The sequence below is a fragment of the Diadema antillarum genome, unplaced genomic scaffold (assembly GCF_040938485.1).
Source record: "Diadema antillarum isolate AM-2024a unplaced genomic scaffold, OU_Dant_1.0 scf00000162, whole genome shotgun sequence".
NCBI classification, from domain to species: domain Eukaryota; kingdom Metazoa; phylum Echinodermata; class Echinoidea; order Diadematoida; family Diadematidae; genus Diadema; species Diadema antillarum.
Window position 1 is genome coordinate 2201890 of NW_027271051.1, and position 72089 is coordinate 2273978.

The window sequence follows — 72089 nt, forward strand, 5'->3', positions numbered from 1 at the left end:
ATTGGAGTCAAGGTCAAGAAATCATATTCACAGCTTGTCATCACCAAGAGTGGAAGACATTTCATTAAATAAAGAAAACAACAAAGAAGAAAAAGAAAAAGAAGCATAATTAGAATTACTTACAAAGAAGAATCACTTATCAACCAACAAACTAAACATCAAACCTAAGAAGTCATACCTGACTTTAAAACTGAGAGCCTGGGTGATTTCACATTTTACCAGCAACTTGATATCTGAATGGAATCTCAAGAATGCTGGGGTGTTTTCACATAATGGACTGCTTCCTACAATGCATGATAACTGAAGGACATGTTTTGTAATTCTGAGTATTTTGATTAGTGGCTTTTATTCAGAGACTAGTAATACCATACTCCAAGTTATTCAGAAAACCTGATATTCATACAAAACTCATGCTACGCCTTGAATTATTTCTCTATGTACCACATTTTGAACATGATTCCTGTGGTTAAATTCATCAGATCAAACAGATCACATCTGTTTTCTGTCTGTGATAATTCACTATCACATGTATGTTCACATTACACTCAGCTGTGATCAAAACTTTAGCATTTATGAGATGGATCAAGGGGATCTAACACTTGTTTATGCAGCAAACTTAAAATTCCAAGGTACCTCAGATGTTATGATATTTCATCGTTAAGGGATCACAACATAGTGTCATAGTGGCATTACTACTGTATTTTTCGTCAACTTGTTAAGAATTACTCCACAAACCAAATCACGAGTTACCACATGGTTTCTTCTAACTACAAAACATGGGGCAAGAATCTTATCTTGACATGTGACCTCAAAACTTTACACTGAGTTATCTCATTCAATACTGTCAGACCTAGCTACACTTTATTTCTTACTTCTACTACAGACCTGTCATCAATTCTCATTACTTTCATCTGATGTGACATTACCATGGTAACAAAAAGACACTCTATACATACATAACATTCCATATAATGATCATAATGAAGAACTCTATCAATTTTTTTTTTTTGCAGATAACAGAATTACAACCTTTCTTTTTTCAAATATCTGAAATATATGCTCTTTTTCTTCTCTTTTAAATCCTATTTCATTCTCACAATAACATGATACTAACTGTCCTTTCTGATGTAACTGAAAAAAAAAAATGATTTCTTCAAAAACTAGCTTATTACTTGTGAGTTGATCTCCTATTCTGCCTTCAGTTTGGGGTCAATTTTCCAAAATCTGAAGAGGTATCGCAGTCGTATAAGAATGAGATCCCGACCCATCTGTGCCCAGCTGAAAAATGGAATCATCTTGGTACCTACAAGATAGAAATTGAAACAGGGGGTGGGGGGGGGGGGGGGCAAGCAGAGAGAAAGAGAGAGAAAATTTTCATTACATAAAGGAAATGAAAAAGAAGCATAACTAAAATAAATAAAAAGAATTACTTTATTCATCATTGAATTTAGTAATTCAATAATTAAGAATTATCTAATTCATCATTGATGAGAGAGAGAGAAGGGCGGTGAGTTGGCTCAGTCGGTAGTGCGTCTGCCTTCAACCCATGCGACCTGGGTTTGATACCCGAGTCTCACTGAGCAATGTTGTGTGTAATCATTCCGTCCCCTCTAGCAAGAGGCAAAACACTCTGTCCCTTGGATAGGACATAAAATGGAGGTCCCATGTGTGAGAGAGTCACAACTCATGCACGTAAAAGATCCTGCTTCATTCATTCATCGCAAAGAGCAGGGTGTTTAACCCGGTGAAGTGGTCCCGCCTCACATCCAACTGGATGCCGTGGAAGACCAGCCTAGTGTAGCTGAATATGGGATATCCAGCCAATCTTCTCAGATGGAAAATGAACAAACAAACAAACAAAAGTTTGGTGCGCGTGAGTGAGGGTGGGGATGAAGAAGTACATTTCTGATCGGTCATCCTTTGTTATTGTATTCATTTGTATGTAGAAGGTAAAATAAGAGCATGGCATGAATCGTACAAAATACTGTAAAACAAGAAACATATCGCAGTGTGAAACTTTCACGAATTGCAGACCATGATGGTGTCGACAGCATTATAGTGCCATTCATTGCATCGTATAGACAAAAACTTTCACATGCACTTTATTTTCATGAATCTTGGCTCCTCACAAAATTCGCAAAAATCTAATGTGCATGAAAATTTCTGGCTTTCAGGGTGAAGAAATAAGAAGCAAGTTCACATACATTCTTATATTTTTTTCAACATAAAAGAACAGATGAAATTGCTTTATCTCTGGCATAACAGCCCTCTTCAATAGTCAAGATAAAAGATGATGAATAATCTTTAAAAGAAAAAACAAGCATTTCTGTTGTTTTGTTTTTGTTCCTTTAAAGAAAAGGAAACCTGCTAAATATGGTACAGGGCTGGCTGTTGCCATTAATCATGTTATGGCAAATTCAAGTGACACTCCACGAAGTGACTCCACGTGTTGCTTCCGGTGTGTCTGTGGTAGCTTGACCTACTTTGCCAGTCATGATACCTGCCTCCTGACTCCAAATTATAATCACCTGTCTATCTGTGAGTGTAGATTATATCTAACAGCTCAAGGACAAAAAAAAAATATATATAAATATATATGGTCCCAATGCTACCCATCCCCCCCCACATCAAAAGATAATAAAAACAACACCAAAACCATCCATGCCATATTTGTGAAAAGTCCAGGTGAGGGGTGCTACATTAAGTGCAGGATGGGTTGATCGTAATTTAACAGCTCCATACACCATGATAAAAGTACAATGACATATTTCATATACTGTACACATCACATATTTCGTGAGGTTTGTCCTATTCACAAATTTAACGTGTAAATTTTTTACTCTGATCTCAACATGAATGTGAAGTGCACACACACATTTCCCTATTCATTACTGTACTCCACGATCGCCAATTCAATCACTAACAAAATTGTTGTGAAGTCCCAATTCTTGAAAAATTAGACTCACTACTCGGCATATACAGTCCAAACTCAGTTCTCTTTGGTCATGTCATGTCAGGGACCAGCAACCATATTGACACTGTAAACGGCAAACATTTTGCGAGGTTTTCATTTTTTTTCTTCAGGATTTTGTGAGTCTGGTGCTATTTATAATTAAAAACGCAAAAGAAAAAAATCAAGACATGAATTTGATGTGCATGCATACATTTCTCCATTCATTACTGTACTCTACAATCGCCAATTCAATCACTCATGAAACTGTCAGGAAGTCTTGATTCGTGAAAAATTACGACTCGCTATGAAAATTTATAAAATGGGTTCAAGAATGTAGCCAATTGGAAGCGCTGAAATGAGTCACGTGTGCGTGCATTAATTTCTCACTAACATGCACGGCCTGACGTCACAATGTTTACACTAGCAGTGCGCACTCAATCAGTTGTTACAAGTGCATCGCGCGCTACTATACGCGCTGTCAATCCTGTAAACAACTTCTAGTTCGGGCTGCCGGCCGGCCTTTCTTGTGCATAACATGTGGCGTACATACACTCTTTTATAAAATGGGTTCAAGAATGTAGCCAATTGGAAGCGCTGAAATGAGTCACGCGTGCGTGCATTAATTTTTACTATCATGCACGGCCTTGCAAAAAAGCGTAAAGTCACTGACGTCACAAAGTTTACACTAGCAGTGCGCACTTAGGCTGCGTTCATGCGAAACTAGAATTGCGTTTCTAAACACGTTTAGTCGCTAAACGTGTTTAGTTGCGTTGCGTTCATGCGATTTTTCCATTTAAACGCGTTTCAAAACGCCGATCTGAAACGCGGAAAATAGGGCGTTTTGAATCATGATTCTGCCAGAATCACGATCGCAGAAACCGCATGAACGCAACCGTGATTTCAATCATGATTCTATGACGTCATTGTGCATTGTGCGCATGCGTGTCTCGAGGGGTACTCGAGTATCCCACAGCTTCTTGCTCTGTTCGCGCGCTTGTGTACGTCTTATGAATCATGTGTTTCGGTACCATACTTGCACTTATTTGTTTACATCAACGCCATACACCGATTCTATGCTAGTATCTAACGTTAGCTGTTTAATATAATAATACATGTAATTACTCTCCGATTGAGTTGATAAAAGTAATGACTGCAGCGCTGTGTCTACCTAGGGAAACTATTGGAGAGACGAAGAATTAGGATTATTCCCTTCTGTGGGCAGAGCCTGAATGCCACACCTTAGTATTGGAAAGTATTCACTGAAATTAAAACGTAAAGGCCTATGATAACTGACTGATCAGTTGGCATAAGGAGGTCTGGCTCGAGTTGCAGAAACTGCGCAGTGCGCTGCGCAATGGCAAAGGATGAGGAGAGCCAGAATCAGCATTGCGAAAGCCCGCATGAACGCTCTTCCGCTGAGACCGTGATTTGAAACGCCGTTTTGAATCATGATTCATGTTTGTGATTCTGGCTACGAAATTCGCATGAACGTGGCCATAATCAGTTGTTACAAGTGCGTCGCGCGCTACCATACGCACTGTCAATCCTGTAAACAACTTCTCGTTCGGGCTGCCAGCCGGCCTTTCTTGTGCACAACAATCATGTGGCGTACGTATACGCTTATACGTACAGTACTTACATGTGCGGGATTTCCGAGTGCGACGTGCGTAAATGTTTGGGACGAACATCCTCGGACTTCTTGACCCACAAAGGTACGTGAAAAACGCTGACAAATGCTGTTAGTTTTCGAATTTTCGACCCATTTTATAAAACAAATGATGCACAGGATTATTTCGTGGCGTTAGTGGAGGCGTAGCTCACTCTCGGGTATTTACAATGTAGTGCAACATGCACTCGGCTTACTACACTAACGCACTCTATCCTGTGCATCATTTGTATAATATGGTGTATACAGTATACAGTTCAACCTCAGTTCTCTCTGGTGATGTCACAGACTAGCAACCATCTTGATATAAAATGAAATGGCTAGAGAACAAGTTGTGTAAAGGGCATACACAAGGCATTGTCAATCTAACTATTACCAGGATAACTTACATGCATATTTGCATGTTTCATGATTCAAACAATATGGACATAAATTGAACTATGATTAATAAATACTCCTTTTTGTGTGTCTATGCTGGTGCAGTATTTGGAAAGTTAATTGAATATGGGCTCTGTCTCTGTTTCTCCCATATCCCTGACAAGACTTCTTTTATACTGCCGGGAACATGTGTGGTAAATGCCATACCTTCAATTTCTTCCCAGTTGACAGCTACTTCTGATATGGCAATGCCAAGGGACTGGGCAATGTAAAGCATCTCCACATCAAAGGCCCTGTAATGAGACGAAACAGGAATCACAAAACATAAAACAGAATGAAGTGGAAGTCGCAAGTCTCTAAATTTCAAGATGATGTGCAAATAGACTCATTTCCTGAAATATACATCAACAACTACTCAGTAGACATAAAGTGCATTACTTCTTTTGAAATGCATGGAGTATGTATACATGGATGGACATGCTTTTCACTACAATTGTAGGTCCTCATGGGAAAATATCCATAAACTTGAATTCACTAGCAAACTAGCCATCACGTCATCTCGGAATTTTGCTGCAGAATTGTAGTCATAATCAAAATTGGCACCTCTGATTTCTACTGCAAATCTCATACTTGAGAAAGATGGATGGAACTGAATAGATTGATTGACGCTCCACAAAGATTAAAAGAAATTTAGAGGAAAGAATGCAAAGTTGAGAAACAAACAGGAATTTACATCTTATTACATGTGTTGCTAATTTAACAAGGAAAAGTAGAAATTACGCGGTGCGTAACATATGTCCCCGCCGGAAGTAGCATTTTGTAACAAAATGTGCAATATAGGTAAAAAATCAAGGTCAAAGGTCAAAGAAGTCAAAGGTCAAAATTCTGTGTAGAAGTTTTGAAGCCCTCACCTAGTGCCATCACATAAAGCAAATGGAATCGAAATTGGGTTAGAAATGGCGAAGGAGTAGCATTTTGTAGCCAATGTACAATATAGGTCAAAAATCAAGGTCAAAGGTCAAAGAAGACAAAGGTCAAAATTCTGTGTTGAAGTTTTGAAGCCCTCACCTAGTGCTACCACATAAAGCAAACGGAATCGAAATCAGGTTAGAAATGGCGAAGGAGTAGCATTCTGTAGCAAAATGCACAATATAGGTCAAAAATCAAGGTCAAAGGTCAAAGAAGTCAAAGGTCAAAATTCTGTGTAGAAGTTTTGAAGCCCTCAACTAGTGCCATCATATAAAGCAAACGGAATCGAAATCGGGTTAAAAATGGCGAAGGAGTAGCATTTCGTAGCAAAATGTACAATATAGGTCAAAAATCAAGGTCAAAGGTCAAAGAAGTCAAAGGTCAAAATTCTGTGTAGAAGTTTTGAAGCCCTCACCTAGTGCCATCACATAAAGCAAACGGAATCGAAATCGGGTTAGAAATGGCGAAGGAGTAGCATTTTGTAGCAAAATGTACAATATAGGTCAAAAAATCAAGGTCAAAGGTCAAAGAAGTCAAAGGTCAAAATTCTGTGTAGAAGTTTTGAAGCCCTCACCTAGTGCCATCACATAAAGCAAACGGAATCGAAATCGGGTTAGAAATGGCGAAGGAGTAGCATTTTGTAGCAAAATGTACAATACAGGTCAAAAATCAAGGTCAAAGGTCAAAGAAGTCAAAGGTCAAAATTCTGTGTAGAAGTTTTGAAGCCCTCACCTAGTGCCATCACATAAAGCAAACGGAATCGAAATCGGGTTAGAAATGGCGAAGGAGTAGCATTTTGTAGCAAAATGTACAATATAGGTCAAAGGTCAAGGTCAAAGGTCACGACTGAAATTCTGTGTAGAAGTTTCAAAGCTCCCATGTAGTGCTATCATATAAAGCAAACAGAATCAAAATTGGCTCATAAATGACAGAGAAGTAGCAAATTGAAGATTTTGATCACACACGGACGCACACACGGACACACGGACGGACGGACGGACGGACGGACGGACGGACACACGGACGGACACACGGACACACACACGTACGGAGCCCGTTTCATAGTCCCCTGCTCGAACTCGTTCGGCGGGGACAAAAATACATTGTAAATTACAAAGCTAGCAATGAGAAAGTTTTTGAAAAGTTTGTGTAACAATTACATATATTGCCAACACAGGGCTCAACTGAGAGAAATTATGTTACTGTAAAAGTGGAAATTTTCGCGCATTGCACAAAATGAAATTAGTGTGAAAAGAAAAGCACACAAATTATTTTTCTTATTCCGTATAAATACTATTTCTATTTTGATTCTGCAGAACTATTAAAGAACATGCAACATTCATCCTCACCAACCAAGCGTGAAATATCACTCACACAAAAATATCCACTTTTACAGTAATCTTCATCATGGAACACTAGCAATAATATAACTAGTAAAATTGAATAATGGACATGGGGTCAAACCACAGATACAGGGATTCTAAGATTTGATGGGTTAAAGGATTATTGAGATCATAGAGAAGGTTAGGAAGCATGCTGGGCCACAGTGGCTGATGGGAAATCTATGTAGAAGGAAGGACCAATTAACATGGGGAAGAGACTGCGAGAAAAAGAAAACAGCAAAACCAAAAACCTGCGAATGGTGTCATGGTCGCTTTTGCAAAAGTACGACCACGAATGCAAAATGTGTGATTGAGCCAGTGTTAAACACACACACACACACACACACACACACACACATGATGACGTATAAATTAAGTTAAAGTGACAATCATGGTATGGCACAGAATTAGAAATATTGAATAAAACTGGATAGGAGCAAAGTGACAAGAATCTTGAGCTATTTTGAAAACAATAGGAACCTATCCCATTATCACAGATAAATAAACACAATTAGACATAACATACAAATGGTTAAGAAAGTTAAAGTCATAATAAAAGTTATGATTTTTAAGGGCCTGAAAGACATCCACAACCCCTAAAGCTTTGAGCAGGAAACTTTTCATCCTTGCTCTTGTTCACTTACCACCTCTCCACGTGCATGTTGGGAAATACGACACGGGCTGCCTCCCTGGACAGCAGCTTGAATCCACACTGCGTATCTCGGATGCCTCTCACACAGAGAAACCAGACCAAGAAATGGAAGCCGTACATTAGCAGGGTCCTAAAGAAAGAACGCTGCACACATACAAAAAGATAGAAAAGAAATATGAAATAAGGGGATAAAGAATCATTTAAAGGGACTGTACAGTTCTGGTTGAGGCGAGAATTTAGCTTTTAAAGTTTTGCGAGATATTCAGAAACTACTCCATGAGATGTCAAAGAGCATGCAATTCTAAGGGGTATCAAAAGTTTATTTGATGAAAATCGGTTTTGAAATGGCCGAGATATCCAAAAACAAGGTGAAACAAAGAGATCCTTATAAAAGGCGTGGCCCTTTTATTATTATCACTTTTTTGGATATCTCAGCCATTTGAAAACCAATTTTCATCAAATAAACATCGAATCCTACTTAAAAATGACATGCTCTTTCATATTTCATAAGAGGTTTCTCATTATCTCACTTGGGAATGTTATAAACCTGAATCCCCACCCCAACCAGTACTGTACAGTCCCTTTAATGAGACAAAGATAAATATCTGACAATGGTAAACATAACGCCCAATCATATCAAACCAAAAATGCAATTCTTCATACTGCCATCACTACACAGAAATGATTATGAACATGATGGTAGTACAAAGTCTTTTAAGGTGTCCTTTCTGAAAAGACAATGCAGTGATTAATCTAAATACATATAGTGTACAGACATATGTACATGTATAATATAATATGTACATGAAATATATACAAACACACACATACACATACATATATGTATATATGTATTTTGGTGTTTTTGTTTTTTGTTTTCATGTGAGTGTTTTGGAGGTGTGTGTTCACATCTGGATTTTTTTTTTCTGTCTATTATCTTTGTAACGGTGGAAGCATTTGATTTTGAAATCCACTACAGATCGATGACTATGGACATGAAATGAAAGGAATAACAAATGTGAAACACTTCTACTATCCCCTAGAAGAAGCAAGCAAAGATCTTTATCAGGATTTGGAAAATGAATTCCAGCTGGCATTAATAGACAGCCTGAGCCATGGATTGCTTGTTCATTTCTCACTGCAGATGAAGGAAAAGGAAAAGAGAAGAGGAGGAAGAAGAAAAACAAAAACAATGGAGGCCTAAATTGACATTGAGCGCTAAGTCATATAGGAAATTTGGTCATTCAAACACAAACACATCTGTGCTGACCAAATTAACCAAAGCTACTATGCTCTGAAATAAATTTGTATTTTTTTTTAAATGCTCTGTCATAAAAAGATGAGGATGTCCATGGCTTGATTGTATACTTCCTGCCACAGTCAGTGCCCTGGATGATTTTGTTGTGCAGTTTCTGTTCAGAGTCTCATAATTTGTATTCTTTTCTTCTTGATTTGTTTGTCTTGTTGGTATAACTTGAACTACTGTAAAAGTGGTTTCTTTCGCGTACAGAAACTTTCACGGTTTCCATCGGTGCCGACTTTTTCGCGTGTGTTTAAATTCGCGGTCGGTAATGACAGCATTGTAACAACCGACGAGTTCAAAACATTTTCGCGTGATGTTAAATTCGCGGTTCAACCTCAAAGCGCGAAAGAAACCACTTCTACAGTAACTGGCTTGAGAAATGTATAATTCTGCCCCTTCCAAGGCAAAATGATATGTTAAATATTAAGTTATAAATCCATATTGTATGCACAAAACACACACACATATACACAGAATAGACCTCAGGTGTGTATCACATTATTGGTCATGCACAACTATTTGTAGTTATACAAGTTTCTTGATCAAAAAAAAAAAAAAAAAATATATATATATATATATATATATATATATTACAATACACAATGTCTAAAGGTTATATGCAATAAACCTCAACAAAATGGATGCTTGTATACAAGTCAATTCCTTAATGAACAGGTACATGTACATATATGTGAGAGGATTGTTAAAATGTTGAATTACAGACCAAGAGTCCATGAAGAACAAATTTAGAAATTACTATCTTGCCACAATCATAAAAAGATATTATACCACGAAACATTAATGCAAGGAAACATATAGTTCTGATGTTACACCATAATTTTTAATAGGTCTTGCGAGAGAAGTCTAACATTTGATTGCACAAACTACAACCTGAATAAATGATTCACGATGAAATAGAATAGGCTATGAAAAGTTACATTTCTCTGATGACAGATTGAACAAAACAGGAGAAAAGAATATGACACAAAACCAATGTAAAGTACCTGCATGAACTCTCTCTCAAAAAAAAAAAAGTCCAGAAAACAGAAAAGATCTAGGTGAGGTAGGATTTCAGCAAGATTCAAATATCATTATAGATCAACCATCCTTATGAGCTCGTTTTGCAATTCAAATATCATTGTTTCACTCAGTATAATGAGTGTGTTTTTTAAGGGTCAATTAAAAGAAAGACAATTGCTATGAATGGAACTTGATCCAGGAACCCTGAAAAAATACACATCTGCATCTTTCCGGTTGAGAACTTGATTAAAGATATTTAATTCTACCATTCCCTGTGGTTCTGCTCATACAGTACATCATCGATAAAATATGGTTGTACATCGATACATGTCCACGAAAAACCAGTTTATATGAATCGGGTCGAAAGAGATTGAACGGCTGTTTATCAATTTTTGGATAACCTATTTTCAATTCTCAGTGACCCTGCACTCCTATGTCAATATTTGGCCCCACAAAAGAAACAGAAAGAGAGAGAGTTAGAAAAACGAGGGGGAGAAGAAACAAAAAATGAATGCCCCTCTCTCTCTAGCTGGGTCAAGCAGATTTGAAATGCATCTGAAGTGGAAGGAAGACTGTGGTTGACAAGGGGATCATGGTATTGCCACTTTTTTTTTATCCCAATAAATCACTTTTGACTGGTTACTACGCATCCGAGAATGCAGAAAGATACCCCTAGTCAGTCCATAGAGACAGTCAGATAGAGTTTAGAAAGTCTGCGATTGATGCTGTAGAATCAATAAATCATTCCTGAGACAAATATCGTAGCAAATTGAGCATCAGATTGGGCAAGACAATTTAACTCGGCCTTGGCCGGTTCGTCACGTTAATTTGTTCAAAATGGGGGGAAATATATATTATATATTTCATTTGCTACCAATGAAGACATTAGCTCGGGAGACGTAATTAGTACAATTTGTAGGAATCATGCTTGTTATGACAGGACAGGAGCAACTGAGGAAATTTCAGGTAATTGAATTTACGGCAGAGTGGCTAGTCCCCACAGCAACAATTGTTGGTGAAGAGCAGAGCAATGACTGAATACTTTAATACAGTAAATTACAATTTTTGCCTATTTTTTGATACATCAGGTCTTGATTTCCCTCTTTTTTTTTCTAGGTCAAGCAGATTTTTTTTTTTTTTTTTCAACCTCAGCAGAGGGATTTCAAATTAGCATGAAACTTGGATAAGACAACAGAATGTCCTCTAAAGATTGGTTAAACCCGTGTAATCAGTTGCACTCGAAACAGTTTTCCTGCACACTGGACGACGAAGATTGGTTCCATGAGATGCATAGGGCATCACTCCAAGGCAGCACATGTAGATGTTTAAGAATGCAGGAATGACTAATAAAAAAAGGAATACCTCACTGAAAAATGAACATGCACGAGCACAAAAACAAACACGCCCACATACACAAGAAGATATCTTTAGAAAAGAATGGTAGGGAGATGAAAGAGCCACGATGATAATTGGAATGAACAATCAAAATATGCATATTTTATCTTTGTTTTACCTTTTCTTGATATCTACCTTTTCAAAGCACCGGTATGGCACACATGAACAAGAGTGATAGATTTCTTGTATATCACTGATTGTGTGATAACTGAAAAGCTAATAACCAGGGCTGCACATGGTCCAACCTGTCCATGTCTGACCAGTAGGTAGCCAGTTTTTCCATTTTTTAACTGGTCCATTCCTCCTAAGTTACTGGCCTGACAGTGATTTTTAGTGGTCTGGACTGTCAGAACAGTGCCCATGTGCAGCATTGTCTTACCCCAAACAAGGATTCTTCATGTAAAATGTAAAATTTGTTTACACCATGTTGAGGACCAAATATGTCTGCAGCTAAACTTTGGGATAAGCCATTCTACCAAAGTCCATGCAATGTGACAGTTTCTAAATTTCTCCTATAATTTGACCAAAATCACAAATCATAAGGGTTACCCTCTAATTCCTTCCATATATTTCTGCTGCTTTGAGGTTATGCAATGCGTTCATTACAATATGAATTTAACCAAATTTGAGAACTGACATATAGGTTCTCATCTGAGTGTATATCCTCTATAAAATCTACTTGCAATCCCTAAGGAACACCTCCATCTTTCTGCTTGAATAACCATGTATTGAATCATCTTTGACGAACGCACCCTGTGCATGATACTTTCACTGGAGGGGCAGATGACACCGCTTACATCACATCCTTGCGAGATGCCTTTTCCCCATTGTGGCTCGAACGACTTTTGCCTTATATCTGTCACTCCGTCTTTTCGCGAGTCTGTTTGATGGCCGACAATTGCTGTAATGGTGATTGGCAGTTCCTCCTCACGAGAGAGTGAGTGGTAGCATCCCTTTGCCCTCTTCTGTTGCTATGATGTGGGCAAACACTGCATCCAGAGCCGTGGACTTCCTGATGCGGCAGTGTTTTCAATTACGGGCATCTTCACCCTGAGCGTGTCATTGCACGACATGCTGCCTTAGTTGGAAAAACTGGGACCCGGCTCTTTCAGGGTTTTGATTCGGCTTTTCCTTCCCCCATCCTCTCCCTTTCATTTCATCATCCCGGAGACTCCGGGGACCGGAGCACTGCGAGAGCTGGCATCTTTCGGCAGGAAGTGAGTAAAGACAGCCAACAAACACCTAACCTCCTTTCGGCAGCCGAGAATTGTTTCGCACGGGGGCCTGGAGGTTTGGCGGGATGGCCGGGGATGGAGAGAAGTCCTTCCCACGACTCCTGGGGATATCGTGCACGCGGGGATCTCACGAAGAAGCACCAGAAATTGGAGATGGCAAATTGGTTGTCGAGGAGCCAAACTCGCTTAGCCCTGACATGACTGGAAGTTTTTGATTCCCCTCCCTGTCACATTCTGTGAGGGCATCTGGGAAGTATCGGGTTACCCGCCTAGGATGGACTCCTGATTGTCTTGGAAAAACATTCAAATTGTTATTGCTCCCTGGAGGAGACTGCTCCTGGGTTTTTCTGCTCTTTGAAGACTGTGGTTCAGCTCGCACTTGCCTTACTGACCCACGCCTGACACACTTTGACTGATCACTTTGGCTTTTACAGTGTCCGTTTTTTCCTTTTTAAAAAACAAGATGGACTTTAAACTCCTCAGTGAGTATTGAGAGAAGGTTGTTATATCTTCTTTCATGTATGACACATACATGCATATATATCTACGGGCTTGTATTTGCTTGTTGGCTTGTGAAGATCATACGATATCAGTCCTCTACAATTCCTGGTGATCTACTGCTTGGTGTCAATGGTGATTGAAGCAGAAATCAATTCTTGCAGCTTGAAAGAACAAGTCATCTTTACTATGTTGAGCCCTCATCAAACAGTCAAAAGAACTCAATTTGTGTACATGTTTCACATTAGCTGAGTCATTTTTCACTCAACTTCCATCAAAATTCTCCAAAATTGTGTTTTTTTTCAGAACACGTTTGGCCAACTGTAGTCTGGAGTAATGCAGATTGCTTAATTCTGGGTGTGCATCTGTCTGTTCGAATAGGTCAAACCCTACAACAGACTCATAATTTGAGGGCGCAGCTTAGCTTGACCTTTACTCACTTGTGCTTGAGGTAGCATGTGCTCTTTGTCTATCACATGTACTCTTTGTCTATCACATGTACGGTAGGTAAATGTTTAATTAATGAATATATGTGCTGAGTGGCCTCTTCAACTGGCAATTAGCGACAGGAGCTTGTGTTACACAGCAGGAGCATGGAATACTGTTTGCCATTTACTGTAATGGACGAGATTCGTGTCAGCGTTTGAACTGTGTGAAACTCTAAGCCTGGTTAGAAACAGTTTCAACTAATGTGACTTTTTTATTTTTTTTATATCTGAAAGCAAGATTCTCTCATGGAAGATCAACACATGACAAACATACTTCATCAGGGATGCCTACGTAAGTCCCCATCACATACAGTGTATTTAATAGCATTATCATCAATTATCAAAATCCCTCTTGTATGGATCATCATATTCAAACAAAAATGGAAAGAAAACAAATGTATAATCTGTCTACACAACTCAAGGCAAATGCACAGTCAAAGAGCAGTCAATGTGTTACATGCATCTCAATACAGAAATGTAGGTGAAAGTAATTTTCATGCAACAGAGGTTTAAACGTATATACATCAACAGAATATTATCTACATAGTATAGAAGCTGCTGCCTACAACATATTCCTGCTCACACACAAAAGTTTTTCAAAATTTCCTTTTGCAACACAATTCAAAGACATTAATTATTGCATGTGGACACACCCACACACACACACACACACACACATTTTACTCTTTTGCGTTATGAACTGCAATAATTTTTTTTTTAATATCTTGCAATGATTTGCCATACGCAGCATGATTGAGCCTCATGCAAAGACCAATAGCTTCTTTTCTAATCCTATAATACAACTTGCCACTCAGGTGCCTGGGAGTATAAATGCTCTAGTCATGCACAGTGTGGACATACAAAATGTACGAAGTTCTTCATTTGTAACTGAGTGATTCTTTTTCCCCTTCTTTTTGCCGTGCGTCGATGGTGGCAAATGGAATCAATTTTGGAATCACGATGCGAAACCAATAACTCCTGTTCGTGAATCTGGCTTATGATGTTCCAAATGAGTCAAGAGTCTTATTCACAGCAATTCATCAGCAGTGAAACACCAAGCTTTAGTAGGTCAGTCTGTCTATGCTGAGTGTTGCTACACAGCTGTAATCAGAGCCTCCCCAATAGTTGATACCCACTTGAAACTCTCAACACTCTGATGATATGAAAATACCGCTGATCCGAATGCACTTGTAAGTACTTCTATCGTCAAAATATACAAGAGATACAATTTCATATCAAAACGTGTTTGATACACCAGTGACCCATAACACACTGGAAAACACTTTCTACAAATCAAACGCCCAAGTACCGTGAACGCAAGAAGGGTGAAACTCCAAGCGAGCGGTGCATGGGGCCAAGTGGTAATATATCATGTTTATTCAACCGTCTTGACGCATGGTCCCCATGACCTCTACAGAAAGAGATGATGTCTTTATTTTCTGTTTCCTTATTCTACCACATTCAACGTAAGATTGTGATAGTATTCCACGGGGCGTCGGTGGAATGCTAAAAGACAACCTCCTCACTTTGTCCCATACATAAACTCTGCTTACAGAGTTCAAGGCATTTTACTAATTTATACTGCTTTTTTACCATGCATGTATAGAAAGGTCCTTGGTCTGAGAACATACACTTGGTAAAAGTTGGTAAAATTATCATTTTGGATTTTAGAAGAATGAATCAAACATAGTGATTCTCATTAATAAACAACATCATCATGTCCTATGGCATACAATGTAGGCCTACACCACTGAGCTATAGCAGAATTAATATCCTGAATATCTAGGCATTACTGAATACATACAAATGTAATAACAAGTTTTTACCTAATCACATAGGTCTAGTTGCTGAGATTGTAATATGAGAAATACAGAAAAACATTTCGGAAGAAAACAAATGATGAAGACAGTAAGGTGGAAACTTCTGGATAAACTAAATGAACACAAACAAAGAGTTTGTTTAACATCAGTAATGTAAAGCTTAAGTTACAGGTGTATGACCTCAACCCAAAAAGCTGTATTTCGGCCTGTCTCAACAGTGAAATTTTAAAGTCACGCCTTTCTTCTTTCTCGCACTGCCCTGAGCATTCTAAAACAACTCACACATATGGAGTCTACCCCTAAAATTGCAAGTATTTGCAATACAACTGAGGAAAAATATTAACAGCACAGGAAAAACAAAACAAAACTAGCTGTTGTTTTCCAATAATGAGTTGGTGATGATACTGACATGGACAGGATTGAAAAACATTTAACAGAAGAAAAAATATGAAAGCCTGTCATTGTTGTGTGAAAAAATATGATGAAAGTATCAGATCACTGTTTTTGGGGGGCAATAGTTGGCAGCAATCACTATAAACTACATTTTCTTGTGTCCCGTAGAGCTGTTTTTTAGTTCAAGTAGTCGTATCGTGCTTTAATCACAACATTTATCCATGGTTTCTGTTTCTGTTTGCTTATCAATTACATTTTGTTTACTTCTTTTTCCTGGGGGGTGGGGCAGAACCTGGCTATTATAAAATTTCAACAGACTATAATGCTTGATATACCGCAGCTTAAAGGTCCTGTTTACCTTTGGCAGCAGTGATTTAAGGACGTTCCTCAGTTATGTTTGTGCGCATCCTACAGATAGCTGCGCAGGTTGGTCAGTGACATAACAAAGAGCGTGGAAGCGCACGCACGAGTGATAAGCTGAGATACATTTGTAGCTTAGAAGAGCAGCAGCTGCTATGGTAGATCGAGCTAGATTGTAGTACGTACGGATACCCGACAGCTCCCTACCGCGGCCGCGCTGGGCGGCCTCGCCCGGCTCACGTGCTGTCTGTATGTGTTACAATCTGTACGTACTAGGCAAAGTTCAGCGGTCCGAGCCGCATTAGTACATAATCATGGTAGCACAACACTGATCGACGGAATCTGAAAGCTTGGAAGTGGAACTGAGCTGTTTCCATTTTCAATCCATAGATCTGTTTTGTGATATGCAGTTCAGTATCTGTTCATCAACATGGTCAAGTCGAGTGCTAAGGTACATGTACCTAGGGCCTATAGGCCCTAGTTGGGGACTACTAGTCTACTAGACTACATGTAGGTGTGAAAAACAACAACAACAACAAACATATGACACTCCTTTCAGTTTTAACAACTATAACAATCTGAGTATCTCTGTTAAAATCTGAATTAGATCTAAACTTGTCATTAAAAATACATAATATTATTTTTTAAAGTTTGGTTACAAAATACAAGGTCATGAAAGTATCACCAAACATGTAGGCCTATTTATCGCTTTTACCATTCAGATATTTATTTTTGCTTACCAAATCTTGTGTAACAAGAGAAGAATCAAAGAATATTTTTTTTCTTTTCTTTTTTTTTTTTTTGGGGGGGGGGGGGGGGGGGGGGTACTCAAGGTACATCTCCATGGTTTACAACACGCACTTTACCAACCACTGCAACTACCAACAAATACAATCCACAATCAACGCCATTATATTAAGATTTGTTTTTCGTTTGGAGGACCATCAGACTAATGCCAAAACTCTCCATTTCCTTATATTTATTTTTATTCCTCTAGTATCACTTTCTGCACATGGTTACAGCAAGTGGGTAAAACAAACAAACAAACAAGCATATCAATGTGGCGTTTTCCACGCTTGCGTCCAAGTAATATCATTATGGCTGTGCAAGGGAAATAATAACAAAAACACACATGGACCTTCCTTTCTGAATATTTTTCCACCCTATCACTTCAATTGTGACACGTTTTTGTTTTGATTTTTGAAAAAAAAAAATGGGGTTTTGAGTGAACCGCATGAGAATCATGCATCCTATCACGGTATCCCTGCATTGGTTCCTAACCAGATTTGGGGGTCTTACGATGATTTCTGTCGCAAGGAGGCACTGCTAGCACAAAAGCGAGCACACGAACCCTCCAATTTTTACAATTGTTCTGCATTAAGTAACCATTCTTCTACAATTTGATCAAGTTTCATGAAAATGACATGGGTTTTGAATGTACAGCGTGAGATTTATGAACCCACCCTGGCAGGGCATCCCTGCATAGGTTCCTGACCAGATTTCGGGATCTTACGAGGATATATGGCGCATAGGGGCGCTGCTAGCACAAAAACGAGCACATGAACCCCCACTTTTTATTGTTTTTCTGGAATTAGTAAGCCTTCTTCTACTATTTGGTCAAGTTGAGAAGATTTTTATGCCTTAGTGCATGATAATAAATGATTTGAATCTTGAATCTTGAAGTTTCGTGAAAATGACATGGGTTTTGAATGTACAGCATAAGTTTTATGAACCTTGTCCTTTACCTCACCCCTAACAGAAAACGTCCCTGACAAGAATTTGAGAGATTTCGGTGTTTTCTGCCGCGTGAGGGCGCTGCTTGCTCAAGAATAAGAGTGTAAACCCAAACTTTAAAACCTTTTCCTTGTTTTGGGTAACTTTCTCTGCAATTCTTGCAAATTTGGAGAAAATAACGTGGATTTTGAAAGAATTATGGGGATTTAAAGGGACTGTACAGTACTGGTTGAGGTACAGAGTCATGTTTTGAACATTCCTAAGTGAGATAATGAAAAGCCTCTTATGAAATATGAAAGAGAATGTAATTTTAAGAAGGATTCAACGTTTATTTGATGAAACTTGGTTTTCAAATGGCTGAGATATCTAAAAAAGTGCTAATAATAAAAGGCGACATGCCACAACTTTATTAGGATCTCTTTGTTTCACCTTGTTTTTGGATATCTCAGCCATTTCAAAACCGATTTTCATCAAATAAACTGTTGATACCCCTTAGAACTGCATGCTCTTTGACATCTCATAGAGTGGTTTCTGAATATCTCGCAAAACGTTAAAAGCTAAATCTTCACCTCGACCAGAACTGTACACACCCTTTAAGTTTGTCATTGCAGATTTTGTTGCCAATCATGGTCTTGATCCTGTAACGCTATCATTTTGGTACTGGACAGCAGATTGTAATATTCTTCAAAGTCCCGTAGAAGAAAAACAAGCACGTGAACCTGTGGTTTTATTTACATATTTGGGCTTTGGATGGGTCAAAGTTACAGTATGGAAAGTTTGAAGAAAATGACATGGACTTCACTTTAACTGAGGAATGTCCTTCAAAAAATTTCAAGATACACATTTGAAGCATATGTGTAGGTCTGTTTTATCACAAAACATCCTACCATATAAAATTTTCACAATAAAGCCTAAAATATAAGGAGATATCAGTATTTTTCTCAATAAACCATAACTGTAGACGGTTTAGTCAGGAAACATTTTTATCATTCTATTGTTCACATTTTGTGTATTTAACAATACTTAACATCGATTATACGGATTCAATTTTATACAGTGGCAAGTTTCTATCCCCTGCTCATTCAGCACTATTTTAAAGCACTAAGGCTGGGTTTTTGTTTCATGTGCAAATGGTAAAGTATGCCTTTAACCTGTTGAGGACGAGTCCTGAGTATACTCGGGCAGGTGCCACTGGGAAATGAGTGTTTGTAGCAAATTCGGCCTGTCCTCAATGGGTTAACAGGTGAGTCTCCATGATCAGACCTTCCCTTTAGACTACACATAGTGTATCCATGGCTCGACACTTTCTTTTTTGTTTGGTGGCCCGATGGGGCCACCAAAATCCTAAATTTCATGTTTTTGGTGGCCCGAGAGAAAAATTTGGTGTCCCGAAAAAAATCAATAAAAAACATTAAAAGTCTTTTTTTTTTTTTTAATGAGTCAAATATTTAGGTGATACGCTATCAGCGTATCACCTATTGTGATTGTCAAAATTTCTCTTTTTTTTTATTCTTCTTTCTTTCTGCCACATTTTGTGTCGTCAATATCTCAACAATGACATTACGGAATAACATGACATTTTCAGTCAACATGTCTCATAACAATATCTAGCCACAATAAGGTTTTCATGACAGTAACATATCTATGACGTCATCTAGGCGCCATTTTGTGATTTTCGGACCTTGTCACATGATCGATCATAACTTCATAACTAGATATCATTTCTGTATCATTTTCGGTGGACATAAAGTTCAGGTCACGCTCTATCTTACATTTTAACGCTAGTTACCCAGGTCATCATTACGCGCGCGTTTGCGCGCGTCAAAATTTTAAAAGGCTCAAAACGACTTCCCAATGGGAAATCTCGAAGTTTCAGACAATTTTAAGCGTTTCAAACATTTTCTCACGTGCGCGTCCGTCCGCGCAATTTCGCGCGCAGAGGGCGTAACTAACATGAAAATGCAATTTTTTTGACCGATTTGGATTTCTGATACTTTGAGTAACAATATTCATTGATTTCCGATCGATTTTGACCTATAACAAAGGAATGCACTGGCGTCAAAGTTGAAATTCCGCGCGCGCGTCTTTCTGCAAATATAGTGAAAAAACATGTTTTTGTTTATGTCGCCATAGCTCTTTAAATCGTCCATTGACCCTATATTTCTATTGCATATTACAAAAGCATATGAATTGGAAATAACGTTTCAAGTACCAATATTGCCAGGAAAACTCATGACGTCATCATATCATCATCTGAAATCAAAAAAGTGGAATTAATTTTTTTGAGGTACTCTTTCTGACATTCATTTACTCGTATCTCTATTGTTTAAGCTTAATATCACCCCAAATTCAGATATGTTTTACTTTGAACATTTGCCTTTCAAGTCCATGTCATGGTTTTGAAATTTGATGACGTCATCATACTTTAAATTGTGATTAAAGGTAAAGACGCAAAATCGGACAAGTTTACGTGTTATGTCTATGGGAGGTGATTTTTTTAAAAACCATACATTGACTTGACAACGTTTAAGCACCTTTATCTCAGATGATTTTGCTTCATTTCCTCTGAAAATTAAGTATGTTGTAGCTGTGACAATAAGCTGCAGTAATCATGCATTTTATTCTTTGAAATCTCCTCATCAGGTTGACAATTTTGCAATTTAAAACTGAAAATGAGAATGGAATGCGGACGAAACGATTCCTGATTCATCTTTCACGTACATAAGTTTACGTTCCTCTAATTTTCTCGTCGAGACGTATGGCCGAGTGGTTAGAGGTGTCGTCACAGAAACGTGAGGTTGCACACGTACGGGTTCGAACCTCACAAGAGCACGAAAGAAAATAATAATTTTTTTTTTACTTTTTTTCTTCAATGGAGTACTACACCTTCGTCCATGTAGAAGTCACGTTCGCATGTAAACACACCTATACGCACACACTCACACAGTATCCCTTTGTTTATCGTTGGAGACTGCATTGCTTCGACTGCTGCAAAATATTGCAGGCTGGGCTTTTCAAGCTGATCATGGTATATTGTAACAAAATGAAATTTGTTCATATCAATTCAGTAACACAATGTAGTCGTGGTTACTTTGTGCTGATTTTATACATGTAAGAAGCTATACATTGTAAAAAAAGGTATTTGAATTGTTCCTTTAAGTCAGTCTTCTGTATTGATGATTATTTGTCAATTAGTGGTTTTTGTGGAGTTTCAGATAATGATAAAAAGTATGTATGATAAGTGCAGCGATACTTTCTACAGTTAGTTCAAAGTTGTGTTACAGAGGTTTGATACATACATTTAGCGTTGTGTTTGTGTGTCCACGTGTGTATACAGGTTGGCCATATGGCACATTCTAGACAATAAATCTTAATTAATTAGCAAACGTGATCAGCTATGGAACTGAATATGGTACTAATGTATGATGTTCATGATTCTCATTAAACTGTGACGAGTTTAAAGAGATAGCTTAACTGTGTGCAAAAATAAAGCAATAATAAGGAAATTTTAAGGGAATTTGATAACCATGCCTATAATAATTTCATACAGGTACTAATAGCTGCCTCATATTCATGTGATTGATCATCATGTCAATAGCAAACTGACAACGTACGATTAATATATTATACATTAAACAACTGTCTTTCAAATCCATATCGATGTTTTCTGGTTTGATGACGTCATCATTCTTTAAATTGTGATAAAAGTAAAGACACAAAATCGGACAAGTTTACGTGTTATGTCTATGGGAGGTGATTTTTTTTAAAACCATGCATTGACTTGACAACGTTTAAGCACCTCTATCTCAGCTGATTTTGCTTCATTTCCTCTGAAACTTTAGTATGTTGTAGCTGAGACAATAAGCTGCAGTAATCATGCATTTTATTCTTTGAAATCTCCTCATCAGATTGACAATTTTGCAGTTTAAAACTGAAAATGAAAATGGAATGTGGACAAAACGATTCCTCATGTATCTTTCACATACATAAGTTTACGTTCCCCATATTTTCTCGTCGAGACGTATGGCCGAGTGGCTAAAGGCGACGTCTCAGAGACGTAAGGTTGCGGGTTGGAACCCCACAAGATCACGAAACAAAATACTTAGCTATTTTACTTTTTTTTCTTCAATTTTGTATTACATATTCGTCCATGTAGAAATCACGTACGTATATAAACGCACCTATACACACACACAGACACACACACACACGCCATATCCCTCTTTTTTGTGTGTTGGAGACCACATTGCTTCGACTGCAGCACAATTTTGCAGGTTGACTTTGTCAAACCGATCATAGTATGTAATGACGACGACTGAGGTGTTGTACTTTGAACAATTGTCTTTCAAGACGATGTCATTGTTTTGTAATTTGATGATGTCATTACACTGAAAATTGTGATTAAAGGCAAGGTATCAAAACCAGCCGATTATAGGTTTTATGTCTGCGGGACGTATTTTTCCCAAGTTGCCAGAAATGGCATAGCGACCTCAGTCGTTACAAGGCCGCTTTTCCGTCTAGCAATGCAATAGATGTTCACACGGCCACGTTGGTTGAGTGGGCATTGACTTTCCCCCTGTTATATCTATACATTGTTTTTTTTTGTCTTACCATTTCCGTGGATGACCCGTGGCCGAGTGGTTACAGAAACGGTTTCGCATGTACGCTCAATATAACTTCAAGGTGCCTATATCACATTCTTTTCTTTGTCGATCACAGATGACTGTCATCTGATGACCACAAGCGTATCACCTAACTCGTCCTCAATGTGACGAGTTTTCATGTCTCGTTAAGATTTATGATAGTAAGAATTAGAAGTTGGACATATCTACTCATAAATAAACTTCAAGAAACTTGCAACACTCACTCTTAGGCATTCATTCAATCCTTTTCATCCATCCTTTGAACAAATTTAACTGCTAATTTCCGGCGCAAAAAGTTACGAATTTATTGACATACTTTTAAAAAAATTTTGGTGGCCCGAGGCGGGCCACCAAATTTGCCCTTTTTTGAAATTTGGTGGCCCAACTTTCATTTTTGGTGGCCCCGGACCACCGGGCCACGGTAAGTGTCGAGCCCGGTGTATCTCTAAACGAAAATAACTTGCACACATAATACTGATGTCTGTTATTTCCTCTGGAGTCATCACTCCAAAGTATGCAGTTCCATCAGAGAGAACACTAACGAGAAATATATTGTTTTACATGTATTACCACCATGATCATTTCAAGAGGATAAATGATTTCAGTGTGCTTCAATAGGTCAGTGACGTCTACCTGTTTGCTCTGTAATAATCTACATAATTGAAATCCCATCACATCATTCAAACTAAAAAGGCCACCTGTAATATACAATATAATGGGCTGTTGCTTTATTGGAAAGGCATATACTGAGCCAGCAGAATTCAGCAATCCAAACTTGGAGAAACAACACTGACATGAACTCATAAAAAAATAAAAAGTAAAGATAATAACAAAAATATAGCAAAACAAAAGAAAACAAAACAAAAAGTCATTTGGGTCAAACACTTTTGGCTTCTGATCTTATCCAGTGTTCAGTCATTTCATCACAGTGTAATCTGATTGGAATGGGCTAATCAAAGCCTAGTTAAAAATCATGAATACCATAAATGCATGTACATGTGCATGCTTGTGTACTGATGATTTACAAAGCACACATGGATAGATCCTCAAGAATGGAATACCATTTATAAATATCAGAAATAAATAAATAACTAATAAACTAGTCATCACCGAAAGTAAGTAGAATTGCAGATCAATATAAAATCAATCAATAGCATAAATCAATAAGTCACTATTATGAATGAACAAATTAATAAAATGAATAACAATTGATGCATAGATAAATGAATACATACTGTAAGTCAATGAATATAGTCAAACATATACAATTCAACAAATGAATAAATGAGCCATCAAAGAAATAAAGTAGAAAATATACAAATAAAAAACAAATGGTTGGACAAACTAAACACATGGACAAAGCTATATTCCTTATAAAACTGTGATGTTAGCAAAGCATTCCCTACATGGACCTCACTTCATTACTTTGTGGATATCCCCTGAAATATTTTGCATAATTTAAAAACCTCTGAGAAGCAGTTTCAGGCATTTTCTTATTGATCACAAGATTCCTATTACACAATGCTACAGGTCTGGCCCCAATGCAACATACTGCTTCGTTAAAATACCGATTCATCGCCCCTCGTCATCGATCTCACGCTGACACTAAAGACTCTTGGAGATCCAAGGGCCCCCTTTTTTAATCACACTTGGCACAGCTTTGCAAATGAAGTTTGCCCCACTTTGATCTAGATTTTTCTGTCACGAACCAGTAGACAGAGGAACATGACTTGCTGGCGGCAAAATACTTTATCACGTGACAGATTTGGCACACACAGTCAATGAAAGTTCACACAGAGGTAACAACAAATAGCACAGAAATGGTGTTTCTTCCATAATAGCCAACTCTTTGTGTTTTTTGCTTTTTTGACGGTAGCATTTTTATTTATTCATTTTCATTACTATATTATCATCATTATTATTCTTTTTTTTACATTGGTCAAGATTCTGGCAAACTTTCTGGATGTCTGGAAGAACATTTCATTAAGAAGGTATGCACAGAGTTTGAATTTACTGGTAAATATGGCTATTCTTTTGAAACAGCAGTCATAAGCACATTTGATTGGCAAATCTGGGGCCCGTTTAATAAAACTTGTTATCAGTGACAAGTTGTCATAGATGTGACAAGCTACTGAAATCCTTGCATCTGATTGGCTGAGAGCAAATTTGTCATAGAAATGTGCCAGTTGTTGTGATGACAAGTTTTATGAAAATGGCCCCTGATCTCTGAAAATTTTGTAAAATCCACTTCTGTAATTCAATGTATCCATGTTTGAAGTACTATACTACAGATACACCAAGATAAAAATGAGGAGTCCCTATTACAATAAAATGTCACAAGCCCCCCCCCCCCCCAAAAAAAAAGTACCCATTTTCTTAATTGCTGATGAAAACTGAAAGGCTTTCTTGAAATTTAGAATAGATTTAGATATTTTTTTTTCTCATTGAAAACATCAAGAGACATAACTGATAACAGAACAATCACTACAAAGGTACAGACAAAACACAAGTATACAAAAAATGACTACAGTGGAACCAAGTCATCTCCCATCACTGATAGTCTGACTGACTGCCTAACCAAGACAAAGATGGTAACAAAGAAAAACAACCATAAAGTTCCTGTAGTGCTCTTTGAACGAATGTGGACACTTAGCGATGTAAGCAGCAAGCTGACAAAAATCTGTTTGTCCATACTGCTGAAAGGGTGCCCTCTATGGCAACATCTTGGTCAGTGTCACTGACTGGAGAGGGTGTTGGGTGAACAAACTTTGAATGCAGCTTAGATACTGTTGAACATCTCGCTGTATCACTTGTATGTATGTCCAGTCCATCCTCTGATGATTAAGATCATGTTCTGGCAGACATCTTCTTTTACTTTTACTGTGACGTGTCTGGGCAAAACTTTTTGCTGACCATTACAAGCCGCCATGACTGAGCTACGGTGGGTCAGTACCTGTCACACACTACAACCAAGATGTGTAAAACAAGACACCTTGTCCATGTTTCCATGTTGCTCTTTGAGTGAAGCAATGTGAGATCATTCCGCTTTGTGATTCGTAACTATCTCGCACGTTACATACAGAAATGTAAGAACTTAAAATCCACATGCTATCACACGGGACAAACAGTTTCATCCCCCGACAGATGGGACAGCTTGATGACCCACGACACAGCCTCAGCTGGTCTCCTGGAGGGCATTTCATGAAGCATTTTGTCCAACAACTTTGTCAGACAAATTTGTTCTCAGCCAATCAGATGCAAGGATTTCAGTAGCTTTTAACAGTTTGCCAGACAAAATATCTGACAAACAGCTTCATGAAATGCCCCCCTGGCCTTCACATTTGGGATCTCTCAGACATACTATTAACATAAGCTACCTTGCAGTCCACAAGCAAACTCAACAGTTGAGTTGAATCATGCCATGTAAATATGTCTCTTGAGTTTGTCGTGATGCCATGCACATTCCTCCAAAACATGGCTACAAATAAAAGACAGCAGAAATCCAACTGCAATATCAATCAATAATCGTCTAACATTTGGTTGTCATCACATGCAAAGTCATTGTCTCGCAGTTTTCACCGAACAAAAGAAGACCCATGTAGCCACTGGGTCTACCACATCCCCTCCCTGTTCCCCAACTCTTGGAGATGCTATCACTACCAGTGGTTTTGGTTGCATCATCTGACACATAGTTACACATCACCCTTGGGGCAAAACAATGTGGCAAGTGCTCGCCCAACTGTCCAAACATAAATGATCGATAGATCAAATTCCTTCACACATCAATCATCCGGCGTCAGAAAGAAGCCCATCTTGTCTCCCACCTCTCCTCTGACACTGTGCCTCCGCACCAAGTGCGCTTTGCCAGGAATCACAAGGTGATCACAGATAACCAAGTGCCACTGAGTAATTGTGCAACAAGTATTTTAAAAAGTCGCATATAACTGGCGATAAAAAATACATGAGGTGGCAAATGCTTATCAGTTTGAGTCATGATACAATTTTCATAATCAGTTAGTGCCCATGTTATGCATTGGTTAGAGGTAAAGATACATCTTTTTCACCATCTCCTCAATCATTGTATCTCTTTGGCAGGTGCTCTAGGCCCCAGACCACAGAGTGACAAGGATAACCAACTGACAGCAAATAATTATACAGCAATCAAAAAAAAAAAAAAATCTTTACACATCAAAAATCATACAGGAAAAGTTTGTCACCCCTTGATCTCGCACTTTCAGCAAAGTCTTGTTCTGATCTCAACTGTTCATATTACCGCCAGTGACTTGCAAATATATTCTTTTCAGAGCACATTGTTGTCTCAGACTTGTCGTCCACATGTTTGTTTGTTTTTTCTGTTTTGTTTTTTTCCAGGGGAGGTTCATTGGTGCTCGGAGACGAAAGGGCGGGACGTGGCGGAGCCACTCACAACTATGACAGCAACATCAGGTGCATGCATTCTGTGCATGTTTTGGCGGATGACACTGGAGGCTGCAGCCATTGAGGGGGAAGGAGCAGCTGATATACATACAATGCATGTCAGCACACGAAGCATCACCCATAAGGCAGAATTACAAATCACAATGTCACCCAGTGGGATGGTTGATTATTCTATTGAGATCATGAAACTACCACACCCAGAAACTTGGGTGTGATATTTGATCAGAATATGGTTCTGACCAAATTTCTTTCTGTGAAATGTAGAGTAGCTACTCTTGCTCTGTGTAAACTTGGAAAGGTTTGTCCTGCCAACATTCGCTTCAAATCAAAACTAGGAGGATTCCAAAGTGTTATCAGGGAGATTCAACCTGAGATGAGATACCTGTGTACTACATGCATCTCAGCAGGTGAAAATAATTCCCTGATCAGGAAGACCTTCCTATCTTCTTGTCAGGCCATAATTCAACTTTTCAGGTAGCCTCCTGTTGAATCAGCGAGACCCGGTAGATCTGAAACTAAGGGTAATATTTCAAGAGAACCTAGTGGCATGTTATATAAAACGTTGTTTCCAATTCCACAGGAAATTCAACTCCAAGTTCCAAGTTGATATGAAACACATAGAGTAAAGTCATATTAAAACAGAACAACTAAAGGCTATAGGGAAAATACAAAAATAAAAGTAATTAAGTTTCAGTGTGTCTGAATTTCTCATGTTTTCGGACAAAAGTAGCAAAGTTTCTGTGCATTCAAATATTTTAAGTTTCAGAGAGACATATCTATAACTCTGTCATATTGGCAAATAGGTAAAAGTGATGATGTATTGCTAAGGGGACCTAAAAAAGAATGGCAACGTCATCAGTTTTTCTAGGACATGTGTGACGTGATTCCACGTAATTTGTTTACTCTTTCCTGCCTGCTGTGTAAATATTCACGTAATGTTACTTTGTATTCCTGTAGCCATTTCCCCCCAAATGTTCCTTTAAAAAAAAATAGATAATTAACATACCCATTACCTAAATCTTCAAAACTACAAAACATATTTTGATTGAATGCTGTAACTTTTCATCATGAGGTGACTTGCATTAGATTCTAAATGAAGCTACTCCACATGAGGGTGACCACCATATGAAAATTAGCTCCATGCAGCATGTGGTGAGGAAAACAGTAGAGGCAAGGTTGCTAACCATGTAAACAGCATTGCAGTATACTGAGGGCTGAAAAAGCATATATTTTGGTGGAAAAACAGTATTTTTACCAATCCTGCAATAGACATGTGTAGTAATATAATTTTGGAGAAACATTATTTTCCATGAATCTGCAGTATATTTGGCCCCCAAAATACTGCACAAAAGTAAGAGTTGGCATCTCTGTGAAGAGTATCCTTTGCAATTGAGGGTGGGGACACCAAGCCCATGATCTTGTCTTTCCTGATCCACAGACATAATACTGTCGATATCTCATGTTTGAATCACAGAGCTCATCTTTACGGGGTAAAATTGTTAATCGTCACATGAATAGTGCTGCTGCTGATTGCAGTGATAATGGCGATGAAGAATAGACAAAAGAGAAATTTGGTTCTTCACCTGATGACCTTATCTCATTCAAACCTAAACCAGCTACACAGATGAATCTTCAGACCATCATCTGGGGCACAGTTTGCACTTGGTCCTTGTACCTGTAACCATTCTGGTGGTTGCACTTATTACCTCCGCCAAGGGTGGAGGTTATGTTTTCGTTACCGTTGGTTTGTGTGTTCCTTTATTAGTTAGTTTTAGTTTGTCCATGTGCAAAATACAGCTGTAACTCAAAAAGTAATAAATGGATTTGGATGAAACTTGCAGAAAAGGTTTAGAATGATACAAGTAACAGATGATTAAATTTTGGTAGTGATCCGAGATTTTGGGGGGAATTTATGAAGGATTTTTGACATTTTGGCAGGTAGGGTCAATGAACTTGGGAGTTCAGGCTGCGCGTATTGAGGTTATTGCACGCGTGCACTAAAGCGCGTGCTCTAGTTTCTGCTAGGGCGAGGCGTGCCGTGAAGCTGAGGGTTTATGACGTAACAAATGCTTCTGTATTGGGAAATCGGGCGACTTTCAGCACACAATGCTATAAGTATACGTATGGGTGGAAATCACTGATATCTCTGTGGAAGAACAAGATCAGTGGTGGAAATGAGCTGCATGCTTGGCGGAGGTCTGCGCTCTCAGAGTGCTTCTCTAGTTCTGCTTGTGCTCCCCTTTTCTGGAACAATCTCCCTAACAACATTCGGGACTCTTTCCCCCTCGATACTTCTAAAAAAGAAACTCATGACACACCTAGTTGAAGATCAATACCAATGATTATGCTATTCACAGATTACAATGTATTTAAACTTGTGATAGACATGTGTTTGTTTCTTGGGTTAGTTGTCAATGTTTATTCAGTGTTATCATCTGTGAAGCGCTTGAAAATATTTGATAATATGTGCTATATAAATTTTCCACATTATTATCATTTTTATTTTGTAATGAAATAACATAGAGAGTTTGTGTCAGTGTGAATGGGTGGGCATGCAGCCATGTTTATATCCATACCAAATAGAATTTTTCTTCAACTTAGCCAATTTTTTGACTTGTCAAGGCTGACTCAGGTCATGATTACTGTACACTTTTTCGTACATTTTATGCTGTGTTGCAGGAGCACAACTCCACAAATTGCAGTCAAATAAAAGAATTTCTATTTTAGAAAGTAAAGAGAAAAGACTTACTGTTGCAACTGCCTCATCTTGTAGGTGAGCCCTTGATCCACACACTATCGCCATCTCATCCTGTGAAAGAGGAAAAAATGAATTAATTCCTAGTGTAATATGCCCATTTAAGATATTTATAAAGACTAGATTGCTTTCTTTTCTTTTTTTTCTCAGTTGATTGTCTCATAATCAAGACGCGAAGCAAAATTTGAACTGGGTTCAGGTGGTTTTCCTTAGTCAAGTGAAGAAAACAAAAGGCAACCAATTCTTTGATACCTGCTCACATAAAAAAGTATTTAATTAGAATTCGCTGCTTATAAATACATCACTCACACATCGTCATGCATATTATGTCAAGTTTAAGGCCCAGTTGGACATTTGACAGCCTTGTACAATATTTTAAAGTGAGGCAGTCCACACGAATTTATAAAAAAATGTGTTGTTGTTGGTACCTCCAATGAACTACTTTCACCAAAAACAAACTTTCAAATCACCAAATAAGCTCGTAAATTTTTGTTGAAAAAGTGTGAGTCTGCATGGTGAATATGCTAATGAGCAAGTATTGGCGGAGAGTCCGACGTCACCGAGGCACAACTCTTCCCAGCCGTGTTCTGCTCATTATGCGTACACTAATTGTTACCTGGATGCATGAAGAAGGTGATGGCTACTAGTATTTGACATTGTTTTTACGTACTGTGTGTGTGTGTGTGTGTGTGTGTGTGTATGTATTGCGTATTGTATATTCGCACAGTATACCTGTGGACGGTACTACAGTACTACAGATCTACGGTAGATACCCTGGTTGCGTTTGCCCTACGCGCGTTTCCCCTACGCGCGTTTCCAGTCTATCACAGTGCAGCCCTGTTGCCGCGCATGCAGAAATACTGTTTACAGTAGTAGGCTATGTTCCAGTACATGTACGTGCGTAGAAACGGTTCTACACATTCGGTGTTGTCTGGTTAGGCTATCTTTCATCATGCCGTTGGCGATGTGTCAAGCAGTATTTTGCTCACATCGTAGAGAAAATTGCCCAGGAAAATCATTTTTTCCATTCCAGACCCACAAAAGGATTGTGAAAGGTGCGCTGTATGGCTGAGAAATCTCGGTACAAAGAAGCCGAACATAAAAACTTAAAGCATTCTCGATATCGTTGTAACGTTAGGCCTATGCGAGGACCATTTGAGAAGCATGTTTTGATGTAGACAGGCAGGCTGTGGCCCTCGGTTATAAGTCGAAAAAACTGAAAACTGAAAACTGAAGCTAGCCAGATGCAATCCCGACCATATTTGTCGTGGGGGGCGATGAAGGCTCGACCTCGAGTAGACCTAACGTTACATCGGAGTCGGAGGCATACGATGTCGATGGGCCAGGCGTTTCTGATGTTGATGCCGGGAATGTGGACGGAGGCACTGGAGCTTCAACCCCAAGTAGGCCTATGTCTGGTGCATCAATGTGGGGAATGGCGTTGGGTAGCAGTCTCGGCGGCAGTTTCCTCAGTCCCATACGATGCATGTGCATCTGTGTCGAGTCGTATTGGGACTCATCAAAATGACGCCCACAGACGACGATATTTTTCACTTTGTGGTGATGAAACACCCGTTTAAGATTGATGAAATTTATCCATCCCATCTGAACTTGCGTAAATTTCCTTCCTGCTGTAACAGGAAAGGGGCCAGGCATCTTGTGCATGGAGGCAGTTTTGTGTGTGGAGCTACAGTTCATCAGCATGCACCGTTCCCCCGCAGATCTGCCCGACTTTTTTCCACCTTTTCCCTCCAAACCGCCGCCGTCATCCATTGTACACACTGATCACGCTGATCGTCGAGACTCTAATCTATAACTAGTATTAGGATCTAGTACATGGGACGCGTTATAATCAATTACGCTGTACAAAGCTCGAAGTAACGATATACGATAGAGAGAATCTATGGCTGTGTCGTAACACAATATCGGCCGAAAACGTAAACAAACACATGTGGTTACTTTTCGTACATTGCAAAGCACGGTAAGTGTATAGGAGTAGATCACGTCTATATTCCTACGCCAATTAAAGTACTTCCATGATTCCCTTGGCTAATCACGTAACAGGCCAGGCATGCAGGCAGTGTGCGGCGAGCGGCTAGCAATGCGGGTGGGAGCAGTGGAGCCACTTGACCACGAATTAATACAAGTACATATTCCATGCGAACGATCGCGAGCTATGAGTCCGGGCTGCACAAGTTGTATCTCGATCCTCGATTTAAAATCTCTCCTATTTTGATATTTTGCCATTTTTCGTAAGTCTGCTTGTTACTGTCAACATTACCATGTCTTAGATTATCAATCCTGTCACAAATCCTCATGATTTCCAATTAAATGCTATATATGACCAGCGAAACTTGAACGTGTTAACATCACAAACGTAAGAGAAAAAATATGATTACCTAAGTAGCTTGAAATTCCTGAATATTGACGAAAATATTTGTAAGAATTACAAAACATCGACAGAGAAATAATTCTTCATTATTATTTAACCATGAAAAGTTATATTTCATTCAATTCGACCTTTGCATGAGGAAATACAATGCAAAAGAATCAGGTTGTACCTCTGTTAACATTGTACACTAATTCACCAGGCAGAGTCCGCAAATCCAGTGCATGACGTCAGGCGAAACGGGCATCTTTCCTGACGAATTAGCCCTTATCAGGCTCCAGAAAAACACAGTTTTTCGTGAGCGTTTTCTTCTTTCTAGTAACGCGAAAGTGAGGTAACACAATTCCAATGTGTTCTATATCTCCTGAGCTTTCTAATGATGTCTAAATTGCAGAATTTAATGATCTCTTTGAATGTCTACTTTAAAGCATTCTTGATATCGTGTTGTAACGTTAGGCCTATGCGAGGACCATTTGAGAAGCATGTTTTGACGTGGACAGGCAGGCTGTGGCCCTCGGTTATAAGCCGAGAAAACTGAAGTTAGCCAGATGCAATCCCGTCCATATTTGCTCATATGTTATAAAACAGAAACACCTCGAGCATCGACTTTGAAGAGAACTGAGGAAAGGAAGCGTAAATGTTAGAGAGGTAAGGAAAGTAGCTAGCTAGATTCTATGTGTCATTTACGGAGGGCCTGCAGCCGGGGTTGGACTGCAGTACAGTGCCACTGCAAGTGCCAACTGGACCTGCATGGCAAAGTAGAGCGAAATCATATTCCTGCGGTCCCCTGTTTTTACCCTGAACGGTAGAAGTCGTATTCGTTTGATATCTGAGTACTTACAGAAATATTGAGAAAGAAACAATATTTCCTTTGAAGAATTCAAGTCTCTTATGCCCAGGTAATCTTCGGTCTGAACGCCAAACTCAGCTTGACAGAGTACTGTGTACATTAGTATGGTAAGAATTCGCGCGAGTGGTTTGTATGCAAAGTAGTATGCAACACGGACAGAAGCTAGAAAAGGACCGTGCCTATTTGATGTCAAGTACATGGTATATTTGTTTTTAAAATATATATAAATTTATGTTTACAATATTAATTTACATGAATTATATATAAAACTAAGCTTGAAATATTTTGTTTAAAATAATAAAATCACATATTTTCACATCTTATGATAAAATTACAACTGATCATATGAACACTTAAATTGGTTTTTAGAGGCACGGCTGTCAACTTGAGAGTAGGGCATCAATGACGTAGCATCTTTTTGCAGGCTCTTACACGATCACTTGCAGCAATTATATTGCAAATACCGCGTACGGAGACAGTTTTTAATTTCCATGCGTATAAACTGGTAAAAAGGTATATTTATTACTCTTTTTAATTATCAGTACATTGAAAATCTCAGGACTGCCTCCCTTTAATCAATTAGCAGGCTTTTCTCCCCCTTGATAGGAATGCCTTACAGCATGGCATACTGTGCGCTGCTTCCTTTTCTTGCGTTACATTAATCAGTATGATATGTATCATAGTCATTATGTTGATTCCTTGGAGATGCTAGGCTGTTTAGGGTTATCAATTGCCCTATCAAAGCTGCAAAAAGCACATTTACAAGTGTTAAAATACCACTGCACTCTTCACATGACATTTGATACAAATTCTGAAGACTGACAACAGAGGGGAATAGCATTATATTAGTAGGCCTATACATCCAAATATGCCAGCTTACTTATGACTTGTATGTTCTTCGCAATGAGACACTTGGGACCACAAGATTTTTCATCCCCCTCCCCCTTCTCTCAAGCTCATTCAAAATTAACAAAACAGCATAGGTAATAAGGTTTTACTATTGAAATCCTTTTGCATTCTTATTTCATTATGTATAGTACGCATTTTGTTTTTGTTTGTATTTCATTTGCTCTAGTTATCGTATTTGAATATTGTAGGGTTTGTATTATATAAATGTTTATGTTGATTATGTAAGAGCGCCATGAGCATCATTATTGATGGATTTCAGCGCTTTATAAGAGGCCATTATTATTATTATTGAAATCTTGTCATGATTTTCAAATATGAGGTCACTATATCAAGGGAGTATTGCCTTGTGACATGCATGTCAAAAATTCTGTACTGGGGAAAATGTTCTTGCTGTATCATAAAATGCTGTCCTAAAAGTGCTCTTTATGACAGGGTTTGCCTGTACCATTTTTCCACACCAAGGGTACTTGACTCACCTTTTCCCTCAACTCAGTCATGCTCTTTTCAAGATTAACAATGTCGGCAAATTTTGTGGCACCATCGGCGTCTGCAAATAGGAGATTCCGTCCCCTGGCGCTGAGCATGCCCAGTCGCACGGCACCGCCCTTGCCACGATTCTTCTCTAGCGTAAGAACTCTGATGAGGTCGGTACCATATCTCTTTGAATACTCTAACGCAACCTGAAAAGGAAAGAGATAGAAAACAGGAATCATTCTGAAGAATACTTATCAAAGTAATAGGTGTAAACTTACCTATTCCCTAACAATCCTGTTTTTCATGCATCCTGCCACCAGCAACATAGTGAAATATGAATAAACTAGAAAAACACTCAGAGAGTGCAGACCTCCACCAAGCAGCTCATTTCCACATAAGTGATATGCTAAAAATGGCCCTATTTCCCACTGATAAAAAAAAATCCTTTCTAGTGTTTCCACCTCAGCTTTCTGCTGTGCCTCGAGCACGTGCCCATTAGTGCACATATGTGCACCTCAAATATGTACAGCTTGAAATCCCTGGTTTGTGGGCCCCATTTGCCAATGATAAAGAATACTTCACAGATTAAAAAAAACACAAAAACAAAACAGTTCATGGATTCAGATGGCGCTCCGGATTATTTCCAAAATTTAATCATCTGTTCCCTGTATCATTATCAACTTTTCCAGTAAATTTCATACAAATCCATTCACAATTTTTGGAGTTATTTTGCAAACAGACAGACAAACAAACAAGCAAACAAACCAACAATGACAAAAACATAACCTACTTCATGGAGGTAAAAATAAATACATTCCATACCAAATGTAAAAGAGGACATACCACAACCTTCATATGCCAAACTGTAAAAGAATAGACTCCAAACTTTCCCCTAACATTCTGCTTCTGCAGAATGTGGACCTATCTGCACATTATGACAAATGAATTTCCGACAGATGACTGCAGGTGTTTGAGTGCGTCGTCAATCACAGGATTGTCATAAGACAATTTTTCAAGGGAGAAAATGAGTTGATTGTAAATGGACATGCGACCTTTTACCTCTGAAGTGCCATCCTTACTGCCGTCATCTACCACAATGATTTCATATGTCCGAGATTTGTCCTTTCTCTGCCGAAGAGAACAAAAGAATTACAGACATATCACTGCTCTACTTTCATTTTTTGTGGATAGTTACAATGATGGCCACAAAAGGAAACTTCTGTCTGTGACTTGACAAGAAATTGAGTTCTGTTTGATCAGGCCTCAGTGCTAAGTGTTTTATTGTTCTTAGAGAGGATCCATCCTTGAGAGAACTTTTGTTTTTCACACATGATGAACACACAGCAGAAGCAGAATGTCTCCTGTCATCTATTATGTCATTCACCTGGTGAATCTCAAGAGTAATCTCGGTTATGTGGTTGAGCTTGCCTGAAATGTCACAAATATCAATATATTGCATTTTCTTACAAGTTTCTGGATTTGTTAATTTGCCTAGCATTAGTAGCAGTGATACACAAGAAATATTACTTTTTTGAACAGCCTCTACATCACAGAAAAACAATTTATTGAAGGGAATAAGTGTTGAATCATATTCATTTGTGTCGACACTGAAAAAGGAATTCATTCAAATAAAAATCACACCGATATATCAGAGACTCCAACTCTCCCGTTTTTGACGGGAGATCTACTCCCATTCTCCCGCTGGAGATTTGATTTCTCCCGCCCTGGCTCTGTGTCTCCCGGTGGAAAGGATTTCTTACTTATTGCTATCGTATATTGAAAAATAAGCCTTAGATAGCACCAGAGAACATCTAGAACCCTAGGAATTTCGCGCTTCGCACACATCAACTTGGAGTCTTCCGTTTGCTAGGGGTTTCGGGCGGGAGAATCTCCAGATCAGAAGGTGCTTGGGGTTGGAGTCTCTGATATATCCTTTATTCAATGTGTTGAAAAGAAATGAAGATTCCTATGCAAGCAGCATTCTGGTCACATGATCACGATTGGGGGGAATCACAATCAGCTGTATAGTGGCCCTAGCTGCTGGGGGCAGAATGATGATTTGGTTGTCATGGGAACTTTGAGCTCTTAGTCTCCCTTTACAGGATTCAACCTTCTCTGATCCCCTCCCCCACCTCAAAAAAAAAAAAAAAAAATGAAATGGAAAACATGAAAAGTACCAAGAAGCTACAGAAAAGTCATCACATAAAAACCAATGCTACCAAAAAAAATTTAAAAAATGACAAATTGAAGTGAACACATGAATAAATAACAGGTGAGTGGATTTTATACGAGAAAAAAAAAATGATGACTGAAATTACAACTTGCTTCCATCACATTTGTATCAGAGGCAGTAATGTCACTACAGAAGAAATGACCTAATCTGATCTTCAGTTCATCTTCCTATCATCTCTGGTTTGACTGTAAATTTATGTGTAATCCCCCAAATTCTATGTTTCCGAGGATACCACATCAGCTATCTCTTCTGATGCTTGTGTAACTTGTAACCCTTGCCTGACTATTCACAAAATTGAAGTCTCCTTTTTCTTTGCTCCATTTAATGAAACTACTGCATTCTGCTTGCTGTCTGATATAAAATTTCTTTTCAGGTATAAGCAAAAAATGAATGAAGAAACTGAAATGATAATACAATTATCAAACACACTCCATTCTGCACAGGTAGGGTTTCACGACAGTATTGCTGATGACAAGAAATTTGCCACAGAAATATCAGGTTTTCATCTTACTAATCACCACTACTAGAACTTCACAGGTGGTTCTTTCTCAGGATTCTACCATGATGGTAATAAAAGCACGGAGATAAACATGATCAGCCCTGTTTTAGCAGCTGTCTCAATAGGCTTTCAATGGACTCAAACATAATTACAACAGATACACTTCACACTTGTCCTGTCATAAGACCGCATGGAATGATGTAGAAAAAGTACAGTGAATAAGGCATATCTGGTGCTCATTCTCTGAATCTGTGTATACTGAAAGGTGTTTTCTCTTTGATGTTGTATGTGTCTCAGTGAAAGAGAACTGTTTCACACATACTTTCCTAAATCAAAGGGGATGGCTAGTACCAGATCAGTGGGAATGCGGGTGGATGATTGTTCCAATCCTTGTGGATTCATTTAAGAGTACATTATATATATATTGTTGTGTGAAAATTATTTGCTTCAGAATGGTCTCATATTCAGGTAATGCACAGTTCAATGTTTCCAGGTTAGCATGCCTGTACAGTGATGGGGCGATCATTAACTGACACTGTCTACAGGCATGCTGACCTGGAAACATTGAACTGCACATTTGAATATGAGACCATTCTGAAGCAAATAATTTTCACACAACAATATATTTATAATGTACTCTTAAATGAATCCACAAAGATTGGAACAATCATCCCCTAGCATTCCCACTGATTACCACTGATCAGGCACTAGCCATCCCCTTTAAGTATGTAATTAACATCATAATTTTTGTGTAATTTTCTTATAAACCCTATGATGTGCACTTGTGTTGAGTCCAAGGTTTGAAATGAGGGAAATCATTGCATACCAGGGCATTAGAAATGAAATTTCTTTGCCTTTGTGGAAACATGGTACTGCAAAGCAAGATACTTTCCCAGCATGAAATTTGCACAAATTAAGGCCGATGGTCTCTTTTGAAGCATGATATTTTCATGAATTGCCACTGGCATTCATTGCATATCGTGTACACCAAATTTTGTGTGGTTTTAATTTCACAAATCTTGAATCTCCGAAATTTGTAAAATCGAAACGCATGCAACCGTTTTACAATATCTTGGGCAGGGGCACTATAACCTAAATAGCCAAGTACCAGCTCATTTTCCTTGAATCAACCAGGGAGGTCTCACCTCTTTCATGCCAAGGGGAAAGGGGGCAAGTGGGATTGCAGTACCTTTCATGTAAGAGGAAGAATCATCAACTTCTGTGGCACTCTCAGACAATCTCATGCCTGAATAGGCCCAAGTATCGAGAAAATTTGACAACATGCTTTTTTCTTGCAAAAATTACATTCCTTTGCTAGGTTAATTTTACACAAATATAAGTTTAGAAGAATCCTCCCCCCCCCCCCCCCCCCCAGGTACATACACCCGTACATTGTAAGCCCTGATGTCCCTAATTCTGCTTGGTTCTAGAGGGTGGTGGTTAGGGTAGAGGGAGGGGGCAAGGAATCTACTCCACACCAATACCCATCATACTTTACCTGTCTGGACTCAAGGAACTCTATTGCCTCATCCATCATCTTGGGCACTGCATATAAAATGAAGAATGCAGCAGAAGTTAATCAAACTGAAATAACAGGTTGACAATCTGCATTTCATTCAGTGTTTGGTGTTAATTTTTTAGAGCCAGATTCAATTACAGACTTAAAATACAAACTGCTGCTGTAAGTGGCATCTGTTGACTCCAGTTGACAAGTAAGACTGGACTGCGAGGGGGATTTACAAATAGGCTAAATGATGGGCAGATTTCATAAGTTGAACTCCTTCTCCACCATAGGTTATACAGCAAAATTCATATGTCAATTTAATGGCGTCACACAAGAGTATCAATTTGTTGTTTTTTCAGCAAAAATTATCATGGACTTAATGGGTTAAGGGTTAAAGTAAGAGAAGGGTTCTGACAGGGAGTTAAAAGAGTGGGAGAAAGACAAGGGTTGGGGGTAGGGCCGGTGTATGGAAAGAAATACAGGCATATAAGATGCTGTGGCAGTAGAAGGAAAAAGACACTACAGTCAATTATCAACCTTGAGGAGAACAGAGTGCATATCTACTCATTGAGACAAACTGAGTAACATATTCCTGAGGTGAAACCGTACGGGGTTAAGGTCAACTTCTTGAATCTTAATGTCTGCCATGTACCACAGCACTAGAATTTCTTTATTGTTGTTGAAATTTGCGTAAGTTGGGGCTGGAACAGGAGCATTTTCAAAGAGCTGTCATTACTGTTCTTATGATCTGACAAAGCTGTTTCAGAGGTCAAATGTCAGGAGACCGGCAGAGCACAAGCTTTCAAACCATTCTCCATTTGTAATATAAAGTACACAAAATGAAAGACTGATAGTTACACGTATATATCAACCCTTTGAGGATAAGCTGATTTTTATGTAACACACATTTCCCAAAGACACGTGCCCAAGTATACTCAGGACTAGTCTTCAATGGATTAAGACAAGCCAGATTAAATCAGTCCAAGTAACGAGTGTCTGGTAAATATAATTCAATCAGAAGGGTTATATCTACTTTCTCAGACTTGTTTTGTGTCTTATTCAATAATTTTGGTGGCAAAAGGGCCTTATGAAGAGTGTACTGCATCATATCATAGACAACAGACTTATGCTGTTGCTGCTGCACTCACATCTCTTTTCTTCATAATAGGACGGAACGATTACTGACAACTCCAGCGAGGGTTGGTCGTAGAGACTCGGAAATGGTGACCTCTGACCTCCTTTCTGTGGGTCGATGAACGTCTTCTCACTCTCAAATCTGGTCATGTTGGGCTCAGGGGTCGTGAAGTAGATAAAGGCAATAACCTGTGGAATACAAGAAGACACACAATTCTTTTTTGTTGTTGGAAGTATAGAGTTATCATGGGATAGAATGGGATAGACACAGACATTCTATTTGTTCTGCGATGAGCTGTCTTGTCTTGTTTAAGTAATTCATGAAACAGTATCATGTGTGTGGAAGAGTGCATTCCAAATGCATAGCAAGGCAAAGCCTGTATTTCAGTAACACTGTTTGTGTTTGTGTAAAACACGCTTCCACAGCAATGCCAGTCAGTTTAGTCACTGTATACATGTGACAACACTCCAAGGGTTAACTAGGCTGAAGTGTGTTAAATATTATGCACACCTGTAGGGAAATGGGCACTGCATATAATACAGTTGTAGGACTATGAGAATCTCCACAGCACAGGCCACTTTTTGAGGGAAATCTTGCACAAGAATTTTTTTGCATGCACATGCAAAGTACAAGTAAAATGATACAGGCAGAAGACTCGACTAGTGTATCTGTGGTAAGATCATACGCCTATGTAAGAGCCATTGACTAGTTAGCAGTAGCAAGTATAAGACCCCGTTTACAGTGCGGGGCTGCGCCGAGCTGCGGCCAAGCCGCGGCCAAGCCCAGCCTCAATTGCGAGGCCAGGCCCCGCAATTTTGTCCGTTTACACTGCCGGGCACGGCCGCGCTTTTGATTCAAACCTTTCAATATGTTGTAGTGGCGCTCTGCTTGTAATCAAATGCAATTTGGTATTGTCTGGTTTTCAGACCCTTTGCCAAATGAATTCCGTGGCGACAAAGTCGCCGTTCCGGCAAAGGCCTTTGCCGAAGGAAAAAATCCTTTGCAGGACAAAACCACCTTAAACTATACTAGTTTTCGACGTTGAGGGGGTTAATATCCTGAACAGCGAAATAGTACAGGCAGAGGGTTTGGAAGCCAGACTAAACTTGGCCGCGCATTTGGCCCAGTTTACGTTTACACTGAGAAAAGGCCGGGCTCGGCCGCGGCCAAGAGCGAGGCCAAATGCGAGGCCAATTTTGGCCTCGCATTTGGCCTTTTGCGCGTTTACACTGAAGCGGGGCTGGGCCGAGCCGCAGCCGAGCCGCAGCCGAACCTCGCACTGTAAATGGGGTCCAACAGTAGCAAGTACAATGAAATTTGGGGAAGACTTCCTTATCATGTCTCCCCCCCCCCCCCCAATTTTACATTTAATACCACTGTAGTCTACACTACCCTTGTCCTTGCTGGGAGACGACACCTCCCTGATCCCTGTTAGCTTACGCACAGATATCACGCGTTCAGAGTCACACTCATTTGGCGAGTGGTGGAGTAACAGTATGAGTGGGGTGGGGGGAGAATAAGGGTATCTTGCCCAGCAAAATCTAGCATAACACTATCGTGTAACACTTCCCAGACATACATGTGTACTAGTGTAATATGCACTATACCGGTAATCATGTATTTCACATCTAAAGCAGGTTTGTTGCTCCTAATCTTGGCATACTTGTGAAATAACCCCCTTCACTGTCTGTCTGTACTAAATATTAAGGCGGCTTACCTGGCACTGGCAAGACTGTACTTTATATACTTCGTGAATTCAGCCCCACTGAGTTGTGTTGCGTGCAACAGTCCATACAAAGGTATAGCACAGCGCACAGCAGTGAGGCTGCTTTCACAGTATAATACTTGTGAATGTTGCCCCACCAAACGGCGTATTACACGCATGATTGATACAGCAGCAGGGTCAATTTCCACACAGCATAGCATCTTCTGTCATTTCTTCTTTCCTTTTTTTTTTCTTTCCTTTGATCTTTCTTTTTCCCTTCTCTTGGAAAGACTTCATATACAATGTCCCTCAACTAATTTTCCCACAGATACAATCCTAGTAACTACTGGGACCAACATTGTTCAACATCTTCATAAATGATCTGCCTTCTACAGTCGATTCCAGTGTGAAGCTATTAGCATATGATACCAAGCTATACACGACAGTGGACTCCAAAACTGACTCAGACTTGTTACAGAGGGATATACATGCCATAACAAATTGGTCTAACAAATGACAGTTGCCATTCAACAAGAGTAAGTGCAAAGTAGTGCACTACAGAAGAAAAAATCAAAGGTATGACTATACACTGGATACTGACAGTCAAGACACAAATCCCATCTCAATAACATGTGGAAGTGAAGAAAGAGACTTGGGGGGTGCTGTTCAAAGAGGATTTGTCTTTCAGCAAACACACAGCAGATACTGCTAATAAGAGAGCCAAAATCAAAGTAGGAACGATAAAGAGATATTTTTCAACTCTGCAGAAGAAGGGCTTTCTCTCACTCTACAAAACAATTGTGAGACCAACATTAGAATACTGCAACTCAGTGTGGTACCCAACACTGAAGAGGGATGAGGACATGCTAGAAAAAGTCCAGCAAAGGGCAACAAGACTTCTTCCTGAACTGAAACAGAAGATACCAGAAAGACTTAGAGAACTGCATCTTCCTACTTTGGCTTACAGAAGGCAGAGGGTTGACTTGATACAGATGTTCAAAATCCTCAAAGGCTTCGATAGAGTAAATCCCTCAAAATTCTTTCAGTTGGCCAATGGTTCAAAAATGAGAGGTCATGATCTCAAACTTGTCAAACAACGTGTCCATTCTAGTCTGAGGCAGTCTCCTTTCTCAATAAGAAATGTAAACAATTGGAATGCACTACCTAAGGAAGTCATCAGTGCTACCACCATAAACCAATTCAAGTCTTCCCTAGAAAGATACTGGAGAAATAATCCAATCAAGTATGAACCCTACATGTACCTGAGACGGGACAGAACAGTAATAAGGGACAAGGTCAAATAAGCTTTGCCTCCAGTCTGTACACCCAAGTAATACCCAAGTAAGTAAGTACAGTGCACTCAAGTTATAACGAAATGCTCGGTACCGGCCGTTTTCTTTCGTTACAACGAAATTTCGTTATAACCGAACAAATACTATAACAAAAACAAGGAAACCACGCATATATCATATTATGTTTGTTGAATTATAATACTCATCATACATTGGAAAGCTATGTGAAATGGGATGATACCTTTTTAATTTCGTTTGAATATTTCATTTAAAAGAGAGTATAAAGGTGTATTGTCACACAATAAGTCGTATAGAAAATGACGGTTTAGGATTCCGTTAGAGTTCGCTATTCCAAAGATTCGTTTCTTAGTAAGTTTGTTACTCTGAAAGGCTCTTTATTCTGAAGTTTCGCCATTCCCGGGATTCCAAAGGTTTGTTCATTATTTTGAAGCTTTGCTCTTCCGACGATTCGTTATTCCTTAAGTTCATAATTTAGATATAAATATATTCTTCGTTTCCCGAAGACTCGTTGATCGAAAAATGAAATGAGTTTCGTCATTCCGAAGGTTTGTAAATGAAAACAAAAATTAGAAAAATTAACTGTTCCGAAGGTTTTTTAATCCGACAATAAGATAAGGTTTGTTATTCCGAAGGTTTGCAAATGAAAAAGAGAGAGAGAGAGAGAAAGAATGCGGGACACACTGAGCGAACGCACAGTGATGTGAAGCGCTCGCCTAATCAGAGATGCTATAAATGCTTGTTCCGCTACGTATTTTCGGAAGCGATCAGCATTTCGTTATAACGGAGCACATTTCTTTTGTTTTTCTTTGTCAGTGGTGCTCGGAAAAGACTTTGTTATAACAAAAATTTCGCTATAACCGTGTTCGTTATAAGCGAATTTTGTACCATAGACTTTAAAGGGACTGTGCAGTACTGGTTGAAGAAAGGATTCATGTTTTGAACATTTCTAAGTGAGATAATGAAAAGCCTCTTCTGAAATATGAAAGAGCATGTAATTTTAAGAAGGATTCAACGGTTATTTGATGAAAATTGGTTTTCAAATGGCTGAGATATCCCAAAAAGTGCTAATAATAAAAGGCGACATGCCCCAACTTTATTAGTATGTCTTTGTTTCACCTTGTTTTTGGATATCTCAGCCATTTCAAAACCGATTTTCATCGAATAAACTTTTGATACCCCTTAGAACTGCACGCTCTTTCACATCTCAGAGTCGTTTCTGAATATCTCACAAAACGTTAAAAGCTAAATCTTCACCTCGACCAGAACTGTACACACCCTTTAATGGCGATAATTTTGGGACCAGAAGTTTTACTTCGTTATAACAAAATTTCGTTATAACCATGTTCGTTATAACGGGAGTGCACTGTATTACTATTACCCTACCCTTGCTTACGAACAGCTTCATCTTCGTAATGGTACGATGAGAGGTGCAGTTGGGACATCACGCGGATCAGCATAACTTGACAGGAGCCTACCACTCAGTATTAAAATTACTAATGTTGATCTGTTTTAACACACAATTGCTGTAAGTAGATTGGCACTCTACTGACACTGCTCTGTCTTGTACGTAACCCGACACGTATGTGTTGGGGTTGCTGTTGCGGTCATCTTGTACGGTACCTGTAACGTTACATTGTACGTAAAATTTTACACGTCCACACCTCAACACCTGTGGAAAAAGTCATTTGTTATCCAAGTGCAACTAAAATTTAGTCACTACACAAATGCAACTTGACTGCAACTTTACTTAGTTTTTATAATGATCCAATGACGTCTACCCTGTCCCTGGTACCCACTGTCCACTGAAGTTGTACTTAAACAACAGTTACTTGTAGTAAATTAATATGTCAATCTACGTTGTAAATTTACTCCTGTTTCCTGTTCCACTGTTATGTTGTAAATTATCTGCTGATTGTACTGAACACAAACCTCTCGTGAGTAGCTTTCTACTTGCCCATTTCAACGATTCAAACTTCGAAATAATTTATCTAGAGGTTTCTAGATCTAAATTCAATACAGGATTATAAGGATTGGCATGGGCATATGAGCGGCACGCGCACGCACGGCCACGGGCACAAGTCAGTATCGCGCATATCGTCACTTCCATCTCAATTCTCAGTTAACCAACAAGCAACAATCAGCGCAATTAGTTTTCTATACCGACTTACTAAGATCAGCAGCAACACTGGTGCGAAGGAAAATGAGTACAGAAGAGCAAAGACGAATAGCTCCATTTCAACCACGGTCTCTTCTAGTCCTAGGACCCCATTCAGTCAGTGGACATACAATGTACGTCTATCGAGTACAAGACTGAGGTCGAGGCCTGGGCAGACTACATTAATTGTATGTCCACACACACACGGTGGTACTATACGGTCAAAGCAGCAGCTAGCTGCAGCATGCAGCATGAACACGTAGCAGGTTGCATCAGCTGACGGCTAACCCGACGCAACCCGGAAGTAGTAGTAGCAAAAGCGAGTTTTTCAAATTGGCAACTCTAGTATTTTTCGTTTATGTACGCTATTTGCATGGATGCACTTGTGAAGTTTTCTCGACATAGGCCTACTGTTGTGTATGTCTAAAGCTTGTATAGGTTTTCTGCCCAATTTGATAACAATTTCATTCGAATTTGTTCATAAGCATTAATGTTCGAACGATTCTCCTTACTCACACTTTCCCTTTTTTTCAAATTCTCTATTAACCCTTTTGGTGTCACATTTATGTCCTCCGATGCCGTAGATATAATAATTATGTGAAATTTGTGCACATTTTACTCATTGGCACAAAAAAGGTTAAGATCAGTTTACTGCAATATGGTGAAAAAGATGACCATTTTCAACATCCTTATATTATCAATCAAATTGGTGACTATTAGATTTTATTTCATGGCATATTCCACGGCACAATATTTCCATTCAATTTCACACACTACCGTTGGTAGTCGAGTTTAAGACATGACATAAAAGAGCTTCCATTTCGATTTCAAGAAAACAATTTCGTACTAGTATTTCTAGCAATTTTAGTGTGACATTGCCAAGGTGTACAGGCATTTCGAGTTCGACACTAGGCAAATAAAGCCCATGAGACCGACACTAGGTAAAAACAGCCCACGAGTTCGACGGATACCACACGGGGTTTAATGTGTTGATCTCGTGGGCCTTGTTTGCTTAGTGTCGAACTCATGGGTGTAACTACGTGTCTTGTAGGCTGTATCCTCTTTCCCTCTTTCTCTCTCTAACTTTCTATACAGAGCTTGACGGCGGGCACCAAATGGCTTGATAGCTGTACATGTTACTTCTTGTGTCTTACTGATCATATCTTGGCGATAGCTTTAATGCAACAACAGTTTAAGCCTATAGTGTTACTAAACCAAAGTAGGCTTTATGATTATGCAAATCATGTTGTACTCCTGAAACCAATGATAGCTCGGTCACAGTAATAGTTCACATTTTAATTTTTTTTTCTTATTTGGCACCCTTACATCATCTGGTCTTATCTACTATCCGTTCTCCGTTTCTTTTTCACAAACACTGATTACTCGGGGCTTACAGCCAAACAATCTTGCTTTCATGTAGGTCCCGTCATACTTTTCTTTGATCAACCCCGTCTCGATTTCGAATTTGACCAGTTATTACATATAATTACTGTGTTATCACCATGTATATTGTTGTGTTTTGCACATTGTTTACAAGGTGAAAGAACTTGTTTGATTTCTGTTATAATGTCCATAAATGAGAAGTATGGAAATAAATGAATTGAATTAGATTGTATGACTCGTGGGTGTCGGTCTCGTGACATGCGGGGGGGAGGGGGGGGGGATGCTGATTAACCCCGAAAGTTATATCAGAAAATTGCCGCTGAAGGCTATTTTTTATTTTATCTATATTATTTATCTATCTATTTTTTTATTTATTTTTTGCTTGTCAGCCGATGAGACCCGGAAGTGGCAGGAGTGGGTTCTTTAAAATCTATTAAGTGGGTTTTTGTAAATCTAGAAAGTATAAGTTTTGAAGCGACATTTGAAAAAAAACACAAATGGAAGTATAATTCATTGAGATTCACAGTTATCTAAACTATATGCCGAAGGTGACCTTTTAAGAATGACTGGGAGTTGATATAAACATTATGAACATTGAGATATGATGTCGCTATTTCAATTTAAAATCTCCCATCAGCATCTAGTTGCATTACCGGTAACTGACCTGTTCCAAATTTGATGATGGCACGTAGAAAAAGCTTCCATGGCGCCATCTACGTTCAAAGTTGACATGAACACTAAACGAGTTTTGGACTCTCTGGTTTGGGATAAAGGGGGGAGGGTGTTCTTCAAAATGCGCTCGGCTGTTATTGGCTCCTACAGTAAACTATCTAATATAAATCATGTCAAACTGCTATAGCGGTTTAAATGAAGCTGAACGAGAAATATATGTTGTGCAATGATCCAAGAATGAATTAGTCATCCAGATAATGAGCATAAAATATCTATAAAGAAGAGAGCTCACCGTGTAGATTATGACCACTTCATGCATGCTGAGTAAAAACGATTTTGGTATATAAGAATTAGAAATGGATTCTCCTCTGCTGTACCATGTGATAAAAGATGATCTATTCTTTCTTCTTTGCAATCTCACTCATTACTCCACCCTCGAGATAATAAGCTGGCCAGAAAGCAAACACATCTCAGGTTTCACGGTAAATTTCAAATTCATACATCTCTGTGAGTTTGGGGCAGGCCTTTTCAGATGTCGGGCATGGAGTGTAGTCGTATTATGTATATATATATATATATATATATATATATATATATATATGTATATATGAAGAGTTTGTTTGCAAAAACCAATAAGTTCATATTTGCCAAATGGAGATATTTGCGATTAAAGGTCAAGAAAAATAAAGAGAATAATACGAAATTTTTTGCTTCTTTTGACCATAACTTTAAAAAATTTTTTAAGTTATGGTCAAAAGAAGCAAAAAATTTCATTGGTCATTACATATACAGGTATATTTAATATACCTGTATATGTAATGACCAATATATCTTTTAAAAGGTATTATTTTGAACTTTATGACAGAGATCGTACTTCAAAATCTTCAAAAATGGACTTATCGGTTTTTGCAAACAAACCCTTCATATATATATATATATATATATATATATATATATATATATAATTGTTGATATTATATTATATTATATTATATTTGTGTGTATATATATTTGTGTATATTTATATATATATATATATATATATATAATCACCTTTTCATCTATCCATATATTTTTTCTATCTTCATTCATCTAATTCTCTTTTCATCATTGATTCAGTCACAAACACAAAGTTATGCATTCACTATTTATTTTTAAGTCATTCATCTATGCTTGTATTTTTGTTACAACAAAACAATATTAGTCTGGAAGCTTGTAAAGGAAATAAAAATGAGGCAAATATTTCTTTCACATCTTTCTCTTTGTCTTCTTGTTATTGTGACCTCATAAGTGCTCAGATTTTTCCGTGTGTGTGTTTCATTTTTCTTCTGTAAGGATTCTCCTTGTAGATTTTTTCCATATTATTTTCCATTGTATATCACTTCATTGCTTTATTTGAGTTTATTTTCATTTTAAATAAAGGGCAGAAATAAAGAAAAAAACACCACCAACAACAACATGATTCATTATTGAGTGTGAACGCAGGCTATGAAAAAAAAAATGTAAAACGGCAAAGGGGTGTTGTCCTCAACAAAACTGCTGTGCACTCAAACGTTTTCATTTCATAATTCTTGCAATATTTACCTTTCATTCAGAAATGGATTGAAAATAAAACAACTTTGATATTTTCCCCATTATTTTGTTTGCTTGTCTACGTGAACAAACATGGTGAAAGTGCATGTTTGTGCGCTGTCAAAACTTTTTTTTTTTGGTCCACTACATAGGTTCTCCTGATGTTAACAGAATTCGAAAGAGCTTGGTATTTCATTTAGTTCCTTGCATTCACATCCGCCCAGGATGCTTACGCTGAAAAACAGGTATAATGAGCACTGGTAATCAGTAGGGCCTATCACATAGGCCTATACACGTCAGGGCTTTCAGTCTTTCATACCTCGGTCACACCAATTTGCAATTGAGCCCATGCGTATCCATCAAAATTTGATGCTAAAAATATAGAGAAATGAGCTGACAGCGATCTGGAAATGCATGATTTGAAGTGAATCTGAAGTGAAATCGATAAAGCTGCATATTTCATAAGCTGCGTTTCCCATGCGTTTTAGGAGAAACGGATCGACAACTCAGACAGTTGCTGTGGTCTGAATTCTGAAAGAGGAAATCCAGTCAAATATATAAGTTAATCTGATAAAAAAGAGTAAAATCTTACGAGTTCAACGGTAAAAATTTGACTGAAATCAGATGAAAAATAAGGAAGTTATGACATTTTGAAGTTTTGCCAATTTCTGCAAAACGGTTCTTGTACAGTGGATATGAATATGCAAATGAGTGAGCTAACCATGTCATACCCTCACAATTTTCCATTGATCGTGTACAAAAAAAAAGGACGAAAATTCAATGTTTCTGTCATTGAAGTCTGAAACATGACGTTCGTGATTAGTTAGATATACGAGGATTTGAGCCTAGGCATAATTATTTGGGCATAATTGCGTTTGAATGAAAAACTGGAAATTTCAAAATTTTATGTGAACAAACTATACAACTGATATATGGTAAGTTGCGACGGAATGACATGCTCACTTTGTCATTTGCATATTCATAATATTGACTGTTCAAGAACTGTTTCCCCCCAAAATAGCGAAACTTCGAAATGTCACAACTTCCTTGTTTTTCATCCGATTTTGATCAAATTTATACCGTTGAACTTGTAATATTTTACTCTTTCTTATCAGACTAACTTATATTTGGACTGGATTTCCCCTTTAATATTCGAAATTTAAGATTACAGCTGTTTTGCCAATTTCTTTCTCCACATTAGGCCGGGCACCGGCATCGACGCGATGCTGGAGTGACATTGAAAGTGCATTTCATGAATTTCCCAGGAGAAACTCGACTTGGCAACTTATCTATCGAGAAGGCATTGATATTCATTGAATGCATAGTCTGTTTGAGAGACAACGACATTAAATGCATAATGTGCTCCCAACCAAACAACCATTGGGTATATAGAAGCGCGTGGGAGTAGCGCAAGCATTTCAAAATCAAGAAACGAAGAGATATCAAAGTGAAATAACATTTGTGTGTGTGTGTGTGTGTGTGTGTGTGTGTGTGTGTAAACTATTGGGATTAGGGCCTTCACATTTTATAATTACAAAAAGTGCCTGCTAATCAATTCTAATCAGCTAAGTGTGATTAAAAAGTGCTGGCTATTGAACAAAAATATCATGATTGATTCATATCGTCCGGGCATTCATCTGTCTCTTTTGGTCTTTTTTTTTTTTAGTTTATTATGATGTTTATATATAATTTTATTTATATTGTTATATTATTATATTGTTCATTACTTTCTTCGGAAAACGTGTAAACTAAACGAATTATCGCCCAATGGCCGAATTGCGCAGGAATAGATTCCTCGTATAAAAAATATGTAAATGGAAAACATTAACATGATGGAGCATGGCAAGGGTGCGTGGTGAGCAGCGGCTGCAAAGCGTGATTACGATACTGGCAATGATGACCATAATGATGTTTGTTGGAAGGGATGAAGGTGGCGACGATGAGGCAGTCTTGATGAGTAAGGTAATTGCGAGGGAGGGCATGACAGTGACCTTTGCAACAGTGATGTTGCAGGTGGTAATGATATGGTGCTAGACATTATGATGATGAAAAGATTTATGATTGCATCACTGTCATCTTATCTACCTATACATAGCGTGATATCTTTGTACCTTCATTGTACAAAATGAAATATATTACTTCTGCCCTCCCATCGTGGCCCCTGCAGTTTTTATTTCCCTTCACTATACCATGTGCAGGTATATACTGTGCTCTTATTAGAAGATTCATGCTACTCTGGAAATCATCTGAAGAGCATAACTCACAGGGAGTTTTCTTTTCTTGATTTATATGTGATAAATGTCTTCTCTCCCATTAATGCAGTAATAACTGTTAATTACAAAGCCATCTCCTTCATGTAGAGCTGCGAAATGAACAAACTTGCGTACGTTTTCTCATTTCAGTCTAAATGACGTCCCAATGTGAAACTAATCGAAGGAAAACGTATCCACGTCTGTGATAATCATCATGCATTTCATGTCTTTTAGAGTCGAAGTGCTTTTGTAAATCTTCTCTTTGTTTTTCATTCAATTACAAGATGAAGTTCGTCTACCGTCTCGCTCCTCCTTACTTATCTGAACCCATGTTTGTTTGTTTGTTTGTTTGTTTGTTTGTTTTTTGTTAATTTCCATCTGAGAAGATGCCTGGATAGCCCATATTCAGCTACACTATAAGCTGGTCTTCCATGGGGTCCAGTTGGATGTGAGGTGGGACCACTTCACCGGGTTAAACACCCTGCTCTGTCCGATGAATGAATGAAGCGGGATCTTTTACGTGAATGAGTTGTGACTCTCTCATACACGGGACCTCCATTTTATGTCCTATCCGAGAGACCGAGTGTTTTGCCTCTTGCTAGAGGGGACGGTAGGATTACACACAACATTGCTTTAATAGTCCAGACTCAGGTTCAAACCCGGGTCCTTAGGATCATGAGGCAGACGCGCTACCGACTGAGCAAACTCACCGCCCTTAACAATCAGCTATAAACAATCCCGGTACAACCTTCGCTCCTCGAAAGGTATCACACTGAATCATCCAACTTCCAAGATGCTAGCCACTATTTGGTGATAAAGCATTTTCATCTCCTGCCCCCAAACTGTGGAATCCACTGTAGGCTATACCCCAAACTCTCCGCAACCAGCGATCCCTCATAAACTTCATAATATCTGAAATCTCACTTATTTCATTAATAATTCCATTGTAATTCAATTTGAACATGGATATACATGGAAAATGCGCTGTTATTATTGTTATTATTATTATTATTATAATTTTGTTATAATAATAATTTTTATTTTTACTAATATCATTATCATCATCGTCGTCGTCGTCGTCATCATCATCATCATCATCATCATCATCACCATCATCAAGAGAATCATTTTTCTCTCTCAGTGGCTCCTTTGAGTCGCCTCGAGATAAAGCTAAGATCCTCTGTGGTTCATCATCATGTGAGCCATCATTTCCTGCAGTAATGTATTGTGTCTTCTCCTATTAGGTGCCCAAATGATGCTAAAAACAAAACAAAACGGAACCGGAAAGTTAAAAAAAACAACAACAACAACACCGGAACACATCTGGTAATGATAATTACATCCGTTGTCTATGACTTTCAGCCAAAGAGATTTCATGATCTTCGCTTGCAGCTTGCGTTCATGCGTTATTAGCTCGCTCGCCGGACGTTCATCTCGTGTAATGAGGAGGTTCTGTGGGGTCTGGTCGCACGCAACCTTACTCGCTGATGAGTCAGGCAGCATTGCTTGTTTCATGCGTTCTGGAAAAAGAGGGGGAAGGGAGAGGAAACGTGTAAGTAGATAGAGGAAAATGAGAGAAAGAGAGAAGGATATAAACAGGGAAAGAAGGAACTCATAAAAATAGAACAAAACGGAGAAGGGAGAAAGAGAAGCAAAAACTAACACATATATAAGTCATGTATAAGGACAGGAGGAATTCAATGCAGAGAGAACGAGAAAGAGAAAGAGAAATGATAATAATTTAAGGGATGGGAGGAATAAGAGAAACATAAAAAAGGGAGAGATAGATAGATAGATCGAGAGAGAGGGAGAGATTGCAAGACGGGGGAAGGCGAAAAAGATATCACTGCTTATAATGTGTTCGCGTGCAAGCAAGTATACTATTTGGCGAGACAAAATAGAACATTGACGTGGGAGTTTCTCCTCCGTTTCTATTTCCGCATTAATAATGTAAGGCAGAATAAAGCATCACGAAATAAGAAAGAAAGAAGAAAGCATGAAGCTATGTCCCTAAATTGGATTCTCTCTTATTAGGGTAAAGGTCGGGAGTGAGAAAATTCTACACGCCCGGAAACAGATATTTGTTAGATGGGCATCGGGGGAGATTTAAACCTACCTCAAACAGTCCCATTCATGATTAAGCGGATAAAACTGAGACATACCTTACCGGGTATACACAGTAGAGAAGTTGTGGACGTCAATTTGTTGAATGCCATGTTTTCACTAGCTCTCCTGGGCCGGAAGTTTCGGTTTTCCGCACAATGGCTGTGATATACTTCCACACCAAATGAGCCAAGGAAAAACGCTCATGATCACAAAATGTAGATCATCACACATCCAACAGAAACAGATCCGCTTGATAATTTACAGTGCTCTCCTCACAGCTCGAGAGCATTCTCGAGTGAAAGGAGCAAGTAGGCCCACAAAACCATGATTATGAACGCTTCTCGACAGGTTATCTTTTAGATTTTAAGACTTTACATTTCCAAACACCATTTCAGTGAATTCAAACGAGTATACTTAGGCCATCTTAAGTACAGTCGTATAAGTTGCAGTTCGGTATTCCTAAGGTTCATTATTCCGACGGTTCGTTATTCCCAAGATTTGTTAATCCAAAAGTGAAATAAGGTTCGTTATTCCGAAGTTTCGTTAATCCGGAAATGAAAAAGGTTCATGATTCCAAAGGTTCGTTTGCACGCACTGTTTTCCATTTTCGGATTAACGAACCTTCTGAATAACAAACATCACCCACTTATTACGAGGATCAGTGTCCACGTCGAACGTAAGAATAAATATTAATGATAAAAATCAAATGATGGAAAAAAGTACTGACTAACAAGCACTCACCAAAAAGAAAGATATATCAAGAGCATGTTAGACCCCCCCCCCCCTCAAAAAAAAAAAAAATCCACCAAACAAACAAACCAGACCTGCCTCTGCATTTTCGGATCAATGGCATCCACTTTGGACAATAGAACATCCAAATTGAAGGCTGCTGTCGAATGGATACCCTAACAACTCTATCGTGTTTTTAGTCTGGGTGCCAGAGGCTGAACCTTGTTTTAGCGTCCACCCAATGTTTTTTGATGGTTTTACCCTATTTCGGGGGTGCTGAATCCGAATCCGGATGATGCAACTCTTGCATCCTTGAGGGTTTTGAGATATTCAAGATGGCCGCCAAAATGGCCGCCAAAACCGGAAATTCCCACGTATTTCCTTCTAAATGGTGAGATATTGAAAACAAGTGATGGTTTTACCCTATTTCGAGGGTGCTGAATCCGAATCCGGATGATACAACTCTTGCATCATTGAGGGTTTTGAGATATTCAAGATGGCTGCCAAAATGGCCGCCAAAACCGAAAATTCCCACGTATTTCTTTCTAAATGGTGTGAAATTGAAAAGAATTGATGATTCTCCCTATTTGGAAGGTGCTGAATCCGAATCTGGATGATGCAACTCTTGCATCCATGGAGTTTTTTAGATATTCAAGATGGCCGCCAAAATGGCCGCCAATTAAAACCGGAAATTCCCATGTATTTCCTTCTAAATGTTGAGAAATTAAAAATAATTGATGGTTTTACCATATTTCGAGGGTGCTGAATCCGAATCTGGATGATGCAACTCTTGCATCCATGAAGTTTTAGAGATATTCAAGATGGCCGCCAAAATGGCCGCCAATTAAAACCGGAAATTCCCACGTATTTCCTTCTAAAAGGTGAGATGTTGAAAACAATTGATGGTTTTACCCTATTTCGAGGGTGCTGAATCCGAATCTGGATGACGCAACTCTTGCATCCATGAAGTTTTAGAGATATTCAAGATGGCCGCCAAAATGGCCACCAAAACCGAAAATTCCCACGTATTTGCGTCTTCTAAATGGTGAGAAATTGAAAACAATTGATTTTTTTACCCTATTTCGAGGGTGCTGAATCAGAATCTAGATGGTGCAACTCCTCCATTGTTGAAGATTTTGAGATACAGGTAGTCAATACGGCCGTTAAAATGGCCGCCCAAAATGGAAGTTCCCGTGTATTTCCTTCTAAATGGTGACAATTTGAAAGCAATTGGTGGTTTTTATCTTATTTTGAGTGTGCTGAATCCTAAGCTCAGGATACAACTCTTGCATCCTTAAGGGTTTTGAGATGATAAAGATGGTCGCCAAAAATGACCGCGAAAAACAGAAATTCATATGTAGACCCCCTATTTCCTTCTAAATTGTGTAAAATATAAAACAGTTGGTGGTTTTACACTATTTTGAGTTTGCTGAATTTGAAGCTCCAGTATACAGCTCTTACTTCCTTGAGGGTTTTGAGATAATAAAGATGGCGGCCAGATTGGCCCCTAAATGGCCGTCAAAAACGAAAATTTCCATGTGAGCCCTATATTACCTTCTAAATGGTGTGAAATTGAAAACAAGTGGCGGTTTCACTCTATTTCGAGGGTGCTGAATCCGAACCTGGTTGATGCAACTTTCGTGTTCTTTTTTTAAGGGTTTTGAGATGTCCAAGATGACCGCCAAAATAACTGTCAAAAATTGGTAAATTTTAGGCCTATTCAGCACCCTCGAAACTTGGTTGTTGAAATTCGTCCATTCTTTAGGGTTTTTAGACATCCAAGATGACAGCCAAAATAAGTGGCAGAAATTCCAATGTCAATATATTTTTTCTTAATGGTAAAATTCTTCAAATAAATTGATGGTCTTACCCTATTTCGAGGGTGCTGAAGGTCTTTTAAGGTTTTCGGACATCTATAATGTCCTGTATGAACAGAAACTCCTTAACATGTTCTTATACTGAAATGGTGAAGTATTGTGCTCCAACGCGAAGCGGGAGATTAAACCCATGCAGGGTGAAAAGCAATAATTCGTATTCTTGAATTCAACTCAGTTGAGCGAATTTGTCAAATCAGCCAAAATTGATTGAAAGTCAAAATGACAGTCACAATGGTATTGTAATATACTGAGATGTTCCGATATGTCTCAAACGGAACTTTAACACGTACCGGTACTGGAAAAAAGAAGAAGTGATATTGACATCATACTGAAACGTACAAACGCAAAGAATGATACGATTGAAAATGTCTTTATGCATAATTGTTATGAAATAATGCTTGTGGTCTCCAATAATATTGCTCCATAGATGTAAAGTTAATCATTTTCGGCTATCAATAGAGTAAAATTAAATTATGGCATGTTGGTATTTGGTGTTGAAACTTGTCTTGTATTCTGACGAGTCTCGCCTCGTATTCTTGTGAAACTTGTCGCATATTCTGATTAGGTCATTGGAAATGGTTGCATCCATGACCACTATAGTAGATATCAATAAGGGTTATTTCAAAAGCACTCTGCGCGATTATGATATTCGTAAGTACTGGATTATCAACTATTACCTTCCATGTTGTCGTTTGATTTTTATTTAGTTTTTTTTTTCCAAGGCGCGTTACCTGTGATTTGTCCGTCCCCTCACGCTAGTGTGTGTTTGTAATAGATTATATATACATATATATACATACATAATGTTACATCATATTGAAGAAAAAATTGAAGCATAACAATAAAAATGTCCCTTTCGTGTCTTCAACAATGTCATCAAGACCACCAATATAAACCAAATAACCAATTTGAGTGTTCATGGATAAAGAGATTAAAACTGCGCATGGATTAAGGCAGGTAATGTTGGGTAATATCAGTACACTTCTCTACATCACTATCACAATATGATTTAGATGAACATGTCTTGTCCATTAATTGTTAGTGTTCAAAACTTGTCCATTATGTAGAGGAAACAGTGTAATCTTGCAATTATTCAACCGCATCTGTAGTCTTGAAGGGTTAATTATTGTTGGCACACTTGTATCGTACCAACTCAAAGATATCCAGTAGAGCTAGTTTCACTGTATATACAGCAAGTTCAAACTGTGCCATTGACGAAAACCATCAATTGGTATCAATTTCTCACCATTTATAAGAAGGAAATACATTGGAGTTTCCGTTTCGGCGGCCATTTTGGCGGCCATTTTGACTATCTCGAGGTGCATCATCCAGATTCGGTTTCAGCACCCTCGATATAGAGTAAAACCATCAACTGTTTTCTATTTCTCACCATTTAAAAGCTAATACATAGATATTTCCGGTTTTGATTGGCGGCCATTTTGGCGGCCATCTTGAATATCTCAATACCCTCAAGGATGCAAGGTTTGCATCATCCAGACTCGGATTTAACACCATACAAATAGGGTAGATCCATCAATTGTTTTCAATTTCTCACCATTCAGAAGGAAATACATGGGAATTTCGGGTTTTAATTGGCGGCCATCTTGAATATCTCAAAAACTTCTTGGATGCATGAGTTGCATCATCCAGATTCGGATTCAGCACCTTCCACATAGGGAGAATCATCAATTATTTCCAATTTCACACCATTTAGAAGGAAATACGTGGGAATTTTCGGTTTTGGTGGCCATTTTGGCGGCCATCTTGAATATCTCAAAATCCTCAAGGATGCAAGAGTTGCATCATCCAGATTCGGATTCAGCGCCCTCGAAATAGGGTAAAACCATCAATTGTTTTCAATATCTCACCTTTTAGAAGGAAATACGTGGGAATTTCCGGTTTTGGCGGCCATTTTGCCGGCCATCTTGAATATCTCAAAATCCTCAAGGATGCAAGAGTTGCATCATCCGGATTCGGATTCAGCATCCCCGAAATAGGGTAAAACCATTAAAAAACATTGGGTGGACGGTAAAACAAGGTTAGGCCCAAAAAGTGGCTTTGGCACCCAGACTATTTTATCGCGTGCATGGCACTCCCTCCTATGCTATACTTGAATGTTCAGAGACTTTTGGACTATGACATTTCTGATAAATGAAATCTATTGCGTCTACGTCATCAGGACAACATTCAAACGTGAGAAATTTAGCTGTCTGTTTAAAGGCTGTTTAACCCATTGAGAACGGGCTGATTTTGCTGTAACACGTATTGCCCATAGATACCTGCCCGCGTATTCTCAAGACTCGTCTTCAACGGGTTAAGTTAACGCAAACGCAAACAAACTGGCTTCAGATATTGCTACCATTGAGGATGTGCTGAGGCGTATTGTCCTTTATTTCTTTTGGTGGATAGACAAAGGATACGGGACACAAAACGTGGCCGTCTGCAGGAAAAAAAGGCCATCGTCTGCTGCATGATGCTCGGAGAGGTGGCTTCTGCCTTCTATTTTCGCTTCTTCCTTAATGATAATAATAATAATAATAATAATAATAATAATAATAATAATAATAATAATAATAATAACAATAATGATAGTAATAATAATAATAATAATAATAATAATAATAATAACAATAATAGCAATATAATGTAACATAATATAATAATAATTATATAATAAGTATCATTATTATAATCTTCCATTGTAACAAGGCATAATGTTCAGAGGCCGTTGTCCAAGTCAAGCGATTTGTTTATTGATAACGGTCTCCCCCACTTGTATACTTAAAGATCTGTAATGAAATTCATGTATTATTTCACGTGATCATATTTTTGTAGTGTGAAATCTTGTTTGTATTTTCATGATTTGTGAATATATATTTGATATTGTTACACTTATTTTCTGTTATGTACAAGTGGAGAAATAAAATTTACTGAAACTGAAACTTATACAATCCCTGTTTGTCTCTTTCTTTCCCTTCTCCTCCTCTTTCTCTTGTCTATCTTTGTTAATTTTCTTCCCCTTCCCTCCCTTCCTCATATATCTTTTCCTTTCCTCTCCAAAACAATGTAAGCTTGGTGTGTTCAATAAGGTGCTACACATTTTAATGTTTTTAAACCGTTGCTATACGATATATTTGGATATAATCTATTCCCATGATTCATAATTCTCTTATGTAATGCTTTATTTCCTTGATTCAGACCACTGTTGTCCATGTAATTTGTATCTGCAATAATGCTTTGATTGTTTCATCGGTGGATATTGGTATTTGAAAAAGGATAAAAGTAGAAAAAGTTCAGCCACTCAATCTATATGTTTCATCGTTTTCCTGATATTTCTCCGTGAAATTGACAAACTCGATCACTTCAAAGCCTCACTCAAAACTCACATTTTTCACCAGGCATTCAATTGCTAACTCTCTCAGAGGAGTCTGCGCCTTTGAATGTTTCTACAACAGATATATGACGCTATATATAAATGCTGTGGATCACCATCATCATCATCATCATCATCATCATCATCATTATCATCATCATATTTCTCGTGTGCTTCCTGTTTCTCCTCTCTCTCTCTCTTCTTTCTCTTTCTTTTCCCTATTTTTCTTCATATTCTCCTCCTCTCTTGCCTATATTGCATTCAATTCGCTCTCTTCTATACTTCTTAAACCTGATCGCCGGGATCCTGTTTCAGAAATCTGTTCGTAAAGTTACGCACGACTTTACGAACGATTTGAATATGGCATGCCGAGTGGGTTTCCTAATCATTGTTAATTTTGATAGCTAAAGTTGAAATTTGCAGATGATAGTGATTATTTTTACATTTTAACACACGTTTTTAATTGAAAGTGCATTTTTGCCGAAATGCAGATGAAATATTGACATACAGTCGGGCACACATATTGGAACTTCATATTACAGTCGTTCGGAAAGTCATGAAAAGCATTATTATGAAACAAGCCATGTGCCCATTTTCCCCTTACTTTTCAACAACGACTGTATGTCAATATTTCATCTACATTGGGGCAAAAATACACTCTCAACTAAATACGTGTAATGTAAGGATAATCATTATCATCTGCAAATTTCAATTTTAGCTATTGAAATTAACAATGAATAAGAAACCCACTTGGTCTGCCATGTTTAAGTCATTCGTAAAGTTGTGCGTAACTTTACGAACAGCTTTCTGAAACAGCGCCCTGTACTTTAGGACGAGATGGCGAGAAATCGACTGATATGGACTCACTCCCTCTGGTCCTGAACATCAAACGTGTCATACGGAGTTTCAAATATATAGTCGTCCTGAACAAAGCGCTTGATGGGTAATTTTGAGCAACCCTCCTCGCCTTCCTGCTTTCTCGTCCTGGATGAGGCGCTGAGGCGAGTTTTAATAGGTTACCTTGTAGCGTCTTAATCCGAAACAAGGCATGTTGGAGAGCGCGGAGAAATCTCCTTCACATCGTACACAGGAGGCGTCTGCGTGAGGATTGAACAAGACACCTTGCGCCCAAAGTTGTGAGAAGTTATTTCTGTATCCTTCCGCTTCTTGCTGGGTGTTGAGCTTCCGTTCCTGGACAGGATCAGTAGTAACCTGGATGTATCAATCACCTGACTGGACAACGGCGCAGAAGAAAACGAAAGCGAGGAGGATCAGGTGGTGGTGATGGTGGAGGAGGAAGAGGAGGAGGAGGAGGGGGGGGGGGGGGGGGGAGAGGAGGAGGAGATGGTATATAAGCTAAGAGATGACAATAGTTATGAATAGGCGATGTTGCTATGGGAGCAAGCGCGTCACCTCCTAACCCCTGAATTGAAGACATGATCACCATGGGTTACATAAATCCATGCGCCAGTTGTTTCTTTTCCTTATGGGCCGGTACATCAATAAATCTTTGAATCCTCTTTGTGAGTAATTCCGCTGTTTGAAAGTGAAACAATTTACATAGCAAGTCGATGATATCGTCAGCGGAATATGAATATATATCCCACAATAACCAAGACGGGATTTGTTCATAAATTTGACACTGTTTGAAGGAAAATATGAGGATTCAAATGTAATATCCATATCAGAGCTCAACACTAACTTATTTTCATCTGGTCCAGTCTTTCTCTTGCCACTAAAATCTTTGACTTTGAAATTTTTGTGGTCCGGAAAAGAAAATGTAATGGCCCGAAATTAAAGGAAATATATAAGTTCATTTTGACTTATAGCTGCCGGATAGGGCCACCAAGAAATAACTCTTTTTTTTTTCGGAAACGTAGTGGCTCCGGGCCAGGGCCACCACTAATGTCAAGATCTGCCTATATATTGATATATTCTACAAAATACACCAATGTGTAAGTATCACAAACACTGTCATATCCAAACTTAATCGTGTAGGTGGTCGAAACATGTTTTAAACGATGCATTTACTCAGCAACATACAACGTGATAACATCTAAACAAAAATTAAGTCGAAGCTTGAGCTTCGAGGATATGCGAAGAATATTCACAACTATTTTATGACGCTAAATATTTCATAATCATGCAACAATGAAAAAAAAATCCATACAAAATTGGCAGATGTCAATTATTGTGACAACGCACATTTCATGATTATGAATGAATCAACTGTTGATATAAAGCACTTAAAAGTACCCTTAATCGCCAATTATTTCATTTTATGCAAGTATGTTTCTAAGCGTACATGAGCCTCCGGATATGCTGTGATATATAAAGAAAACAGAAGGGCATAAGTTATATTAAAACATAATAGATGACGTCATACACTGACGTCACAACTGTCCCAATGTCCTGAGTCAGAATTTTTTGACAGGAGTTGCTTAACATAAATGCGTATTGAAATCAGAAAGAATAATTTGCCAATGGCGACTTTAGAGGGTAATTTGGCATTGTAGTTGCCAAAACTGACCCCAAAACAAGAGACTGATATCATTATTAGTGCCAATAAAGACAAAAATGGTGTGGTGATAACACCACCTTTGTTAATGTGATTTAAATAGATAATACCGCATCGAGAAAACATATTAAACATAAAAACTAGAAATGTCGCTATGGCGACTGGTATGCCTCCGCCATAATGCATGATTCTCCTAATAGGTCTAGATAGTACATGTGGACAATGTGTGATTACATTTTCACAAAACTGGCAAAATATTGAAATGACAAGTTTGTCACAAATGTGTTGAATGTTCACCTTCCTTGACCTTGGTTTAATTGGATGAATAGGAGAGCATGTATTTGGGGATTTAAGGACTTTAACTTGACTTTGACCCATTCGTACATTTATGCATTGAGTAATTTTCATGGTACCAGTATGGAGAAAAAGTGCAATTTCTGTACTGAATAGTAAATTGTTACCATGTTCATCTGGCCTTTGACCCTAAAAAAGACGGACGGACGGACGGACGGACGGAAGGACGGACGGACGGACGGAAGGACGGACGGACGGACGGACGGACGGACGGACAACCCGAAAACATAATGCCTCCGGCACCACTTCGTGGCGGAGGCATAAAAATCCAGAACTTTTCCATCTCACTCTGTATCAAACTTTGATAAAAGTGTATCACTGCGGATTATGTTTCTTTTTGCATTGAGTAGCATTCCTTTTTTACCAACTCAATGTTTCTATTCAAGACTTCTAATGAGCGTATATATTCATATAGTTTACAAATCATCCAGATTATCTTTTTTCCCCTGATCTAAGATGCTATCGAAGCATCGGTACAAGCTCTTTTGTCTGTTTACCCTACCCTTCCCTGTCTAGTGAGGCGGGCTCGTTATCTGCTATGGTGTCTAGTTTAGTGGTGGTCAACACCGTCGTAGTGGATGTGTGCGTGCGGTCTTAAAGGGACTGTACAGTACTGGTTGAGGTGGGGATTCATGTTTTGAACATTCCTAACTGAGACAATGAGAAACCTCTTATAAAATATGAAAGAGCATGTAATTTTAAAAAGGATTCAACGTTTATTTGATGAAAATTGGTTTTCAAATGGCTGAGATATCCAAAAAAGTGATAATAATAAAAGGTGACAGGCCACGCCTTTTATTAGGATATCTTTGTTTCGCCTTGTTTTTGGATATCTCAGCCATTTCAAAACCGATTTTCATCAAATAAACTTTTGATACCCCTTAGAAATGCATGCTCTTTGATATCGCATAGAGTGGTTTCTGAATATCTCGCAAAACGTTAAAAGCTAAATCCTCACCTCGACCAGAACTGTACACACCCTTTAACAAAGCCCTTGACATTTTACGGTTTCTTTTTTATTTCATGGAAAGGGACACGCGAAAAACATTAATAATGAGTGTATATATATATATATGTGCATATAAATATATACATGCATAATTCTTTTTGACATCTGGACGACATGACATGTTTGAGGAAAAGCTGGCATAATACACGTAATGTCATTGGAGAATGAGTGGGACAATCGTCGATGGACACACACCCTCAGTCAACCTGCCAGTGATGCATGAAAACAATGGTGGCTTTGTGAGCACGAGGAGGTAGAGGATTAGGAGGAGGTAGGAGAGGAAGATTTTTCCAGCTTCGTATAAATCCTAAAAAGACACACGAGGCCTCACGCTCCTAATTCAACTCGCGCATTGCCTACCGGGAAGGCAGTACAAAGATGAGGTAATGTTATTTTTTACCAAAAAAATCATTAAAAATCAGTCAAGTAGAAAATTGCCACTTTTGGTAGTGTTTGACATTGCTTGAGGACAGGAGCTTCTGCAGGTTATAAAGAAGTTGAATGAATCAGGGTTTTTGTATTTTTAATGATTTTTTATTGATGTATGAGGTAATTTGCTATTTTTATCATTTTTGAGAGTGACTGGATGACTAGTCTCGTATGGAGGCTCTTAACTTTTTTTAGAGCTGGACAACATCCCAAAATATGTTGTTTGCTTGAAAGCAGAGAAACTTTCCCTTCATCTACTTCAATTTAAAAAAATTCTATGATTCGATTGATTTTTCATGATTCATGGAATATGCTGCATTTAACACAGGTTTATATGGGAGCCCGGAAAAGGAGCGTGAGGCCTATACTGTGAGACTGGTAGGCAGTGGGCATGAGAGTCGTCTGCTAGAATGCGATGTTCTCGCCAGCAAACGGCGTGCAGAGTGTACGGGAAGGTTCCCGGGGTTACTGGCATGGTACCTGCTAGCTTAAATTCGGAAATATTCTTTAAGGGGTAAGTCAGACCACTAGTAAACAAGTGTAGTCCTATTTCTAAGGTAGCCCTTGCCCTCAACTCTTACCATAGAACTAAAATTGAATCCATTGCCGACCCAAAGTTAGATTTCAGCCCCAAATCAGATTCTAACCCCAAATTTAACCCTAACATTAGCTTTTAAAACCCTTACCCTATTCAAACCCAAACCCAAACCCTAACCCAACTCTAACCATAGTCCTAAGGTTGAATCCATTGCCGACCCAAAGTTAGATTTCAGCCCCAAATCAGATTCTAACCCCAAATTTAACCCTAGCTGTTAAAACCCTAACCCTAAAACCCTATTAACCCTAACCCTAACCTAACCCTAACCCTAACTAACCCTAACTAGCCCTAACTAGCCCTAACTAGCCCTAACCCAAACCCTAACCCTAACCTAACCCTAACCCTAATCCAAGCCATAGCCCTAAATGCCAACCCAAAGTAAGATTTCAGCCCAAAATCAGATTCTAACCCCAAATTTAACCCTAGCTGCCTATAGTAGTAATATGAACAAGGCTCAAATTTAACCCAGTCTAAGCTAGTGTAGAACTATAACGTTAGTCTAAAGTTAGACCGAGTATGGTAACTTACGCCCTAGCCCTCACCCTGCCTAGCTTCCCCTCGTCCTAACTGTGGGCCTATAAATATATCCTTAAGTTTACTTGTACACCTCAAAACTAGCACCCAGTGACAGTGTAACTGTATTATTTTCACTTTTACTGTGAAAATGGAGAGCTATGTGTGTAAAAACTGTGATGGACGTGCTTGGTCCCATGCAGACAGTGGTTTTTTGTGTTGAAAGTTTCCTTGCTGTACGAATTCATGTTCACCCACCAGCCATGTGCCATTTATTCACCACTCATGGTCTACACATTCACTCCATTGCATTTCATTCTAACAACGAACTCAGCATCATTCTCTCAGAAAAATGTAGCAGGACTATCAGTTTTCAAAGTGTCATAGTCATTTACTGACATTTAATGAATAATATATCTGTGTTGCAGGTTGTCATACACAATATTCTGGTCCTGGATCTGAGGGAGCCAGCAGGTTTGTTCATGAACGTTTTTATACAACAGTGTTTGTTTGTTTCTTTCTTTCTTTCTTTCTTTCTTTCTTTCTTTCTTTCTTTCTTTCTTTCTTTGTTGTTGTTTTTTGAGGGGGGGGGGGTGTTTTATGGCGACAAGCAAGAAGATTTGGATATGAATGCGGAAGAGTGGAGCAAACATTATTCCAAACAGTTAGAAATTAAGATGGACAAGAGTGCGGGTGATGATCCAGTGGTATGCTGGCTTACAGGCCGAGTCAATAAGGCTGTGACCATGTAAATGTGTTGGAATAATAATACTGGAGAACAGTGAATAAAGAACACTTGCATTCTGACTCCAGATCAAAGCAGTCAAGCATCTCACTAACCCCACAAAACATAACATGTATAAACCTGTACTCATGCTCTCTGTTGTTGCCCTTATGTAGGGCCATTCTGTAGGCATGTCCTGGAACCCCCCCCCCCCCCACATTTCCCATCCTATTTTATTCTATCCTTCATATTCTAACCTCTGTGAACTCTAATCCCTACCTTATATCGAGTTTTACAGTGATATATATTTTAAAAGTACGTGGTACATCATAGTATATTTATGGCCTGGTGGTGGGCTCAAATGCTCCATGGAACAGTGAAATTGAACTTCCCTTTCTTGCTCATTGAACTTAAATATTTACCTTGATATAATATGAATAATCATTTTGATATTTTGGGAGGTTTTCAGGGTATCCAGCATTTAAACCTTCAAATTGGACTGAATGAATGTCATTGAATTATTGTCTATTTGGGCCCTACATCCAATTTCACCGAACCCAAGGTATAATGCCAGCAAGGGTGCATTGATTGGATTTCAGTACATGGTGCATTGTAGCTTGATGGGGTCCACTCTGCTGAAAACAAGCATGAAATGTAGAAAGTTTTATATCGTTGTAGTCGGAATTAATATCTCTACAAGATGAAAGCGTTCAAAAAGTGTTTGGAAGCACTTGACTGCTCTATAGGCCTCACGCTCCTAATTCAACTCGCGCATTGCCTACCGGGAAGGCAGTACAAAGATGAGGTAATGTTATTTTTTACCAAAAAAATCATTAAAAATCAGTCAAGTAGAAAATTGCCACTTTTGGTAGTGTTTGACATTGCTTGAGGACAGGAGCTTCTGCAGGTTATAAAGAAGTTGAATGAATCAGGGTTTTTGTATTTTTAATGATTTTTTATTGATGTATGAGGTAATTTGCTATTTTTATCATTTTTGAGAGTGACTGGATGACTAGTCTCGTATGGAGGCTCTTAACTTTTTTTAGAGCTGGACAACATCCCAAAATATGTTGTTTGCTTGAAAGCAGAGAAACTTTCCCTTCATCTACTTCAATTTAAAAAAATTCTATGATTCGATTGATTTTTCATGATTCATGGAATATGCTGCATTTAACACAGGTTTATATGGGAGCCCGGAAAAGGAGCGTGAGGCCACGAAGACAATTATAACAGTGATGACCAAACGGCCAATGCTACTAAGTATACGTCAAGTGCGCCACCTTCGGTATAACCCAGCAACACCATCAGTTTTGCTTGAGCCCTCCCTGTGTTTTCTGCCACTGCTGTCAGACAGTCAGATGACGATCTTTTGGTCATATTTTTGGTCAACTCTCTGAATATGTGGTATTTCCTTTCTAATCGTCATAAATCCTTTATAGGAACAACAGAGCATGACCGGAGGGCTACCATATCTTATTATCATTCGATTCATATTAATTGCGTTGTATAATTATATATATTTTTATTCAAATTGATCAAACAACGTGGTTGTTTTACACATGCTTTATATTCGTTCCACTCCTTGTTGAATGGGAAAAAATAAAATAGAATTGAATTGAACTGAATTTGAATTGAATGTGTAAACGTCTGTTAATTTTGAATTAAGTTGATCTACTTTTTTTTTTGATATTGCCTGATACGAACAAAAATTTCTAACGACATGAACTCGGAATAACCCCAAATAAAAACTGATCATATTCAATAAATGCAACACTACTCATCTCGCACGCATTTCTCAACAATTTAGGTTAGAGAGGCGACCCCTCCCCCCCCCCCCAAAAAAAAGAGAGAAAATAATACACGCCGAAAAATTCTTGTCATGACGACAAAAAGCCTAAAGTATGGTGAAACAGCTGCATGTATATACGGGGACAAAATGTAACGCTTTAAGCTAGTTCAAGGATTTGGTTGACATCAGTATATAATTGCTTCTTTAACAATGCAAGAATAAAAAAACAGATAAGTCGAAGGAACGTAAAGAAATCCCTCAAAACACTCTGCTCAATAAGAATACTAACACTTTTTTTTATTTGTGAGCCGTGTGATATCCGGGGCGTGTAATCTACCGAATTAACTAGCAGCAAAATGAAAAATACAAAGTCTGCTCTTTTCAATTTCGATTCAGTTGGGAGCTCTGATGGAAATACAATACCTCGTTCGCAGCTGATTACTCCTCGCGCAACTTGATTACATTTTTTTTTTCACACAAAGAATCACCTAATGAGTTTTCTGCCGGTGAAGTTTACACGCGGGAAATGCTGCCTCCTCGAAGCATGTGGTAAATGGCGACTCCCAACACGACGGACACAGCATTGTGACGGGAATATATAAGAAGAAAACGAACGGTCCTCTCTTGCGTGCCAGATACAAACAGTCTTTATAATGGGACAATCCGAAATCACTCTAACATCTGCTAATTGCCTCATTACCATTAATCATTACGAGAGTCTAGATGGATTTTGGCGTCTCTCACTTTGCCAATGGATGTATTGACAACAGCGCAGAAGCATTCGCGTTCTTGCGATTACTAAAAAGTTGAAAAAATTAACAGGAAAGAGAGACCCATTCGCCCTTTAAAGTTCAAAATATATTCGTGGAAATACGAGAGGTTACCTGCGTTTCTTCTGTATCGCAGTGAGCGGCTTTTTTGTTTTTGTTTTCCAAAATTGCGCTATTTTGGACGCTGTAGAAGAGGACATAGTCCTTTCATCGACCTCGAGAATTCTCGCCCACGATATCTGCAAGAAAAAAAGAAAGATATTTGTTACTTAGCGATCGCTTATTAGCTGGTTGTGAACTCCTGTACCAGGGTTGCAAAAACAAGTTTGATGCAGTTGCGAGGGGCTCTTCGTTGAGTATCTAAGAGACATAAGAGAAGAGCAAGGCTAAATGTATAGAGCATAAAGTTTTGCAGGAACTACGTGGATTAAAAAGAGATCTCCTCTGCGATGGTTATTCTCCAAATGAGTTAGAGATGCTTCATATAAGATTAATGGCTCACGTAATTATGTCAGGGCCTTCAGGGAAGTCATGATTTTGAGCATGTACAGAATGGATGTGACAAATCAATAATGCTGACTGCAGTATAACTTAAGAGAAAAGGAAGTGGGTCTGACACCTTATATGCCTCACACAATGTGTGCCGTTTGTACGCGGCGAAGAGTAAGAAGAAAAAGAAAAAGAAAAGAAAAGTGTCACCGCAAAAAGATCGGTGTTAGATTTAACCACATGGGTGTTAAATCTAACACCGATCAAGACAAACCACACCGACAGGTGCAGAAAGTATGTTGTGATGGTGTTGAAAAGTGTTCGCCTGGAACTTCGTGGTGTTAATATGACATCGTATAGCTGGTGATATTTTTGACACTGCGCTGGTGTTATCTAATCAATGACACTATACATGGTGCTGATTTGGTATTGCTGGTGCTCATGTCAATGGTATAACACTCGCCAAGCGTCAATAGGAGTCCGAACCATTTGGTGTTGCTGTGGTGTAAATAATATTATGTGAGCAACTTGAAAAAAAATCAAGTACTTTACATCGGAAAGTTCTTCTTCGTCTTGTTAAGTTTAAAATCAACAAGAAGAACAGTAACTAATTACCTGTCTAAAAAAACGTTTTACATTTTGAAGTGACAAACGGGGGGGGGGGGGGTGGGGGTGTGCTAATTTAACACCACAAATGAGCACCAGAAATTTAACACCAGCTCGGTGTTTCATATTCAACACCCGACTTTTTGTAGTGTGTGAAGATAACTCTGCTGCTTTTTTTTTCTGTGTGTGTGTGTGTGAATGACCATAAACGCGGTACACGGAATTTCATCAGCACAAGCAAATGCCAAAGGTACATTCATACTTCATCAACCGAGTGCGAAAAAATCTAAACACCATAAACTAGATTTCATATTAAACATTTTCAAAGTCATTTTAATTTCTGTGTGTATACTTTATTGTTTGTCCTCCGACACGGAAGCAGAATATTAATTCCAACATCATTGAAAAATTTGGTCATATGAGACCGCAAAACCCAACCGCACTTAAGTTATTGGATAAACTACCAATCACAGATTGCAGATGAAATGCAAACATATTTCCCGCAAAAAATAAACAAAAAGTTAACTAAGATATATAAACGTACACCCCGATCTTATTCCACTTCAGGAAAACCGACATCGATAATGACTAACTAGATGAATTACTGATTAAATAATACTTGAAATAGAAATGAATACCCACTTCATAATTTGAAAGTGAAATTGAAACCAATGTTTGCCAGGCAGTTAATCAGATTTATTGAATTCGAGACCTGCTACCTACCACAAAGATAAAATCAATAACGACTATCCTCGCATGCACTGAAGTAATGACGTAGCCGCTCACCTCAGATCGATAAAAGCTTTTACTTTCGAACGAGTACATAGAGAAATGTTTTCCTTGCTCTTATAATGCATGTTCGAAACAACTATTCCTCGTCAACCTCATAGTTGGCTTATAACTCTTAGTTATAGTTATAATTGATATAATTATCTACCAATGAGGAACGATTAAGGCCACCGCACACTATACGACTTTCGGTCGCACAACTTACAGACTTTGGATCTGAAGTAAACAAGCGTGTTTATTCGAGACTATCGTGATTTATTTCGGATCCAAAGTCGGTCAGTTGTGCGACCGACAGTCGTATACACAATGTGCTGTGGCCTTTAGTCCTTTCAATACACGGAATACAACCCGAAGAAAGAACAGCCATCGAAGTCATTTGATTTATCGAGATTCTTTACGATTCTTAGGGATGTAACATATCACAGATTAACATGGAGAATGATGCACCCCCCCCCCCCCCAGAGTATATAGCATGATTCACGTCTTTTCATCAAATCAAGGAAACTCGAACATGCTTATTGGAATGAACTTTCCTCAATGAAATAACGCAAAATATCTAATCCGACGAAAATTCCCAGATCTGCTTGAAAGCATAGATATAAAACCTTGCTTTTGCCCATAATACATTCATACCCTCTCTATCTGCCTTTTCTGCTCATATTCTTGAGCTGTGTGTTTGTTCATTGAGTCTCTCTTCCGGTTTGGGCATCCTACTTGGCAGAATTTGCGTATTCTTAGACGAAGCATCTTCATCATCTAACGAAATTTTCTCAGAATGCGAAGTTTGACTGTGAAATGGGAGGAGCGTTAATTGGATTAAATTGATTGCAAAGAATCATCAGTTTTATCACTTGCGTTATTACTTTTGTTTGTTGTTATTGTTCCATATTCCACGTTTTAACAAATAAACCATAAACATGACATAACATTGAATATGTGAATAACACTTATCGAATACAATAAAAGAAGAGAATATAGACGTTTGAATTATGAGGAATCCACATGCAGAACCTATTATACAAGTCTGAATAATAGCCTTTTCATAAACACATTTATACGAATAACGTCCGCATGTAAAATCGGAGCGGGACCAGAGTAGTCCGCACTTTTTCCGAAGCTGCAATTATCCGGATAATATCCACATTGAGACCAGGCTTGGAATTTGTGACCGCCTTTTTAAACTTATGCTAATAATTTCCGAGGCGGATTCATCTTTTCCCCTCACAATCATCGGAGGGGCGTGTGCGGTTACCGTGACGATTATCCGTGTTTTCCAGTTTTGTTTTGTTTGTTTCGCTTTGCTCTGCTTTGCTTTTTTTTTTTGAGGGAGGGGGGGGGGAACTGGCACTCATTAAATTAAAAAAAAAAGATGTGAGGACTATTTTCAAATCTTGTGGACGCAATTTATATTCATTTGTCGGGATTATTCTAATGTGGATAAATAGGAGACGCTTTTTAAAAAGAGCATTGTATAATTCAACTGCTCGATACCCTCAAGGCGTAGAATTATTGCTCTTCGGTTAGCATATAGTTATTGTACAAAATTAATGTGTTTTTTATTTGATTATTACATAACAACATAAGCAACATATATAAGAATGGCATGGAGATTAACATACTAGAAGTTGAGAAACTGCATTGGCAGTCCGGATGAATTTTCCAGTTGGTCGAGTAGAGGGAGTAAAGAATGTGCTAATGAAATATATGATTATGATAAGCGCTGGATGTAACGTTATCATGGTTGTTATGTATGATGTCTATTTACGGGCATTTTTGTATTAGGACACATTGACACAGTTCCACTTAATGAAGGAATAAAACATCCGAAACAACCAAAGCTATCAATGCAGGGGACTTGAACAATCCCAGAAGAATCTAGGATGCAGAACGGCAGTGCTAATTACACAGTCGTTCCCAGAATGACTTTTATCATCATCCCTGGATGAGACTTAGAGAGAAGCCACATTGGCTTTGGTTTATTTTCATCCACTCTATCATTTCAGACCGAGTAGGCCTCAAAACAGAAGGCAATATTTCATTCCTAATGCATTTCTACCCAAGGATAAAGTATCGAAGCAGGCAGATAATAAAAAGCTCAAACACATAAACAAACAAAAAAAGAAAGAGAGAAAAAAATAGTAGATACGGCATGATGACTCGATCCTGTCTCTTGAATATTGAAAAGACTTCATGCCCGATATAGCTTTTAGTGGAATATACGATATCATCCTGCATGATTATGAAACGGGATACGCAATGGGATTATGGAGTTATGAATTAAAAATCACCG

The 72089-nt window shown here is 38.5% G+C and overlaps 1 protein-coding gene across 1 annotated transcript; it reads right to left on the minus strand.

Annotated features, from left to right (window-relative positions):
- Window positions 1–1169: 1169 nt before the first annotated feature.
- Window positions 1170–45378, minus strand: LOC139722244 (dolichyl-phosphate beta-glucosyltransferase-like). Its single transcript, XM_071633553.1, has 9 exons — window positions 45261–45378; window positions 40088–40262; window positions 38934–38980; window positions 35763–35831; window positions 34706–34909; window positions 30076–30135; window positions 7993–8144; window positions 5205–5290; window positions 1170–1303 (listed from the first exon to the last, which is right to left on the minus strand). The coding sequence occupies exons 1-9, from the start codon at window positions 45324–45326 to the stop codon at window positions 1188–1190; spliced, it is 975 nt and encodes a 324-aa protein (XP_071489654.1). The 5' UTR covers window positions 45327–45378; the 3' UTR covers window positions 1170–1187.
- Window positions 45379–72089: the final 26711 nt, after the last annotated feature.

What these genes read in the sequence shown, in the direction of transcription:
- LOC139722244 (XM_071633553.1), bottom strand. Translation starts at nt 45,326, where the DNA reads ATGGAGCTATTCGTCTTTGCTCTTCTGTACTCATTTTCCTTCGCACCA. An exon ending in TGACTGAGTTGAGGGAAAAG is followed by an intron (nt 30,136 to 34,705) that starts GTGAGTCAAGTA and finishes CCTCTTTCACAG; the next exon opens with GATGAGATGGCGATAGTGTG. An exon ending in AACATGCACGTGGAGAGGTG is followed by an intron (nt 5,291 to 7,992) that starts GTAAGTGAACAA and finishes GTCTCATTACAG; the next exon opens with GGCCTTTGATGTGGAGATGC.